Raw genomic sequence first — 52004 nt, forward strand, 5'->3', positions numbered from 1 at the left:
ACAATTAAAACAAGGGCTGGATGATGCAGCAGGAAAAGTAAATCTTTATCTTCTTTTTTTTCTTTTCTTGCATAATGGATGAACGATTCAAGACACAGTAAATTATAGAGTTTTCTTTAAAAGCTTAAGCCATGGCTATGCAAAAAATAAACTAATTAATTAAAAAGCTGCAAAGTAGGGTTGCGTTTAGGTTTATCTGCAGTATTATCTAGCAGTATGAATACACCATGAATGTTTTACACTTTTGATTTAAGTTTGAGCTGCACCATACGCTTGGCAGTACTTGGCATTTGATGATGTGTATTTATGATGTAAAATTCTTGGTATATAGCATTTTAACTCCCAGTGCTCTGGGAAAGGTGAAGAAATATTTTCTTGCAAAAGAAATGCAACAAAACAGAGAGAGGTGAGATGATATGAGCAACAGCTGAGACAGTTCAGCCACACATAGCACCACCTATATAAACTGCAGGCAAAAGATGTGACTCCTGTGAGCTTTGCCACATTACAGACATCACTCTCAGGCAGGGTTCAAATTACACAGAGGCTTTATATTTTAATGCTTGGGATTCTTCTACTACTGTATGCAGTTGATTCAATCTGAAACATCTCATGTAGGGATGGAAAGTTCTTCTAACAACCACAAAAAGCAGCAAATTATGTAGGTGCTGCTTATGCTGCTCATAACACAGGACAAAAAAAACAATGCTGCCGTCCACTCTGCTGAAAGAAACACAAACAGTGTTATCATCTCCTGGTTGGGTTTAGATAATAAATTTGCTTTTTTATTGTTACTAATAAAATCTTGGTAAGAGTTAGAAAACAATCATGATTCAGAGAAAGAAACATTTTTTTTTTATACAAAGTTACTGCTACTTTCATGGATGTTGATTTTACAATTTAGATGCTGACTAGAGAACTTTTTTTTTTTTTTTTTTAACCGCCAAAGCGTCTGACATTTCAGCTTTCATCATTCCTGACAGTTTTCTCCAGTACACGGTGATGCCTTTCGGCTTGTGTAATCCTCTTGCTACCTTACAGAAGCTTGTGAATAAAGTACTTTGGGTGATGTGCAAAACTGCCGAGCAGACTTGGATAATAGTGTTGTGTATTCTGATGACTGGGCCAGCCACCATGCTGCTTTAAGAGAAGTTTTCAAATGCCTGTCCACAGCCTCCCTAACACTCACGAACTGATTATTCATGAGCTATTTAGGACAGTCACCAAATAAATAGTATTTTCTTTATGAAATACAGAAACAATGCAGCCTTCTGTTTGCTATGCCCACTAATCTATAATATAAAAATGGGTCATATGCAGAGACTATCTAACTTTATCTATTTTGGCATGATTAAAGTATATAAAATATTTAAATTTTCTGGATTCTTGCATTTACAGCACGTCTGCAAGGCTTACCTTCTTTCCTCTTCAAGAGAGGGACATGGTAGCTCATGCCCTCTCTATTCTACTGCTTAGTGGTTACTGTTTGTTGTACACTATTCATGGGTGTAGAATAGGGTATGGATGGTACAGTGTTGCACATTCCTTCACCGTCTTTAGTGATCATTTGTTTATTGAGCAAAATAATCCAACATTTTGTATTTGTAAATGACAAAACTGTTTGCTGGTGTGATGTTTTTGCACAGCATCACCTACTACTACACAGTAAGTAAGTGTTGACATAGATGATTTCCTTTACTATTCTTTGTACAACACATCTCAACAAACAACTGTATGCTGGTATGATGCTAACATGAGTTGCTTTCCCAAAGTCTTTTCTCAAACATTAAGCTTGATTAAGATCAAGACTTTGACTCGGCCATTCTAAAGCATTAGCTTCATTATTCTTTAAACATTCTTTGATGGAAAAATAAAATAAAATAAGTGCTGCATGACCCACTTTCTCCTGATGTTCAGATCACGAACAACTGTTGTGACGTTTACCTTTGGAATAGTGCAGTGGTTCCCAAACTGGGTGGCTGGCCCCCAGGAGGGCACAGAAAGGCTAAATAAAACTTATAGGTTTTGCACTGCTAGCAAAACATGGTCACATTTGTGAAAGTACCAATGGACAAACGATGATGAGTCAACAGCAGAGGGAATAGTGTCATCCAGCATTCATTCATTTATCAATTAATACAAATATGTCCTTTCCAAGATGCAACAAAATGATCCAAAACAGTGTACAAGTTGTCAAGTTTTCACCATGTTCAACACAATTAAAAAGAAAGTATTTCACTAACATTAGCTGTTGAATTCAATCCTTCATTCTCTAAGTTTTCACATAGTATTGCATCGTTTAATGGGGTTGATTGATTGATAGACTGTTTACAGAGACTAAATGTATGACATATATTTTATGTGCCATTATTATATCTCTTAAATTTCCAATAAATGGCTATTATTTTTCATAAAGGTTAACTTAGTAGTTATGTAACAGTAGGAGAATAATGAATGGTGGAATGAATAATCAAATTTATTTTTATGACAATTAATGGCTAACTTTAATTTCATAATCTTGTAAGCCCTAAATCTGTCCGACTCCAGAGTCCAAACACGTTAAAGATGAGCTTGCAACCTTTTCCAGCAAGATGAACATCAAATGTGTGTGTGTGTGTGTGTGTGTGTGTGTGTGTGTGTGTGTGTGTGTGTGTGTGTGTAAGGAGGGCATGTAATTGCATATCACACGCTATTTCTTACATTGTAGTAAATTATGTATTATTTATGCATATTGGAGTAACATTTGGTAAAAGTTTTTAAAAAAGTTTTAATTGCTTTACAATCAAATCCTGAACAAAGTGTTGCCAGTGGTTAGTACATCTTTATTTAATGGAGTGCTGTTCAGTCACAGTGTAACATCACCCTCAGTTCTGAGCCTAACTTGGGCCAATTAATCATATTAATTTGCAGTTTCATTCATTTTATCATTGTTGACATTGTATCTTTGCCAAACACTAATACAAGTTTAAACTTCGGGCATGTTTGTGGTGAGATGAAAATGTTGAGTAATATTTTCTCACCCTGTATTTGTGGTGGTAATATATGCACAAGGTTTATTTCAACAAAAACACAACCTGTTATATAAACCTGGCATGTAAAAGTGTATCATAATTAATTCCTATAGAAGTTACGATGGTTTGTCTGCTGAAGTATAACAGTTTGCACAAATCTGTTGCAAGAAAGAATTGAGATACATGAGTTGTATATTATGTTAGCTTTTCAATGTCAGCTGTATTTCTTCTTGTTAGTTAAAGCTTTCTAAAGCAGCCTGGCATAATCTAAAAATAATATTACAATATTCAATGTATGCACTGTTTTCAATGAATTTACACTCAAATTCTGACTACTAATACCATTTGTAGTCAGCGGTTGAGTGCAACTTGCAATTACAGCTCTGCCCCATTTAAAAGCAAGATCTTTTATTTTGTTGCAGGAGCGCTTGGCTCTTACTGATCTTGTTTTACTTACTGAAGGATCAGATTTAGTTGAGTTTTACAGATTTTTTTCACTCAAAAAATCTGTTATATCGAGGTGATTTCATATTTAATACCATCTGCTCTTGACCTCAGTTACCTCTCAAGAAAATCTGGTGGGGTTTAATCTCAGTGCAGTTTATTCCACTATAAACCTTGATCCAGGGTGTTTTTGTGAGTATGCAAACCAACTACTGTAAACATAGCATTTATTGTAGATTCTGTATCTTGCATCACCTTTTTCAGAAGATTGTGTGTGTCGATGGTGGTCTGAAGATAGTTGAAAACACAGCATTTAAACACAGCCTTGAAAACACATATTGGCAGCCTGACATAAAGGTGAGTGGTTTAAGAGGGGAAAAATTAGATGGAATTCAGTCTAGCATGTACTTACCAATGCGAAACGCTGTATGAGAGCGACAACCGCTACATGAAACTCCACTTAACCACACTTCAGTTACATAGTAGATTTCGACCTGTTATGTTTTACTCTAGAGGCAAACACCATGGTTGAATGTGAATGAATGAAGCATAGTGCAGAAGAACTGAATGTGGTCCATGTGATCACAGCCTTCAAATGAATACAGATTATACTTCCAAACAACAAACATAAGCGTAGTGATTGTAACAGCATTTCTATTTTATTAATGAATTTTCATGTATATATATATTTTTTTCAATTTATTTTCCACTACATGTTGTTATTTGATGTATTTCTTATGTTTCTTGTTCATGTGATCTACTCTTAGTGCCTATCAATGGCCCTCATGCTATATTTTGCAAGAATTTTCACATATTTTGTTCATAAGTCATTTAATTGCATTATTAATTTAGCTGCAAAAAACAAAAACTAACGATAACCATTATTCATTTAATATTGGCCTTGATACTTCCTTCATGTAGTTTATGCTTAGTTTTCTCTGTCTTGGGCTCCTCAGAGATTGTACTTCACCTTGAAAAGTCCCCATGAGGCATATGTGCATGCAAGTAGAAATGGATTGTAATTACTTTAAAAGAATATATGACATACTTTCTCATCTAGTGTTTGTTAGAGCTAACTGCATGTGAAGGGTAAAATGGTGCTTTTCCATTATATGGTATCTTATGGTATGGTGTGGTTTTATGGTACAGTTATTAGCCCTTTTCTGTGGAACTGAAAGGCCCTAGTGTGCCTCCTAGAAGGTCCAGGGGGCCACTATCATCTGTTCACACCACTGATCAACAGCACTGAAGACTCCCAAGTAAGGCCGATAGGAATCCAGTCCTCCGGGACAAATTCCTCAAATCCCCAGGATAACGGGGTATTTTTAGGCAGAACAATAAAAAAAGTTGACACATTTAAACTGTGTCTATTTAGTCTATGAGCAAAACAACAAGGAAAGAACATACAGCCCAAGTCCACCTCTCTAACCAGGCCATATTAAAGTACATTATAAAAGCTTTACGATCATAATCGGCTAGACATAATATGCCCCATTGTGTTTTACATGAATTATTACCTTCTCCAGGCTCTTATAAGAGTTTTTTTTTTTTTTTTCACTTTTTTCCTCTTCCTATTGGCTGCTTTTGGTGTAAATCATACCTGTCATGCGAAAACTGTAATTCACAAAATAGTTTGTCTGAAATATTTTAATTAAACCCAAATGTATACTTTTTCTCAATATAGATCATTTAGTTATTTGTATAGCACATTTCATGTACACGACAATTTAACGTATAGAACTACCAACCCACGCCTCTGCTTATAAAATATAAGCTCAAATAACTAAACTAAATTAGCATCTTTACATTTTAACATCAATCATCTGGAAGTGGTGTAATCACTGGATGTATTAGATAGTTTTTTCTTGTATCAGTGCTACTGATCAGTGATGTAAATACATGATAACAGACTGGACTACGTGCTCGGAGGCACAGTAGGGCTCTACTATCCTAAATGAATGGGCTGATCGCTACTAATAACTTCCATTCAGTCGACTGGTATCATCTGAATGGGTGATTTGGGACTACCACAGCCGAGGAACCAAGCATGTGGAGTCGATCCTATGTGGTGACTGAGAGAAACATCATAATCAATCATCATTGGTCAGAAAGAATCTGTGAATGTAAAAAAACTACACAAACACATTACCTGTTACATGAAGCCATTTGAAGTAAACAGCACATTACAAGAAAGTTTCCATTTTTTATTTTAATTTATTTATTTTTTTTCTTTTGAGGCTTAAAAATAACTTGTTTAGGTTTAGATATAATCATGTTTAGGGCTAAAATGCTTTCTCATGCACACAGTATGCATATATATATATATATATATATATATATATATATACATAAACCACAAAAGGTTCTGCTCAGATTACATAGATCCACATGATCTTGATTTTTTGCATCTTAAAATATAACCTACATGGAAATGAGAAACTTTTAAGTTGAACAGTATTTAACTAAATACAGGTAATTATGACCTTCAAGTTTATTCAGTGCCTTGTGATGTCTTTGTCACGAATGAAGCTGAATCAAATTAAATACAACTTCTTCCAAACAAAAGTTAACCAAAGTGAGTCACAGAGCAGACTTAGATCTGATAATTAAGGTACAATATGAAAATAAGAAATGTTGACACACTTAATAAAAAAGTGTCATGGAATTGTGTTCATTTTTTTCTTTCTGATTACTTTTTTTAACCTGTTCATGAATTCACTTCATTAAGTTCTACTCTTCTCTGTCTTATCATGTGTCTTTTGTAACTTACATCTCTCCTGCCACTTATGTGTCATTATTGCCTCATTGTATAATCTGCTCAGTTTCCTTTGTTCATCACGTGGTCTCTCATTTTGATCATCCTTGGTTTGTACAGCTTGTCTGTCCTCTTCAACCTCATACTGTGAAACACTGGGCTGGTCGTACACAGCTGTTGAGGTACAAGACCTCAGCAGCTATGGCAAAGATTTTAAGAAGGTGCTCCAGGCCACAAAGACTGATGCTGATTTCATACGTGATTCATACAGGAAAAACTCGGGCTATTTTCAACCTGACTGAGACTGTAGCTGCTAAATCTTGGTTTCTGGTATTTCTGGGTGTGGCTGCCCTGTTCCTGTCCTGGAGTCTATGAAACCTACATATGGCGCCCACATCTCTTAGGGTGTCAAGAAGTTAGTAATTACTTCAATCTGGTTTGGTTGATAAAGGCAAGGCAGTTTATTTGTATTGCACATTTCATGTACAGGACGATTCAAAGTGCTTTACATAAAACAAAGGCAAATGGCCATTCACTTGGATTCATAGCTGCAGACAGTAACAAAATAACTCCGGCCTTCTAAATAGAACCTGAACCAGTTAAGGACCGCTCCAGAAAGTCCAACCTCAGTTTTCCAGCCTGTGCAACAGGATTCTGTGATCTACAGTATTAAATACAGCACTGAGATCCAACAGAACCAGGACTGATACTTGACCAGAATCAGTATTCAACCTAATGTCATTTAAAATTTGACCAGAGCTGATAAAGACAACTGGGCGTCATCAGCTTAAAAATGAAAATGCATATTTCACATTATTACCCAAAACATGTATAGGAAAAACTTTCTTATGTGTATATTTGTAATCTGGAGGTTTTTGTTACATGTTGTAGGGGCTGGCTTGGCCCCATATGCATCTTGAGTGTTAAGCTGTAGTTCACCCTCCAAATTTTCTTCTATCAATTAAACCACATTCTATAAATTAAAGGTCACCTACAATGTGGATAGGAATCAACATCTGCTTTACCAAAATGTGGAGGCATTCTAGCTGCAAAAACCTACCCATTCCACCCATTTTTGTGCTTTATCCTATTCAGGGTTGTGTTGGGGCTGGATCGCAGCTATCATTGGACGAGAGGTGGAGCACACACTAGACAGATTGCCAGGCCATCACAGAGCCAACAATCATGCACACTCAGGCCTCGGCCAATTTATGGCCCTTTTCCAGTAGAACCTACTTGGCTCCACTGTACCTGACTTAACTTTAGTCTATGTGGTTTAGGCGATTTTTCATCACAATTAAGGACCCTCTTATGTGGGTGGAATCCCTGAAGCAAGGCAATTTGATTGTCCTATCATGTCATTTGTTTGTGACACAAACAATACAACAATGGAGGACATCGACACAATTGTATATCTGCTGCTTTGTCTGTGACTTTTTGTCAGATTCAGTCTAAAAAAAAAGTAAGAGACGACTGGATGCGACAAGATGAAAATCTCTGGGAAAGTCAAGGAGAGTTTAGAAACCGCCAACGATGACAGGATATAAAAAGGACCATCCTTGGGCCCCTGTGGACCGACCAACTTTAAATCCCTAAAGAGCAGTGACAATATAGAGTTTGCAATGTCAGTGGTCGACTGGCACAGAACTCCTCAAAGGGGCACTTCCTATACCTTTCTGTCTTGAAATAATAAAAAAAAAAAGCATATGAGAGCAGATTTATCAAAATTAACAGGAATTCTCTGTCTGGCAGTGACAAAAGAAAAATGAAAAACAGGACAAAGAAAAAAAGGATATCTCTCTCTGTTCCTCTCTCTCTCTCTCTCTCTCTCTCTCTCTCTCTCTCTCTCTCTCTCACTCTACGTACCCAGCTCAGCTGCTACAGTTAGCTTTTTGCATCGAAAAAATAATGGTACACCCATGTTGTGCACTTGGATGTTTCAATCAAGAATGTGATTTTAATCAGACTGCTCACCCTGAACAATGAGCTAAATGTGTTGCTGCCATCAAATGAGAATTCAAGAATATCAAGAATGTATACTTTCCAAGTCTATTCATGGTGAGCTGCTAAATTTTGTATATATTTATTTATGAAAAATTAGAGCATTACTAAAATGCAGCAAACTGAAGTGGTTTAATATTATCCAGATACTTCATGTTAGTCTGTTCTTAACGGACATGTAATTGAGACTAATTTTATCTTCCCTTGGGTGAAAGACAACCCGTTGTCCCCAACCTTTTTCCTATCCATCTTTGTGTTTGTCTGTACTCCTGAGAAAAGAGGGCTAAAGGACGATCTGGAAAAGTTTGAAAGACTACAGCAAGCAAAAAAGAGTAGAGTACAAATACATAAAAAAAACAAACTTAGAAATGATCTTGTTCATTCGTTTAAAGTCTAACTACATCCACTACTTTTTGCGTAACTCCACCCACTGCCAAATTTGAAAAATGTCTGAAACTGCAAGGGAGGTGTGGAGTGATCAGGGAGCGGAGAGTGGGGGCGTTGGGATATGCAGGCAGAAATGACTGACAGACAGCAGCTCAGCAGTCACTAGATAAATGGAAAGCGCGAATCACAAAGTACCTATGGTCTTTGAAGTGGAAGGCTTTTCCTTCCTGAATCTCTTGAACAAGGTGGTCCTGAATCGTATAGGTCTGGGCCATTAGCACTGTTGCGCTGACCTGTCAGCACCTCCAGCAGATTCTGGAAAGCTGTGGAGACTCAGCTGCAGGTTGTGGCAGCTGCAGGAAGTGCCGCTGTTAGTGCCGCTGCTACGATTTGAGCTGCTGTCTGTTGCCAGATGAGGATCAGCAGGTAAAGAATAAAGTCCGGTGTTACTTTTACACCCCTCAAAAGCACAAATCCATCTCATTGCAGGAATATTTCATCAGAAACTCTGTGAAAGAATAGAAATCTGAAACTAGAAAATCTACACCAGATAAGTTCACATCCATTCATATCAATTGGTGGGCATGGTTTTCTATGCCTGCAAGGCGAGGTCACACCTATCTACATCTTAAAAACATTTTAAAATGTTTGTATGAGGTAGAGAAGCAACAGTACAGCTCTACATCATGTAAAAAAACAAAACATGTTTTACCCTGTAGGGGGCATTATGACCCATTTTTGACCCACAAAAATCCTGTTTTTTCAAAATGTTACAATATGTATATATATATATATATATATATATATATATATATATGTATATACCTCACAGCAAGAAGGCCGCCCGTTCGAGCCTCGGCTGGGGGGAGGTTCGAACCTGGGGGGCAGTGGCCTTTCTGTGTGGAGTTTGCATGTTCTCCCTGTGTTGGCATGGGTTCTCTCTGGTTTCTCCGGTTTCCTCCCGCCATCCAAAGACATGCATGATAGGTTAATTGGTTTTTCTAAATTCTCCCTAGGAGAGAGTGTGCGAGTGAATGGTTGTTTGTCTATCTGTGTTGGCCCTGCGACAGACTGGTGACCTGTCCATGGTGTACTGTTAGAGTTTGGCTAAATCAGTGTTGCCAATTTAAATACATTGGCATTATATGTAGCAAGTTTACAGACCCATCTAGTTACTCTATTTTCAAGTAAAGACACGCTATAAATCTAGAGACTTTTTCTGGTGTTATTAGAGACTTCTGGAAACTGGCTTAAAAGCATGTTCGTCTCTTGTCAATGTGCAGCACTTCCGCAGGACCCTCCCCCGTTCATTAGTGGTCACGGCTGCAGTCAGAGCAGGACATGCTCACCTCTGCTCTATGACCAGACTGAAAAGGAAATGTGTAAAACTGCTGCTGGCTGATCCTGCCCAGGCTTACAATCATATATTAATGTCTATTAATGACGAATGTGGATGAAAACATTAAAAAAAGTTAAAAGTACTCTAACATGTTGCAGACTCTTAATTAGAGAACAGCCAGAGCTGCTAGTTAAAGTCTTTAAAATAGCACTTTAACCTTAGGTCTCTTCATTTATTGGGCAGGGATATTTTGTATTTCTTTTTCTGTTTTGAATTGAAATGCAATTAAATGCATTTTCAGACATTACTAGAGCTTGAGTTTAAAATATTAATGTCTGTGTCTATTATTTGGTTCAGTTACCCACTAAAATCCATTTACATAAAAAAAGTGTTGATTGTTGGGGCCAATATTGTTATGCTATTATAATGCGATTAATCGAGATTATTAATTACAAATCCTGTAATTAATTTGATTAAATTTCTTTATCAAGTCCCAGCCCAAATTTATATATATATTTATATATATATATATATATATATATATATATATATATATATATACATATACATCCTGGAGCCTGAAATTAAAAGAAATTTAGCAGCAGGGCATTGCTTTGCGATGGCACCTCAGCACATCTAATTGGAAGAGTTACTGGAAGATCTTTAACCCTCCAAACTCCCGTTTTGCACTGAGGATATTATGAACCCACACTCTCTGAGAAGCAGCACATCTCATCTTCCTCAACAGTAAAAGTATTGCCAGGGCTTTCCTCAGAGAGTTTGACAGATACATCCTGCATCCAAGTCTACAACTGGAAAAAGTAGCTCATTTCAGGATGTCTATTCAATTACTTAGCAACTGGTGCTCAAGTTGAATGTGATTTGTATCTGTGCACCTTTCTCTCTTGCATTGTGCTCTAGCCCTGTGGCATGCACAGTGCATGCTGTATATCAAAGTACCTTTACTCCTTTATTTATTTATTTTTCCCTCTTTTTTCCAGTTTAAGAACCAGCACTTTCAATTTTATTGTTTTCACCAACCTCAGTTTCTTTTAGAGAACCTTTCAATCATCTTAAATGCAGTTTAGTTACCCTGAAAGCTAAAGGGACCCTCCGTTATGCTTTGTCTTCAATAGCTGAGCCACAGTAACATAACAACAAAATGGAGAGAGGGATGTATCTTACCCAGAATGCATTTTAATCACACCTAATTCTGTTTTGTTTATTCAGGAAAGAAATAAAGGAAAAAAAAATAAACAGAATGTCAAATGTTATATAAGTGTGAGCCAATAAACTTCACTCACAAGATTTCTACTTAATTAAAAAAAATCTCATAAATTAAGTATTTCCCTCCTCAATGTTGGAGTTTAATAATTTCTTATCATTCTCAATTACAATGCCTGCTTGAGGGCAAGTCAGTTCCATATAAATTCTTTCTCTCCACTTTTGCTGCTCTGAGTCGGGCCACTCATTTTATAAATTGTGCCACACATTACCATAAGCCAAAGAGAAGTAGAGAATGGCACGTTGAAGCAGCACATGTGGATCAGACCGAGACCGGAAATGGCAGAGATGTGCAAAACTAATAATACCATTTTATTCCAGCTGGAAGATCTATGTTTATATAAACCAATAATCTCTGCATCCATGTGTAAAGGCATCAGTTGACTTGCTCAGTTTAACAGTCTTCACAGCAGGCATATTGGGTGTGGGTCAGATACCTGCTGGTGTTTAGTGATTAATGGATTCCATCACTGTCATTCTGGTCCTACAAACAGAAGCAGTCAGTCAACTTCAGACAGACCGTCTTGCTGCAGAATTAACTAAAAATATGCTTTCAAGGTTCCATGCAGAAATACCTCACAGAGCAAAGAAAACATGGAAGTGCTGAATTAAATTACATTAAATTACAACCCTCTATTCCTAATTGAGATAAAAAATAAACTGAAGCAGCATGTAGCTCACCTCATCATGGCATTCTAGCATTGGTGCTTTGACTTTATAACTTCTATTTTTGAAATTGAATCTTATCTTTTATTAACTTCCTCTATCAGGCGATTCCAATCCAGTTTTTAAGTGTAACAGTTACAGCCTTAAAAAAAAAATGCAATGATTTTGTCTGTTGCCTTCACTGTGTGGATTAAAAAAAAACAAAAAAACAAACAAACAAAAGAAAAACACATATTCATGAGGGGCTAACCAGTCATTTGTCAGAAGCTCACCATTCTTGCCTATGCTGTGTCTAGAAGTTAGCTGAAGTTTTTATTTCATTAATGTTATTTTTATAAACAGATGTTAGTCTCAGCTTTATTATGCAGCCTAGAAACTGGGTCACAACATAAATGGGTCCTCACCCAGGGTCTTTTGGATTCTTTTGCAACGCCTGAAGTTTTTCTATAGTGCGTACTTAGGTTATAACTTTTTCAAACATTGACTAGAGTGAGAGAAAATAGCATGGCACAAAGGCACTACAACAGCCCCTGGCTAATAAACTTAGCAGCGGATGAATAAAACACAATGTGATGACTTTGATCTCACAATCAGCCCATGACTGATATGATCATTGACGTATTTTATGTCAGCTATGAGATGTTTAAAAAGCTAAACACTATAGCAGATTTTGCCATAGGGCCGTTATATTCATTATGTGATGAAGAAACAAAATAGGTCTGTAAACACATCTGAGATAACAACTCATGATTAGTTCAGTCTCATTAGCAGCCACTGGGTGATTTAAAACTGTTTGGAAATCTGAAAAACTGTAAAATATCAGTGCCCTACAGAAATGTCAGACACAGTTAGAAGGTCACCAATGTACTGTCGTTGAATGTTAATTAGTTTAAGATCTGCATGTGTTCTGTCTTGTCTTTGGATAGAAAGCAAAACTTTTTCCACCCTAATGTTTTACAAATTCTGCTAAGAGTATTAGCTCTTTTTATGACTTTATCAAATTGCATTGATATCCTAATTCTATTTTCTTTCTTTCAATTTGACCAAACTGCTATAAACCAAAGCTGAGAATTGCATTTTAGCAGACTGTAGAGCTGCAATCAAATAAAACTGGCTCTGCCAGGAAAAGGCATTATCCACATTTATCTCGGTAAATAGATCAAACAAGCAAACATGGAGCTTGAATAAATCTTACTCCTGTGCCATATTATTATGCTTTACCAGAAAGAGGTGTGAAAGGAAAGTAACCGGAGACAGCCATTCCCATGTCATAACAGATTAGTCCACATGCATCCCGGCCTCCTCAAACGCCCACACACGCTCTGCTTCTCTCAGATCAAATTTTCATTCCCCCAGTTTCTTATATGCAGTGGATTTGTACTTAGGGAGTTCAACAAACATGAGACTGTGATAAAACCCAGACTTGAGAAATATGTTTTAAAATATTCAGTTCTACTGAAAATAAATAACTTGACCATTTGGATGCAACTATGACATGAATTAGTAAAGAGTGTTACATATACACCTCAGTATAAAAGATAAATGCTTTTGGCTGAAAGAGCGTTGCATGCAGTGCTGTTAAAGCTACTGCATTCACAAGCAGATAAAGTCTAGATTATATTGTGTTTATTCGAGCACAGGCTCATTTTTAAACACATTGTATGCTTTGATGTAAGTGCACATTCGAGCGAGTAAAAATCATGGCTGATTAGAGATAAAAGACAATTGCAGTCTACCTTTGATGAGTCCAAAAAAGGTGAGGTACGTAACAATTGCATACCTTTTTGAGCTTTGTGTGAGTTGGAATTGCCTAACTGACCTGCTCACACATTTCATGGAAAATTAAACCTACATCAAAAGTTATGGCAAAGATAAATTTGCATATCTTTTAGATCTGAAGGACTCTCTTTGAAAGTTTTTGTAGTGTGATGTTGGTCTCTGAAAATAAAAGGAAAGTATTGCACGCTCCATCTCCATGTCTTTATAATTTTAACTTAGTAATTGACATGGTGCCTCAGAGTGCAACAATTCATTTCTGCGTTATAAATAAATTAAAATAATGACACTGAACAAGCTTTGGACATGTTCAGACTGTCAAATAGAAAGGCTACATTAAAGTAGTCTGTTTGATCAGTAATAATTTGTTAATACCATAAGAGATATAAATATTACTGGGCAATTTTTATTTTCATTAATAATTGCAAACTACCAGATCAATCTGGGTTCTATTCCTTTTTTTACGTGTTTAAAGTGGCTCTATTATGCTCATTTCAGGCAAATGTAATTTAATATGTGACTCCACAAGGGCAGAAATTAATCCAACATTTTTTACAAACCATCCATCCATCCATCCATTATCTGCCGCTAGTCGGGTCGCGGTGACAGCTGTCTAAGTAGAAAAACCCAGACATCCTTCTCCCTGGCCACATTCACCAGCTTATCTGGGGTGATCCTGAGGCGTTCCCAGGCCAGCCGAGAGATGTAGTCCATTTAGCATGTCCTAGATCTTCACCGGGGCCTCTTTCCGGTGGGACGTGTCCAGAACACCTCACCAGGGAGGCGTCCAGGAGGCATCCTGACCAGATGCCCAAGCCACCTCATCTGGCTCCTCTCGATGTGGAGGAGCAGCGACTCTACTCTGAGCCCCTCCCGGATCAACTCATTTCGGCCACTTGTATTTGTGATCATGTTCTTTCGGTCACTACCCACAGCTTGTGACCATAGGTGAGGTTAGGAACGTGGATCAACTGGTTTATCGAGAGCTTTGCCTTGTGGCTCAGCTCCCTCTTCACCACGACAGACCGATGGAGAGTGCGCATCACTGCAGACGCCGCACCGATCCACCTATCTTCAGAGAGCTGAAGATCATGGCCAAATGAAGCCAACAGAACCACATCATTCGCAAAGAGCAGAGACCCAGTCCTGAGGCCACCAAACCAGATCCCCTCAACACCTCGACTGCGCCTAGAAATTCTGTCCATAAAAGTTATGAACAGAATGGGTGACAGAGGGCAGCCTTGGCAAAATCCAACCCTCAACGGAAACAATTCTGATTTACTGCCGGCGATGCTGCACAAACCCCTTTATTTATTTATACCAATCCTCTCTGATCAGCCTCAAGCAGAATGAGACTCTTCCGCCATGAGCCGCGCCTCCCCCTGATGCGGGCTGCCTCTGACTGGTCAACTGCCGGTTGTTAGGAGTGGCACTGTTTTCATCATAGAAACACCGGCAGAAATTTTAAACAAATGGAAGTTATATAAATACAAAGTAAAAAATGTCAACACAAAACATACAGCATGTTTGAGCCCCAAACAGACACCAAAAACTACAGTGATCAACTCTGCAACCTGCAACAAGAAATGTATCAGGACATATCTGTTTGGTAAATACTTACCAGCTATAGTCCAATATAACGTTATCTGCCATTCTTCTCTTGCCTTATATATCTGTGCATGCCCCGTTAATAGGTGTACATGTGGCAAATTTATCACAATGCCAACAGAGGTCAAAAATGTCTGCTATCAAGAAATTGATAAGCTAATGATGCTATTTGCTAACACTTTCATGCATTGTTACACTATATTTAGCTGTATTTCTAGCCACTCCATGTACATCTGTTGTTTCACGTGGCTAATCAGCTGGGTGTTTTTAGCCTGGTTGTTACGTTTGTGAAATTTCCATCTACAGTGTTGATCACTAAATTTCTGCTCATAATTACATAGGTGTTACCTGCTGGTAGCAATCAGGTAAAGTAAGTGTGGGTTCATTCCTTTTGTTTGACCATTACTCACACACTAACTTTCCAAACAAAATGGACAACTTATTTAGTAGTACTTACAGCTTGTGGTTTAGGATTGTAAACATGATCCTTGATTGTAGGAACAGACCCTCCTTTCAGTTAAAGTCTTGTCGCAAATCCCTCGCTGTCCCAGACCTTATGTATCCAGAAGTCTTTGGTGAAGTGCCGGTCACAAATACAAACACTGGTGCAACTCTGTGGCTGGCTCCCAAAAGCAAAATCCATCCATTGCTGTTTAGCCATTTTTCCTTCAGTAATTTGAACAAATGCAGCTTTCCCTCTCAGACGAAGAAGCATTTCTTGTGTCACATGCTCACACTGAAAACATTGAGGGGTCCACTGTGATGTCTTCCGACTTACACTGAGCAGTGAAGGTGAGTGTGCCTTTCTTCTCATGAACGTACACAATCTGGAGAAGATGACCAATCACTGAGCCAAACCCCCGGGACGTCACTGAAATATCGAAGTAGAAAAAAAATAAAACTGTCTAAAACCTATTATTTTCAGCACCATGGAAACTGAATGTAGAGACACACTGGAAAAATTAAACATGCATTTATGTGATTAAAAACAGCACTGTTCACTTGTCTAATGAGTTTTCAACACTATAACACTGTAGAAAGCTCAGAAAAGTCAGAATAGCATAATAGAGCCCCTTTAAAATAAATCAAGCACAAGCTCCAATAAAATTGTTGGGTTTCTCCACAGCCAGATAAAGTCATAGATAATTAACTATAAAACTGCAACAGATTTGGTAATTTCAGAGATGGGACAAATGCCTATGGCATTTTGTTCATGTTTAAGGTCCATTTATGCTCCCTTTACATATGCAAATAGCTATATCCAGGTCAAAACGTTATCAAATGTCACTACTAACTTATTCCCAAGGATTCTCTACAGTGGCATGATTGTTAGGCAATACGTCCACTAGAGGGTAATGCAGATTTTAGAGTTCACCTCCAATTTCCAGCATCAGTTTCAGACAATAGCAAACATGGAGGAGATCATGGTAATAATCATCATAATGCACAGGAAGAGACATAAAAAGCCTGCACAGTGGACTTTGGTGGTCTTTGGGGCTACATGGCAGCTTCTTCTTCTCTATTTTTTTTTGCTGGTCACATGCCCAACACTACCCCCATGGTTTTTCTAGGTACTGCTTTGTTTGCAACATTGGTCTCCACATTCACAAGTTCTCTGAAAACGGACCCAAACATGCAAGTAAAGGACGCAGGTGATTAATAGAAGGCGTCTTCTGTATGCATGTGAGCCTAGTTAAATATTGCAAACAGCCTGTGTTTGTTGAGATAGAAAAAGTCTGTGGAAAAAAAAGCCCAATAAAGTACTATTACCAAAAATACACACAGAAAAAGAAAAAAAATGTTGTTTAATACTTGCATTCCAGTTAATAAACTCATAAATGTAGCCAGATATCTGCTTTCAAAGCCAGTTTTTGCTTTTTTTATCATTTGATGCTAATTTGTCTCCCTCCATTATATTGTCCAACATATCACAATAACATTAGCATAGTAATTTTTCCCACAATTTAATCCAAGTGAACTATATTCTAACTTCTATTTTCCTTTCCGTTAGTGTTTAAGACCAGTCTACCATTATGAAACTTGGTAACTCTGCAACTTAAGTGCTCCAATGTTAGAATATAATCAATTAGTGATATAACAAGACACTGTGTGGGATTTGTGTGCACAATTATCTGCAGTTCTATCATTTGTCACTTCATTAAAATCTTCCTCATCAATATCAGGATGCAACTTAGCATTCCTAGCAGAGACAAAAGGGCTTAAATATTTAAAAATCTTTTGGCAAGGTATCCAGACAACATGATTACTTATTGTATGAAAGGAGTGGACATATGGTTTAGAGAAAATAGATTGCTTTTATGTTATGAGTGCTTTCCATGGTGTATGCTCATAGCTTGGAGTCCAGCTGTGTGGATAACTGTGTCTGTTAAATTAATTTAAACATGCTCATTTTTTCATCAAAGAAAATTCAAGTAACAAATGATTCAGTCTGTTGGACAAAAAGAAAATTAATTGCTTTGTACTCAGCTATGTGGAGCTGACTGGTCATTATAAAGCTGCAGTTATGCTAGACACGTTTGTGTGTGAAGTGTGGCCCAAACACAGCTGTAACATTTATAATTTTTATACTTATGTGCGCTTGGCTTGCTTCAGTTTTATCCTGCACGGTAGGTGTCACAGCTGTGGAAAACCCAGCTACTTCACTTAATAAACAGCAGAGGAGGAAATGTAAAGGAAGTACAAAGTGAAAGCAGATGTTTTTGAGCAGGACTCCTCAACTTTCCCAGCTATTGCACCAATCCCCCTGCATCCAGGACCATCTGGGTCCTTATGCTGCCACATTGATGAATCATACAGATGCCTGTACAGAGGGACATGCTCCAGCTGGGCAATATTACAAGTGCCAGCAATACTGATGCCACATTTGGCTCTGAGTGTGATAACAGCGATCATAAATTAAGCTTAAGTCCTGCACCTACAGATGACCAGTTTATGATTAATATGTTGCACATTTGACATACATTTTGCATTGCTTCCCTTATAAGCTAAGCTCATGAGCTTAATTCCTGGTTCTTGTTTTATTATATTGTTATATTGTATATTGTAAGTCAAACTCTTGAAAAATGTTTACCTTTTACACTAAAGCAACACCTTACTCAGATCATGCAATTTGATGGCTCCAACTCATGCTGAGTGTAGCTTCATGAAATACATTCTCTACTTATTATGAGTAAAACCTGGCCAAGGTCAATGTCTTATATTAAAGAAAAAATAAAAATTCTTTCTTTCTTGGTGCACAATAATGGTATCCAACTCTTTGGGGTGATATTTCATTAAATCTCTTCATGAATGCTTTTGTGTCATATAGGAACTTCCAATTATGCAGCCATTTTACTTTGATGTATGACCTTATTCTGTCACAAGAATTCTTCCATAGACCGTTATGAGTAGTAATAATTATATTTATTATTTATTTTTGTGGTCACCTGATTTGTTTTCTTTTTAAAGCCTCTAGAATGCATTGAAGTGTTGTAACAGTGTCGATTTCGTTGATGAGTTTGCATTTTTAGGGTTTAGCTGATAATTGCTTTTGCTATGTTTATGTTTTAGTATTTTTTACTAAATTTTATTTAATGTATGAATGCATATATGAGTAAGTAAAGAAAATGACTGACTACTGGAACAGAATCACAGCATACTGTTTAAAAAACCTATAATAAATGTATAACAGATCCTTGCCTGCTAAGTTGGTTGAAAAACATAGTAGTTTGATGTACTCTACAACCTTTGCTTCCTACAGACTACATTCCTAAGTGGTGTGTGGGAGAAGCTGCTTTCAGGGCCATGGCCTTAATGGCAGTTTTTAAATTATGGAGTGACTGAAATTATTTATCTACAGTGTATGCACATTTTTTTCCACCACAAGAAATGTGTCTGCTTTGGTGTTGTTGCTTATGGTTTGTCTGTGTGAATCAGGCTGAGTGAGTGAGTGCCTGGGAGGTGAAAAAAAAAACTGCCTCCCTTCTAGTCCATCTCTGAATCACCTGTGACTTCATCCCTGTGAGTTGGTTCTCAGCCAGCAAGTTAGGCTTTTCACAGCATCCCAAAAAACACTAAGCAGCTTCTGGCTTCTTTTGAGATCTGTAGTTGTATTCACAATTGTCTTTCCCCAACTGTCTTGACTGTTTTAGCCACATGGCCAACTACTAAAAATACTTTCTCTTGGATATAGGCATCAGACTCACCTGTAAGAATGTGCAAATAAGTATTAAAAACCAAGCCATTAACAGACTGAAACAATATATCAAATGTCTCAATGGGGTGATTTTAAATACCTTGACTTTGCCTGTAGTTTTGCAGTTCCACATCCCCAGTGCATGCTTTTTACTTTATCTCAGTGATGGACCTCAAGCTTTGTGTAAATTTCTCCTAATGCAGAATTTACCCTTGTCATAACTTTAGTGTTTCCCCCAGGTTATTTCTAGGGTCTGTTATTCATCTTAATCTTTTTTCCCCACCAGCTATGGAAAAAAAAGCTTGTGCATCAATAAAACCCTTCTTGACAACCATAGTACATCTCAATACAACTTGTTCCAAAACCTCTAACGGTACATCAGCATCAGCAGTGTTATTACTCAGATTATTAAGGCTGGCCTTTAAAATGACACTGGCATTTCTTTGTGTTTGTTTTTGTTGGTTTTAAAGCAAAATGCTAATGTAGTGTTTGTCTTTAATACGATATGGCTCAGACCAAGTTTTTTGCAATCTCACCAAATAAATACAATACATTGATCTGTGTTATCCTTTCTTTTTTTCTTGGTGTCTCTAACATGCTCTCATTAGCAGATCAATATGAAAGTTTTTGTGATTACTTGGTTCAGCTGTGTCTGGCTATTTACCGCTTGTCTCTTTTTATAAGCCAGAGTACAATTCTGTGCAGCCAGCAGGTTTCTCTAGCTTGAAATTGATGTATAAATAAAATTTTATCCTTCAAAACACTGGTGCAAACTAGCTAGTAGAGGTTTCCCAGTGGCTGCATGCTACTGGTGCAGCTGCAGCAGTCTAGAAGAGGAATATAATTCTCATCAATCTTAGTACATGCTCAGCTGTGATGTCTGGTTATCAACAACGAATTACAAACATAATCTTTTAAAACAGTGTTGAACAGCCAAGGAACATTTATTACTGCTTAGAGAAGTGAGATTTTAAGCCTGTTTTTTTGCTCATGACAAAATCATTTTTCCTTTGTCTTAATGTTTTCTTTGCTTTTAACTAATATGATACCAATTTATTTTTTTACTGTGTCTGGCTAACATAGCCTACAGTCTAAATGTTAAATTAATGAAATACGGTTCCTGTGCTATGGTGCTTATAATTTCTAGGTATATATTATTCTTTTTCTTACACTTTGTATTGAAGGCTTAAACTTGTGGCCCAAAGTCACGTCATTATTGAGCTTTCACATTTTGTGACAGGGTAGGTGAATGATCACATATTTAGAACAAAAAAGGAGAAAATTCTGACAATAAAGTAAGAATACAAACATACAAAATTGTACATTGAGAACTGCTAAATAATCTGACTGCTGTGCTATTACTACTGGTTTTGAAAGCACCAACTGATTTGACTGTTTTTGAATCTGTTAAAAAAAGTTTACCTCACACTACGCCTCCTAAATAAACCAATTAATTCTATTAAGATTACTTCCAGCACAAGAGATCATTCATTCTCATTCATTTAGCATAAAATAAATACCATGTAGTATAAAATGTTCTTTATTTTAATAGATTTTCCATTTGCCCATCCCTTTTAAACAAGTGTTTTAAGAGTTAATGAACACATTATCTTCAGAGCAGACCTTGACTTTGAAATTAATTGGACAACAAAAATCCTTATGAGGAATAAACTCCATCTTACATATAAATATTGAGTATTGCTCAGCAGAAAGCTGGAAATTGGGAACTTAAGGCAACAAATTAATAGTCACTACTTTCTAAATGTAAAGTGACATAACTTCAGGACAGGGTGCTCACACTTACTGAGCTGCCAAATAAGTAAACAAATCAATGTTGTTGTACTTGTAAGTTGTTACTCAGTTGTTATTCACTATAACAAGCAGTAACTCACTTCTTCAGTTTAATTACATCAAAAACATGTTTACTGGATAATGTTAATCTGCTCTTTGGATTGCAGTATGTTCAAAACCCACAGCCATCAAAAGCATTACTATTGTGCCATAGCATAATGTACAAGGAAGAATAAAATACAGAAAAGTATGTATATCGCAACATTTCAATACATTTAAAGACAAATGTCCTTTGCTGGGTGAAAGGAGCACAAACTGTGGCTTTTTTTTCTTTATCAGTGTGTTAACATGCGCACTTCTTATTTGTCCATTACTAGAATAAGGAATTACTCTTAATTTCTGACTCATATACAACAAACTTGAAGTTGAGTTGAAAAACTGACTTTTCAATGGACACTTATCCATAGGGATAGTTGCTTTTTAATACCTAAAGACAACAACATCAAAGTGCTTAGAGAAAATGCTGATTATAATTTTGGAAAAAGGAAAAAGGCTACAATAACACAAAGCACGCGGTGAGGTTCAGCTCTTGTGCATTTTTTCACTGTCAAGATTCAACAATCCTTCATTATCTGTATCACTCCAAACATTAGTTCTCCTATTATTGACTCCTTTTAGTACTTATCTTTCAAATTTTATCTCGTCTTTCTTAGAATTGTGCCTTTATTTGGTGGAAATTTGACAATAAGTCTTGTTTATTATCAATTTACCTAAAAGTTATTGTCATTCTTGTAAACTCCATGTGAAAGGACAAAAGAAAAGTGATTTTATCTCAGTTTTTCAAGCATCAAAACATGGGCACTTACATGAGATCCTTGTGCTTTGAATGTTCATCAGAGCAAAAAAAGTATAAATAAAAAATATCCAACAGCCACAATCCTAATGACAAAATCATTCTCTCTAAATCTCTGTAAATATGAACCCATTTATTGTGTAAACTGTGCTTTATTTCTATGTACTCCTTATTTGGTCCCATACACTAATTGGGTTGTGTGTGCATGTTAACATACTGAGTGTTGCCAATACAAATTTACAGAAATCTGAATATTTGAAATCCAACATTTGCTTTGAAAGGTTCAGTCCCTGAAGTTAAAAAAGGGCGGAAAAAAGTCAAGAGTATAGTGTCAAGATGCCTTTGTTGCTGTGCAATTTCTATCACTCATTAATGAGTGCATATTGTAAGCAAGAATAGTGTGCATCCCGACAGCAGTTTGTAAGCTTAAATGGACTCCTTTTGGGGCTCACATGATTTTCATGTTGAATTGTACAGGTGCTTCAGTTGGACTGGCCTCTTCTGTTTCCTCTTTACGTGGCACATATTCAACTTCAATACTTGACTTGGTATTGTCTTTACCTCTGCTCCAGAGAAATAATATTACAAGACAGAAGAGGACCACTCCTAGGAAAGATATAAATCCCATGGTTGTTGCAATGATGAGTGTCTTCACATCAAATGGAAATGGAACTGAGGCCCGGGTCACATTAGAACCCTCATCACTTGGCTGGTTGGAAATGAAAGCAAATGTCTTGTTTGGCTGGTGGGGCCAATTCGGGGAGTAGCTATGCACAAAAAGGTGAGCAGCTTTGGTGTCATTGCCTGCTGCATTACTTGCAATACACAAGTAGGTGCCGTTGTCCTGGATTTGTGCATAGCGCACTTCCAGTGTACCATCATTAGACACAGAAAGTCTTGACCCCATGGTCTTAGCAGTGATGTATTCCTTTTTAGGGGACAACCACATTATCACAGGGACTGGATCACCCTCAGCCTGACATGCAAACTGAACTGTTGTCCCTTCATCTACATGGCTTTCTTGAACCTTATAATCCACAATCTTTGATTTCTGGCAGATGAAATAGTCAGGAGGGAGTGTATCTGGGAAATCTTTGAACTCTTTTCCTTGCACAATTTCAGGTGAAGCACACATGGGCTGTTGCTTGTTAAAGTTAAGCCTCCACCGCCGGCGGAAAACCCACAGCAAACGGCAGTCGCAGGCCAAAGGGTTGTCAAACAAAGCCAGGGTTTCCAGGTTTCCCACTGAGTGAAAGACAGACTCCTCAAGAGTGTTCAAGCCATTGCTTGATACATTGAGTACACGTAGGTGGTTGAGTCCTCGAAAAGAGTAAGGCTCAATGGTCACCAATCTCCCACCAGCCAAATGAAATGCCTGAAGTTTCTGTAGATTAAATAGTTGGTTCCCTTCCACAGTAAGAATGGGATTGAAAGACAGATTCAAAAACCGAATATATCTGAGGTGACTGATGGCTTGATAAGGAATAGCACTGAGATTACAGTTTGTGATGGATAAAGAGGTGAGATTGAGTCCAAACAAGCATTTTGAGGTCATGGTATCCAGGGCAGGCATGTGAGAAATTTCCAGGACTCTCAGTCGATACAGCCGCTTAAAAGAGTAATCCCTTATGACAGTAACATTAAGATAGCGTAATCGAAGTGACAACAGGTTATGCAGATGGCTAAGGGCATCCGTTGGCACTGAGGCTAATTTGTAGCCCTCAATGTTGAGGCTTTCAAGGTTGCTGAGGCCATGAAATGATCGTGGTGAGATGAAGACGAGATCATTGTCACCAACTTCCAAAGCCCTTAGGTTGTACAGTTCCTGGAACATATAGTCAAGCAGAATGACAATTTTGTTCTCACTTATATCCAACTGTGTGAGGTTGGTCAAGCCTGTGAATACCCCCAGCTGAATGAGCTTCAGTTGGTTGGTGCGCAAACCTAGAATTCGAAGGTTCATAAGGTTGCCAAAGGCCCCAGGCTCAATGGATGAAATAGTGTTTTCGTTGAGTTGCAGCTCCTCCAGCTGAGGGTAGTTAATAAACTCCTCTGGCCCGAGAATCTTCAGACGGTTCTTGCTAAGGTCTAATAGCTTTGTTTCAGTGGGGATGCCCTCAGGAAGGGCTGCCAGTCTCCGTCGATGGCACACGACCGAACGCTCCTGAGCATTGCAGTCACATCGAGAGGGGCAGCCGGTGGTGGAACCAGAAAGGACGGTGCCTAGCATCAGGATCAGGATGGGCTGCCAGCACGCCACCAAGTAGCTGTGCCCTCCTGCCTCTCCAAACACCATCCTAGTGTTTACCTGGGAAGACATGGAAAATATAGCATTTTGAATTTTAATGGATCTCAGTAAAAAAGGTTAAAATGTAGATGAGGTTTCAATGAATGCAAAAATATGAACACAACGTGTCACTGAAATGTATAAAAGTAACAAGAATATGTTGTCTTTTAAGAGTTTAATTGCACAGTCTTTTAAAAATTTCATTCTGTAGCATGTAAAATGTTTTCCTGTAGATAAAAAAAAAAACATGTTTCTAAAATTAAAATAAAATTTATAGCAATAATAATGAAATCAGTTTCATATTATAACATTATCTGATACGAATATCCCAAATTTACAAAGTGCTTTTGGCATCTTTGTAAATATAACATTCAGAATGAATTAAATGTATTCCTTACATCACTGACCCTTTGCAAAAATCTAAACTCTTATGTCTGTGAAAATCACCATTGTGCTTGTATCTCCACACTTTTACAAAGATGCAAGCTGCATCCCCTTTTGCCTGCATAGAATTTCATTATGGTGACTTTCCTCAGAAGTAATGGAATCAACCAATCAATAAAAGGGCTTGGTCACACAATGTAACCATCCTGCTGTGCTTCTGACTTCAGAGTGTGCTGAAAACAATTACTGTCAATACTGCTGACACATTGTGTCTGCTTGTACATACCCATTTTTAATTGGCAGTCAAAAATGCCATGGTACATCTTTATATGGCTTCCCTAGCATTTAAAGACTTTAAACATCCCATGCAACTGCTTACTGTTGACCTTGCAGTGATATAATGCACTAGCTGCTGCCAAATGGTGATAGATGAGGAGAGAGGGAGTTTGTCAGAGGACATAGAACCCTTATTTGATTTTGGCATTTTAACTGGGTACAACACTCAAGCTCAGCTTCTCACGACAAGTTTAATATTACTGAGTTGCATCTGTGGGACACACTCATTTATTTCTGATCATCTTTATTTCAAATTTGACCTTACTACTGTTTTTGATTGGCACTTTGAAACCCATAATTTTCCTTGGTTTGGTAAAACCACGGCTATTTAGTTCAATATTATGCTAAAATCAATTAGCTACACATTCCTTAGTTTTCGAAGAGCAAAAGAAAAAAAAAAAAAGCACAATTCAATGCTCATAGACATTCAGTCCAAATATACCCCGTGGTGTCAGAATGTGTGGGAACCAAAAAGGCTCTGTAGGTTATCTCATCAGTAAAAAATGTTTTTCTAAGAGTGCTTCAGATTTTAGTGTAATGTCATGTAAAAACTGTTTGGCTGTCTGCAGTTGTAGCTTTTACAAGGAAAAACTGAAATAACATAAACCTGATAGTGAAGGTTTGAGTGATTCTTTTTTTTCATTTTTTTTTATTGTTCCAGTACAAATTATACACTCTTAGTGCATTAAAGTTACAGGCCTGATGACTCTTGAGTGGTCACAATGGAACAATAATGGTGTATTTCAGGGTGTATTTAAAAATCATATTGACAGGATGAAAGCCAAAAGTGCTCTTTATAAACACAGATTACTATATCAATATTTACACATTTTTCCAAATTTTCTTCAACAAAATGGTAAAATATTATATGTATCCAATAGAAAAACGTACACTTTACACTAATCAGCCCTAAAATCTTTGACAGGTAGTAACACTTTTCATCTTTGTATAGTGCAATGTTCTGCCAAAAAAATGTGCATCCTGTTTGCGACCAGTCACTTCCTCCACAAATGGGAGCAGCACTCCCTAAAAGCAGCTCCCTCACTCAGCAGGTATGTAGAGGACCCTGTGACATGCACTCACAAAGAGTCTGAGGTCTTCTTCTGGCCTCCAGACTCTTATATACCAATCTGATAAAATCTTAAAGCATCAGTGGGAAGCAAGCCCAATCCACAAAGACTAAATCTCACAGTCCACAGTCCCTGAAGGATTTTTCGCTAAGCCCGAGTACCAAAAAACACCACAACACCCTCACATGTTCTTTGCCAATGTCCTGACTGGTCTGAGCTATTTTTTTATTTTATTTTTTTCATGTGTGTGTCTGTGTGTGTGTGTGTGATAATATCATAATGTTATCACTTATTGTATAAATGGACTTCAAGGCATTTAAATTAGGTATTTAATTCACAGTGTAATGACAATGTTTTTTGCACCTTGCTATAGTGGAATGTTACCAAGACACGAAATGTAGAAGGTAGGTGCCATTATCTGTTTGACACAAAAAATGATGTTATATTGTCTGTTCAGGGATATAAAGTAGGATGATACATTCTATTGTCACTGATAATCGCAACAAAATGTAATAGTAATTTATTTTATTATAATCTTTTTATCATGTATTTATGATTCAGTATAGTAAGAGCAGGGCTACTGTCTCTGTTATCTTGATTTATAGTGCATGTCTTCTCACTTTAGTACAGATTTGTCATGACCTTGAGCTGAAATTAAAAGAAATACAAATGTGGAGACCATCTTACAAAAATAGCTCTCACACCACAGCCATTCTTGAAAATATTACATTTACTCCCCAGGAACAAAAACAAATACAAATACCAATTTCTGACTCAACATTCCTTTATGAACTTCACACAATCTCAATGTAAAAACACCAGCTATAGCAATCGGTAGCAGTCTGTCAACTACAGGACTGTCCTCATATACAATTTATAATCTTTACGTGAGAGGTTTGAAATACTTTTGTCTGTAAGAGAATATCTGCTTTGATCTATTTCATCACAGATTAAGTGTGCCCACTCAGATTTCTTTTTCTTTCATCTTTTGATAGCATTGTGCAGGAGAACAATATGCTGTTTCTCCTCTGCCCTTTTATGACTGCTTGCATCGTCTCTGCGGACCTCTCACCCTGTCATAGTCCTTGCTCAAAAGGAAGTCTGTACTCAACATTAGTCTTTTGTTGCCCTGACTGGCTGCTCAGTTCTGTGTGGTTTGATAGTGGTCAAATTTAGACAAAAGCGTGCACTTAATGGGTCACGGAATGTCTGCAAGGAGCATACAGACAAATGAACTTCATGCATCAGTGCATATATCCCCTTCAGCTGTTTTGAGTTATTAAATACCTTCGTTGTGCAGCCCTCTAAGGAAAGGTTATTGAACCTTTTCTGCTTGAGGCAAGAGAAAATATTTATTAAAAAAACTAAACAAAATGTTAATGCAAGCACTGTCATATACTGCATTAAAGCATTTATTTGACATTTCTATAAACTGTAAACGGTCCTCATGCCCAAATGTAGCAGTCTTAACTTACTACTGGTCTCTGGAAACACCTGTTAAATCATTTTGGCTTTGGATTTTTGTTGCATACAGCTGAACAATGCTGCATATTGTAGAAATCCTTCATTTTAATTGGTTTTGCATTTCTATCATGCCCTCTTTTCACTTAACTCTACAATTGTGAGCAGTAGATCCTTGGGAATGAACATTTATTACTTTTGTTTGTTTTTTTTCGATTTTTGCAGGATACATACGTACATATATATATATATATATATATATATATATATATATATATATATAAATCTTAATGTCCTTTGCAGATCCTATGAGAGCATAATTCTAAGTAGCCCACTATAGTTTCAGTTTTATTCATAATCAGTATGAACAATGTGCTCATTAGCACCCATCTTAAACATAACTTGTTGTTCAGTGGCAAACATATCCCAAACAAGCTTTGATTAGTGTGCAGCTGTTTAGAGAAAAGCAGGAATGAAAGGAAATGAGGGTGCAGCTCCAGAGTACAGAGTAAATATGTAAAGGATTTAAGTGATGAAGATTGCTTCCACTGACATGTTTGTGTTCAAAGAACAAATTTGATTCAGCTTTGCAAAATTTAAAAGCAAATGATAGAGTGTTATAGGCTGCATAGATGTGAAGTGGACAATCCTCAGAATATTTAAAGACTAATCTAAAGTTGCAATGTGACATATTGTTTCTGTCTCGCATAATAGCATGCACTGAATGTGCCACACAACAGCTCAACAGTAGTGTCATTACAAATATATCACATATATCAGAGTAAATGCTTGAGTAGAAACACTTCCCATCTGCATTGCAAATATAATTTTTAGCTAATCATCACCCCCCAGCAAAATGAGCAGTTAGATATGGAAAATCTCATAAAAGGCAATCTTCCATGGAAGTCAAAGGTAAGGGTAACAGCTTCTGCCAATCTAAAAAAAACTGTATGGCTGAAAATCCACCATATAAAGATCAAATATTTGGAAAGAACAGAAATTGTCATCATATGGAAGCTACAGTACTTGTATTGAAATGCAGAAACAAACCTACATGGGACCATCAAGCTCTCAAGATTTCTCTTTTTTTAAAGAAATGTGCTCCAGCTGCTCAGGCTCTCAGCCAGAGAGGTATGCACGTTTATCTAAGAAGTTATGGTACTGAATATACAATGTCCATGTTTACATTAGAAAGAGAACGACAGAGGTGAGAAGAGTTGCGGTAATTATAGTGATGAGGTGTATGGAGGACAAGCAGATGTAGAGAGGCTTCGTTTTCAATAAATTTGTCATGCAATAATTGAGTGTTTAATTGTCTGTGATGGTTTATATGTGTCTATAACACAAAGTAAATCCTCATACTGAAGGTCTCTCTTAACCTCAATTGTAAAGCACCTAGAGGCCAGAAATGAAAATTTCAGAGACCTTAGTTTCTGCAGACCTTTGCAGAAATTGTCATACCCATAACATGTCTTTAGTAATGAGAAGCAAATCATTTATGAAATTTAAAACTCTTGTTGATAATTTTTTTTCTTTTTTAAAATTAGAAAAATACTTTTCCATGTTGTTCTAATCATTATAATGGCAGAAAAGTAGGCAGAAAAGAGACCTCAGTATTAAAACAAACCATTTAAAGTCTGAGGAAAATTATATAATTTCTACCAAAAAAAAAAAAAAACTTGCTCAAATCTACAAGCACTGGTTCTTGGTGCACAGGTTCAAACTATATTTAAATTATCATTTTAATCCCAAAACCTGACAAAAGGAAAAAAAAAAATAAAATAAATAAATCCAGTACATTCAAAGGAGCTAAGCTTTTAATGTTTTTAAAACAAGATTAGGCAAATGCTGATGCTTTAGTATTCATACTGAACAGCTCTCAGCTTGACAGGTGACAGTAAAGATGAATGGCCTTGAAGATGAGAAGGGATATGAAGTGATCATAGCTGCCTGTTCTCTACCTAAACATCACCAGCAACTATGGTTAGTGGAACACAAAAGAAATACTTTAAATTTTCATTTTTCATCTCAGAAAGCCTTTTACTATGACAGACAAAGAATTCATTCAGTCGTCAGGAATTGAAGCTGCTAGTAAAAGAAACTGGCCTAGTTTAGGCTTTAAGATGCAATATTTATTTTATCCTAAATCCTTATACAATTGCAAACAGGGGTCTCAATACCTGTGAAGCTGCTGTAACTATGGAATAAAACTATTTTATCTTCTCTATAGTATACCATGTCAATACAAGATAACGCTGAGCATTGCAATGCATCTCACTGTTCAGCTTGATGCATACAGTATGTGATCTTGAAAATGAATTGTTCATGCTTTATTGCTGCAAGGGAATGCCCCCTCATGTTGAGGTTGCAGACAGTGTACACACCTCCACAAGACCAGAGCTTTGTTCAAAGACATCCCAAGGGGTCTCGCCAATAGCAAGTCAGTAATAATTTTATCAATCTCACATACTCATCTCTTTCGCTGCTGGTTTGAAAATAATAGGATTTAGCATCATCTCCTGTGTGGTAGCAGGAGATGGAGACATCTGATCGTCCATAGTGAAAACATCATCATTGTGTGAACCTCTTATGGTATCACAAACTAAAGATAAACATCAGACCAGTATTTTTATATTTCTTACCATTTGAGGCAGCTTGGTAAGCCAATGTCTCAGTATTGTTCAGGCATTACTGAAACATGTGATAGATGCCAAAAATAATTCAAATAGACCTTCTTGATGAAGACATTTTGAAATGTGCCAGTATGAAGGCAACATGCAACATTCTATTAATTTCTATTTAGAAGTTATTCTTTGACGTCAAAGGGTTAAAGGATTGAAAATGTAATTGAAAGCACACGATTGTTAATGTTATCTTTCCTTGAACATCCCTGTTAAAATGGGTGTGAATACAATAAATTTCAACCTGCTGAAACTATGGACAGGCAAGGATTTTCAAATTTTTTGAATGGTCATTCAAAGGTATGTTGTTTTAAGCAGCACCTCGTAGATTATTCAGTAACACTACCATAAGCTGGTGGTAGTGCACCAATCTATTTACTGACAACAACAGAGGGATGATTCACATTGCCAGTTTGGTGAAATGCATGCGCTGTGGGCTTAGACATTAATGGCGTACAAATAAGGGAAACATGTAAAGCCAAAGACAACAGCTGTTAGAAGGCACTGTACTGAACTCCTTCGACCAAATACCAAAAAACACGATCTTATGCAAACTCTGTCACATTAAACTGGCATATCCAAAGTGTGCCAGCCACAGTTGTGTTAATGACATTAAGGAGTGGAGCAACACTGGTGCACTTTAAAATTGTTATATTACTTTCTGTAATATATTAATTATAAACTTTACATCACTATAGAAAGTGATGTCAAAATAGACAAGTAATGTGAAAAGCATGAATGACTCTCTAACTATCCGGAAGAAACCCTCTAAAAACCCTGAGGGTTTTCTGAAAACTTTACAGAACTGTGTTTGTCCACCTTTATTTCTCAGTCCTTTAAACAACAGATGACAAAAATATGGTTAAACCATTCAGTTTTTTTGTAATTCATTGACTTTACCCCTCTTCTTTTTTATGTTAAACCAAACAGCATGAAAGGTAAAGCCATCTAAAGGTTGCTCCTGATCTAAAAAGGGAATACAGGCAAATGTATCCTTTAGTTTCAGGCTATGTATTTCGCAAGACAGAAGTTGTCCTCCTATGTTCACCGCCCCCACCCTATCCAAGAAAAACAAAACAAAACAAAACAAAAAACAACAAAGACAGCAATTAAAAAAAAAAAAAAAACTAACACATGAAGCATATGGGACATGCTAAATTAACCCCTTACGATGCAGATGTACCGGTCCCGGTACATGACTACTAATCAAGTCATGTGTGCAAGCCCGTCCGTCATGAATGCCCACAATATACACATCAAATGAAAGCTCAAAGTCTCGTCTTTCCGATGATATAAACCATTTTGACACACAACAACCACAGCGCTAACACTAAAGCCTGTTTTACAGAAAAGCAGAAAGTTTAAATGTTGACTTTCCTTACCTTTGAGGGCTCTCTATAGGTCAAACATCAATATTTCTCATCAAGATTGGTCTCATTCTGTCCGTACAGGTTAGGCAAGGACATAAAAAAAAAAAATTCTGTGTGTTCTAAAGTGTGTAACTTTTTATCAGTAATACTGACAGTGATTCTGATTGCTGTGGGTGAAACTAGAGAGTGTTACCTTTAGAAAGAGCCCAAGCCTGTACTTACAATCCAGAGGGTTTAATAACAGCAGTAATTCTAATTTGGAGAGGTCATGTTACAGGCGTTGTTGCCAAAATGACCCCGCTTGATAAGGGGTTAAGGGGTGATTTAGCCACACCTGTGAATATGTTGGCCAATCAAAAGGAAGGAAGGACGAAATAAATAAATAAATAAATAAATAAATAAAGTAAGTGAGTAAGTGAGTAAGTAAGTATCAATCCAAGACCATAAGGCAGTATGGACAAGCAGACTCTGATTTATGTAATTGAGTTGGAAAGCTTTCATCCGTCAATATATTCGGTGACTAACTGTATCTTTAAATGCAAATGTGTAAAAATGTCCTGTTAACAAGATAAATGCCAGTACAATCTTGGAATAGTCTGTCATTGCCATGAAAACAAGTTAATGGTGCATACTTTGACACAATCAACATAGATAACATAGGTTATCCTTTCTACACATACATGTAATTATCGCAATCTTATATGCCCATGTAAACCTGGACGGGACACTTTGCTGGTGCCAAAGTCTTAGTAAAGACATTTTTTTTTTCTTTTACAATGCTTTACCTTTCCATCTAGCAGCTGAGTAGACATACAAGCATACTGCTGTCTTCTTAAATACAACAAACTCAATACAGGCTGCTATAGAACTTAACTGTTTAAAGATCTTATAGACAAAACCACTAATGGAGAATTGTTAGATTTGTTTCACATGCAATGCTCTTGCATTTAGCAACCAAATAGAACCAGACAGCAGACTTGAAAACAAAGCAATAGCTCCAGAGCCTTCAAGTACAATGGTGTTCTTGTGAGTAATGAGAGCCAATAGAACATGGCCCAAGGCTGACTCGTGGTTTCTTACTCATTCAGTATGCATTTGGATTCTACAGATGAATTCTTCTGGACTCTGAACTGCCAGGTTACGTGGGAAATGGTCTGGTAATTCCTTTTATTTCAGAGCTTCTTTGACCTTTTATTTTTGTAGCTCCTTGAATACCTATATGTTTGACAGTCTGACTCTCCTTCTAAGAAAATATATTTGATTTTGTTTTATTTGATGTGAAAATATATTTAAAAAAAAATAAATTAATAAATGCAGGTAAAATCTCATTTGTCATCGATAATTTTGTTAAGGTGTAATGTAACTTTTCTTAATTAAACTGAAATGTGTCCTGCTAAACTTTCTATGTTAAAATTAAACACTGTCAGATTGATTCCAATTTCAAATGTTTGGATCTAGTGCACAAATAACATTGCAATACCTTTATACTTGTTGCAGAATTACCATGTAAATCTGTTTCTTAGTTCACTGACAGTCTAACAGTAATACTACAAATGAGGGTTTTTCTTTATTAACACCCCTTCATCCTAAAAGTCATGTAGGATAAGCTGGAAATTACACAAACCTTTATCCCCTACTCACAATTAGGTAATATAACATGTTTTGGGCTGAAATTGAAAAAAAAGACTGAATGCCAACAGAAGCGAATTTTGATAATGTAGCTGGTGTGTCTGTGCTTGATAATGTCTGTGTTGTGAACTGCCATAAATAAGGAGGTGAGATATAGTGCTGGATCTCTGTCTCTTCAGTTACAATAAGGTTCAGGAATTACAGAAATGCAGAAAACTTCAGTGTGTGGTACATTTGCTAAGCTGGGCTTATCTTTGACCTTGATGGAAAATGTTTTGACCTCTGTTTGCAACTTTAAGTAATGTCTTTTCATTTTCTTAACTACAGCAACACATTCCAACGTGTCCTTCACACAGCATGCAGTCAACATGTAACACATCGTTTGAACACAAAGAAATGTGTCTATACATGCAGGAATAGCAGAAATGTACTGAACTGCAAGTTCTGAGTCTAATAAGACTGGCTTTGCTGATGTAACACAGTTACTAAGAGAAATTTTCCTTCACTCATTTCCTGCTAGTTAGCTAACACATCATGCTAGTAACAGTTTCATGCCAGCTTGTACAGCCCATTTATACAACTATTAGATGTTCAAAATGCTTATATGGATGGAGAGGGAGTTGAAAGATAACTTACAGTTTTATACCAGAAAAACTATTTTAGCTACACATAATGATGTATGATGTCCAACAACATTTCACAATTTAGCTTATTTCCAGGTAAGGTATAAAAGACAATCCCTCCCCAAACAAACAAACAAATAAAAAATATATGGTTATGCTTAGATATTAATCTTTTCGACATTATGTGTCCTGAATTGTGGCCTGAACAAAACAAAAGGTAAGGGTAAACATAATTTCACAATCTCTGCATATTTACTATTGGATACATGGTGAAACATCCCTATTATAGGTTTTCTTGTGATTGCTACCAATAAAGCATAAATTCAAAGTACAGATAAATAACATTACAGAAAGGTTTAACAGCCAAACAGAAGAATGACATGAAGACAGATAAATGGAAAGAGATGGCCTTTGCAAAAATTCCACTGTGATCAGTTCCATTTTATATATTTGTAAGCCATGCTGTGTTGACTTTGAAGCCATCCAAGCACATGAAGATGAGGCCCCCTCAGTTCTCATTCCTACTACTGCTGCCTCTGACTGTCTCATATTTTTGCATAAAGCTGTTATTATTAAATTTAAATGAGGAGGGCTGCAGCAGAGCAGCAGGACTGTGACCTTCTGAATACATTTGTCCAACGCAAATTTGAGTATCCTGTGACAGATCTGCCTTCGTCTGTCACCTTTCCATCCTGCAGACGTTGTATGACCACAGAGTCTGAGAGCCTTCACCACAATCACTTTCACATATCTTTTGATGTTACTGCATCTTTATCCAAGATGTATCTTGTTACAGAAAATGCTTTTATAGTAACATCATAGATGTTTCCTGGCTAGTTTACCCATTGCTCATTTCTGGGCCATCACAAATGAACTGTTATGTGCAGAAGTGCCCTGGTTTTAGCTGTAAATAAAGTGGGCTATAATTAGAACCAAATCACACTTGATGGGAACGAAACATTAGTGACCATACAAGAGCTTTAGATAAAAAGTAACATTATTCATCCTATAACAATTCCCCTTACACAGCATATGCAGCTGACCCTGTAGCGGAATGAAACATTCTCACAACATTTGGCCATGTGTAGCTTTATATAATTGTTTATGCCTTTTTTTTTATATATAAATTTCTTCACAAATATTGCTGCTTTTAAGTTACACTGCTATGACGTGTCAGTTCCCCTACTTTTTTTATTGAGCTACTTTGATGATCCCAAATTTACTGTGAGGAAATTGGCAATATTTTTCTTATTATGTAAACTACTGCATCACAAAATATTAAGCATATGGTGGAAGCATGGAACAAAGCGCTGTGAAGAAATAAATGGCTCCACTGCTTTGCTTGTGCCTACCTTCTTGTTTGGAATGAAACAGACCAGTGCCACAGCTTCATATGCAGTAACTCATTTCTGAAGAGTTTATATATTAACTTGGCTACATTTCCATGCCTTTAATCCTCACAGTATATAGATCACGATACATCGATTCTGACCTTTAAGCTGACCTTTAAGGACCATGTTGCCCTCGGTTGCCCAGTCTTGTCGATTTGCTCTCTACAACATCAGGAGGATCAGACCCTACCTGACTGAACACATGACCCAGGTCCTGGTCCAGGCTCTGGTCATTTCACGCATTGACTACTGCAACTCCTTACTGGCTGGCCTGCCTGCATGCTCAGTTAAACCTCTGCAGATGATCCAGAACGCAGCAGCACGTCTGGTCTTCAACCAGCCCAAAAGAGCTCATGTCACTCCGCTGCTAATTGCTCTTCACTGGCTTCCAATTGCAGTGCGCATCAAATTCAAAGCTCTGCTTCTGGCTTACAAAACAATAACCCAAATGGCTCCTGTCTACCTTCACTCCTTAATCCAGAGCTACACTCCCTCAGTTACGTTCCAGCAGCAAAAAACGCCTAATGCTTCCACCACAACAGGGTGCAAAATCAGTAGCTAGACTCTTCTCCTCTGTTGTCCCCCGGTGGTGGAACGATCTACCAAACTCCGCCCGATCTGCAGAGAGCAAGCTAAAGACTCTGTTGTTTAAGGAGCACTGCCTCTAGCACTACATGACAGCACCTGGGTCCAACTGGACTCAAAGCAGTCTGACTATCCCTTAATTATGATGTCCCATCTTGTTTGAATTCATGCTTGTGTTGTTCTTACTCTCAAATGTAAGTCTCTTTGGATAAATGCGTCTGCTAAATGACTGTAGAATAGAATAGAATAGAATAGAATAGGTTTCTAATTAGAAATGGCAGTATTGTTTTTAAAAGAAATAATGAACACCACATTACAAACTGCTTTGGGATAGTGAAAAAAAAAGTATTTGTCCTTTTTTTTTAGACAAAATGTGGATTTTACCAAAATGATAAAGAAAAAATGCCAATGTTAAGTTGTTTTGCTGTAATTAACTCACATTTAACCTTTACTTGACAGCAAATCCCATATAGTTTAGGGACTTTTATTCATTGTCTTGGTTTTTACTCCTCCCAGTATACTGTGCTTTGTTCAGCCTCACTATGCCCTGTGTTGTGGTGTAAAGCTGCAGTAATCATCTTGTTTATCTGAGGGCGGCCTGCAGGGTCAAAACAATATATATATATATATATATATATATATATATATATATATATATTCACAGTTTTTTTTTTTTTTGCATAAGCTCAACAAAAATCTGTTGTTATTCTCTTCATTTATGCTAAATCCATGTAAGTTAGATAACCACTATTAAAATGGCAGCAGAGGGGACAGGCTCCTGTTCACTAGAGTCTTGTCATACTTTGTAAATTAAGAAGACGAGGTAGCTCCATTTTAGCTTGTTTTTGAGACTCAGAAAGTAGTCAAGAATCAAAGAATCTCATATTTCTTACATTGCACTGAGTTGTCATGTTACAGTCTTTTGAGTATTACCCCCCTCTACCCCCATGAAATGTCCATTTTGCTTAAGTTACATGAGTGCCTTTGCATGGCTTTGTTTTGTTGTCATTTCTTCCTGCTGCCACTAATCAAGTGTGTTTGTTTAGCAAAGCTGACAAATAAAGGTGCCTCCAAATTAACAGCTGATGCTACCATGGCTCCAGGGATCTTTTCATTTCAAGAGCTTGTGTTTAAGCCAGGAGGGGTTTGTGAAGCAACTCGGTTTTGTGAATCCCATCTTATGCAAAAAAAAAAAAAAAAAGGAAAAGAAAAAACTAACTAAATTTTAATGTGTTGCCTACCCTTACATCAAATTGCATTATGCAAAGTTGTGAAACATAAAGTGAAATTTAGCAGCTAAGAGGCCAGATGTTCAGGAGGTGAAGTACCAAATTGGAACTTAAAAATAAAGAATATTTAATTTGTCTTCACCGGGCAAATTTTGATAAATGGTAATTTTGCTATGTGTTTGTTAGATGTATAAAATGGTAGCCACAATTGTTGTTTCTTTTTTTTATTTATTTATTTATTTAAATGGTAGTACTACATTAATATTTAATATAATACATAAATGCAAATTTTCTTTATATCCACTTGCATGTCAAGAAAATTTGCATTTATGAATATAATACATAAATGCAGATTTCCTTGACATGCAAGTGGATATAAAGCATCTTCCTATACAGCTCTATAGGCATAAATGGAATCTAAGATGTGTGGTGAGTATCTGTAGTTGACATTGCATTAACAGTCATACCCACTAGATTACTTAGATATGCAAACCAGACAAACAGAATAAACTGATACTGACAGGATGTAATGTATATTTCAGCAATGACTGCAATATAGATTGCTGAAAAACAGTTTGCTAAGTAACATTGACACTTTCAATTAGTCAATCATTCACAGGCTGTAATCAGAAAGTCAAGTAATAAATGTGGTTTACTAATTCCAGTTCACAGAATTTTGTGTTCACAATTTCAGAGAAGCAGACGTGCTCATGGTGACATGCATAAATAACAAGGCAAGAAAAAAGACTCCACTCAGCCATCATAACCTGATTAGTGATTTCCAATTAAAAGCTTTGTCTAGTTCATAAAACCTCGATGTGAAAACAACCTCTTCCCTCAGAGACGGTTGGGGGGGTCTGTGGCTTGCAGTGTTTGTTAAAAGCGGAGAGGAAGAGTCCCCTCATCGATGTCTGCCTGCTGGAGCATTGCAGCCATGATTATGTGGATGCAAACAGAAGAAGCAATAAAAACTGAAGCTGTGATAAATTGCTCATTTGGACTGCATAAATAATCAGTCACATACCCTCCCCCCCTCACGCCCACCCTCACCATCAACACTACTCCCATCCATCTAGCTAACCTGTGGCAAATCAAACACCTGCAACAGCATCCTTTATTGCCACTGGAAATGGCCAACAGTAAACGCTTGCTGGGAACGTGTAACAGTCTAGATGAGTTTATTGTCATCTGAAGGAACATGAATGTTAATGAGCAGATTAGGAAGCAACAACAAACCACACTGGCAAAACACTTGGGAGAAAAACATAAAACAGACACTATTGCGCTCAGTTTTACACCTATGGCTGTGATATAAAAGGGGAGTATAAAAGTATTTTTGCATGGATTACTGCACACATACCATATAGAAGTTACAATACATATGTATTTTTTCAAGCATTGTGGAAAATATCTAACCTACATACAGTACATTCAGATGTCACACGCTCACATCATTTATATGTGCTCCCTCAGTAATAAACCCAGATTATAGAGCAGAACAGCCTAATGAAACCCATCTGGATGACAAAGCACAAATAAGATCTGGAGGTCTCATCTGTGAATAATTCTTCTTTACACCCCCCCCTATTTGCCTAAGGTACACAATTTTATTCCTGACATTAATTTGCTCCCTGGCGATCCCCTGGCCCCACCACTGCACCACAATAAATCTGATCCAGTGACTCAGTGCTCAAAGCCCACCATAGAGACAGAGTACTTACCAGGACTGTCATGCAGAGAATTCTAATTCAGGCAGCTCCATGTTGCCAAGGAAATTCAAAATGCCTCCGAAAGCATGGAGTCAGGGATGCAGGATTCAGGACAGGCAAGATTCAAATGTGTTAGAGGGATATACGCAGAGATGAGAATCCCTTGTCTGAGGGGCATTTGAGAAATGCCTTCGTCCTCTCCAGATGCGCTAAATCCGGCAGCACTGATAGGCTGACATGTAAACACACAGGCAGCTCTGCTGGCTCACACACGCTCACATACATGCTGCACCTTGCCGAGAAAGAGAGGAAGAGGGAGGGGCAGCTGATGAGAGGCGGAGGGAGGAGCTGCAGTGCTCTGGGAGAAAGAGAGGACGGGGGGAATGAGAGGCACAGAGCACAGGCTGTGAGGGGAGTTAAAAAGAAATTGAGAGAAATGTTCTCTGATTGCACTGGCAGCATCTTCTTTTGATATGTGTTCCCCATACTTTTCCTATTTGTGGAGTGATTTGAATGGTCTGGTTAAGTTGGATACAGGCTTCAGTGGAAGAGGCAAAAGATGTTGACAGAACAGGAGGCTAAAGAGGGAGAAACTAAACTGAGGAAAGAAAAGAAAGTGTTTGGTTGTCTACTGCCTTAAAATGTTCAGAAACATGAACAGAGTGCCTACACGCCTGCTCTATAGTATCCAGATTACTTAACACAAAAGACTGCATCTATGTACTATTCACTTCTACCATTATGAATAGCAGTTTTATATGAGCAAGGCGTAACAGAAATCCACTCATTAGGAGGACATAGAAGTATATGCAAATGCACTTGCAGTTACGAAGGACAGAAGGAAAAAAGTGCAAGAATATACAATATATTTAAACAAATGTTACTCCACAAAAGTCTTGTCCTAACCCTTGTTTCTTTATAATTGGGGTCTTATGTCAATTAGCACAGACCTCATTTAAACATAATAAGGCACCTAATTCAAGGTTTGCATCTACAACTTAAAGACACAATTTTAAATTGTGTCCTTACAAGTAGCCTGCTGAATACAGAGGCATGTCTTTTTTTCCCCTTTCTGTAGTAACATCAATGAAAAATTCATTCATAACACAGTTTGACAGACATAAAGCAGAATTTTGGCACCAAAAAAGTGATTCCCAAAGAGCCATTAGCTAGAAAAGTTCACATGTCTGGGTAGAACATCTTTTAAAAAATGGAAAAACGGGACAAGTGGAAGACACAAAAAAAGTGACAGACCTAAAAAGAAAAGAGAACCACTTGCAATATGCAAAGCTTTTTTTTTTGCTAATAACAAGCAACTGTGGAGAGCTGTGGATATGGATGGATTACTTTTCTGTATTTAAGATTTATTGCCAAAGTCTGGGATTATCTCCACCTACTGTGCAAAATAAGGTTATAATCAGGCAACCTCACCTTTAGTTAGGTTTGGGGGTGAGAAGCTGCAGCTTAACGATGCTAACGGGTATATGGAGCTGGTACTCACATGCTGGCATTGCCAAGGAGGCTCCACACTCAGGAAGTGTTTACGGGAGATTAGAGAGCTGAGGATTTAATGGAATGGTGTTGGACATGAGGGGCTCCTGGCAGCTGAGTGATATGTGACAAAAGCTCTCTATGGCACAAAAAGACATCTGCACTTTATGTTAAATATTTGCTTGCATATTCTTGAGAAGATATTGGAGTGATGTATTTTGAAATTCATCTCATTTTAGAGAAGTTATGGCACCTACTCTGAACAGGAAAGTCCATCCTACTTTTGTACTAAATCTATTCGACAAACAGCAGTATACAAAGCAAAAGACAGCCTATAGTGGTACATCTCTGCTGGATAATAAAACATACAGGGGGACAGAGAGTTATTTAGACAGTTGGAAAAGGCGACATACTCTGCCTGACTACAGCATAAAATAAAATTTATTACTCATTTTGCCAACTACAAGCTAATCTAAAGGAAATGAGTAATGCACCCCTGTAAAAAATAAAACTAGATGAAAGGTGCTGAAGGAATCTGGATAACATTTGGGGATAAGAACCTCTATGCATGCTGATGGGTGTATTGCATTTATCTTTTATTTTCTTTAAATTTTTAGATTATTACTGCACACACAAAAGAACAAACAAACAAAACACACACACATATATATATATATATATATGATAGCTGATTAATGTTACTTTCAGTAATGCTATGAGTTTTCATCTCCTAGCAGAACCATGAGACTCACAACCTATGATTAGAGACTGGATTTGTTCCCAAGACATTTGAAAAAGTGTGAGTGCGCCTTTTTCTCTAATTAAAATACAAGTGCTCTCTCTCTCTCCTATAATTACTGCCTGTACATATGCAATTGCCTTCTAACAAGATGCAGCTTTTTTTTTGTCTTTTGGAATTGTGGCAAGCCTGCACAGACATGCAGTATGAGTTGCATTCCTGAAATGAGCCTGTTTACAGGGGATGTAATAAGTTGGCTGGTCATTCATTATTATTGCCATGGCAAAAAAAGAAATGTTCACTTCTTTACAGCTAATTCTTTTGAATGTGTCTGTTTGTAGCTTTGCCTTAGCAGCCTGGTCATGTCCCTAAAGAGGATGAGGCAAAAAAATTAAGTGTTAGTATGGTTGGTTAGATCCTGGCCTCTTTGATAATTATTGTTATGACCTTAAAGACATAGGCAAACAAAAAAAGTCTACCTATTTCTTGCAAGCAAGCATTGATTTTCTTGTTTGAAATGTTGATGGCCGATTATATCTGCTGCAGCTGGCACACTAATGAAGCCAGTTTCATTTGTTTATTAAAATCTCTCTAGCTGACTGTTTCCAGCTGCTCAGTCTGATAAGAAAACCCTGTAAAATTAGAATTTAGAAATGAGAATTATAGTCAAAGACTGAGGTTGAAACCACTTGTTCAAGGCAGAAAGTCAAAATATTGCCTCCCCCCCCCCTTTTTTTTTAAAAGGTTTTATTCATTAGCAAGCAACTAGTTTCCACATTTAATAGTTAAAAAGAAAATATTTGTTGTATGAAATCTACAAGCCTGGCTCTCTCCGGTCAGCAAGCCCAAATTGTAACTTTTAGGCATGTGTAAGGATCATAATTTTTTCCTTTTTACACCTAAGATCAAAAAGTGCTTTTAAGTCTTCTATTAGTTAACCCATAGTTAGGCGACTGTATCAAAGCTGCTGCTCACCTCAGATGTGCCTTGAGGGTGTTGCTGCCAATAATTAATGGATCCTTTTGAAAAAAAAAGATCAACTAAAGTGATCATATCTGTCATTTACTTTTACCCGCTAATGACATTGTGTAAAGTGTTACACCTCAAGATTCTTAAAGGGAAATATGGGTTTCCCCTTTGGACCAAACATAATTATCCAGTCTGTCGGATAACAGGCAAATGAAGTCTGGGTTTGGAGTAAGGATGGGGTTTGACTGAAGCAACCTTTTAGAGATGTGAGAGATGGGTAGAATTAGAAGATGATTGTAGATTGAGCTAAATGCATTATTTTTTACATTGCAATTGTCACTCCATGTAACACAGTACAAGGCTGGCTGGCTGGATGGATGGATGGATGGATGGATGGATGGATGGATGGGTGGATGGATGGATGGATGGATGGATGGATGGATGGGTGGATGGATGGATGGATGGATGGATGGATGGGTGGGTGGGTGTTTATGGATGGATGGATGGATGGATGGATGGATGGATGGATGGATGGATGGAAGGTCTGTTCAAGGTACCAGCCTTAATATACATTGCCATATTATAATTGTTGACCATGGATTGGGACTCTTTGAACATGCGGACAAACATTAAACATTTCTCGTGAGAACTGATTGATGGAGAGCAGAACTTGGCAAGACAGCTGTCACATTGGCTCAATGTTCCCATATGTTGTAGAGAACAATGCATGTCATCATCTGGAGAGCTCCCCTGTTTGCATTATCCTCAGCAAGCCCTTTGACTTCAGAAATTATTAGTATAAATGTTCAGGAGTCAAATTTGAGACTTATGTCTGAACAGGAAATCATTTTTGGGAGAGGTTACGAAAATTTGCATGTGACCTACAACACTGTTGGCAAATTGCATGTAAAAACATTTCATTTAATTCATTATAATATGTATGGATATTACTAGAATAATGAGACTTATTCTTCTATAAATCAAGGAAATTAGAATAATAAATGTTTGACTCCAGAGTGATTAAATGAGTAAACAAGTGGATATTTCCAACAAATTAGTTCTACATGGAGGATTTTTTGTTCGGTTTCACTGTAATTGTGGTAAATAAGTCAACATGTTTTGTTTACATTCATGTGGATATCTACAGACGTAAGGAAACCTACTGCATTTATATATTAAATGACATATCTGATGGTGGGTTTAATGAGCTCTACAGCTGATTTTTTTTGTTAATCTTGACCACTGTGCTCTCAAACTGAAAGTCTCTCAACTGCTAACCTATGACTATGTTTTCTTAAAATATAATCAGCTTCCTCTTAAGTCTATTTCTTCAGGACAAGTGACACATCCAGTTTAGAAAGTCATTCCTTCACAGCACAGGAGGTCAGTCATTCAGAGGTTTCTGCTGCTTGCACTCAGCTCATCACTTATTGGCTTGAACACCTTAAGTGTCGTTTTGACTCACATGTCTTGTACAGCCATGATGGTGAAGAAGTGATTAGATGTTAGAATACAAGAGGTTAATTGTCAGAACACAACAGTGTTTTTATGGGCTTCTAAATTGGATTTCTTTAGTAGAAATACAGAGAATTAAAACATGAATCATTATGCAAGACACATCTAATGAATAATATAAATAAAATGCAATCCCATATATGAATCATAAGGTCTATTTATGTCTAATATTGACGAGAGGAGCAGAGTCTCACAACATCAAAGACATTTTCTCAAGCTTTAATGAAATCAAGTTGGAGGTTGTCATATTCATCCTCCCCACATCCATCTGCACAAGCCTTCAGCCATTTACCAAAAAACACAAAAGAAATCTGGTACAATTTATATTTTTTTTATTCTTTCTTTCTTTCTTTCTTTCTTTCTTTCTTTCTTTCTTTCTTTCTTTCTTTCTTTTGTTTATTAATATTAATATTAATATTTGGAATAACTTTGCCCACCAGATGATTTGTTATGCAAAAACATCTGGGACGCGGAACATGGAAGTTGCTAAGTGCAGGCACATTAAACAGTTTTGGCAAGTGATTTGATTTTTTAAAAAAAAAAGAAAAGAAAAAAAAGGAAAAAAAAATCTTGAAAGGGAGAACAAATATGTCTTTAATAGCAAGACAACCTTCAGTGTTTTTCTACTCTTCTTTTAATGACAAAATTTGCTCCAAATCTTATATAACTGCTGAAATGAAAGCTTCTCCAGTTATCCTCTGGTTATCCTCTATGGCAGCTACAATTGCTGAGTGTCATCACTTCTAAAACCAAACAGAAGCAGCCTGTATTAGATGCTGATTGGTCCAATACACTGTTCCTTGGCAACAAACACAAAGACTGAAGCTTGACAATATGGATTATAACAAGGTAAGCTGAGTGCAACATGTTAACTGTACTCAGAATTGAGTGAAGAATGATGGACTTGCATTTTTCTACATGAATGAATTCTGTACAGCTTTCTTGATGGGTGTCATTTATGCATCAACCAAAATATTATATTGCATTTATGAGATAAATATGTCTACACATTTACAGCTGTTGCAAATGCATCAGTTAATGCAAGGTACATAAGAACATAGTACTAAGCTTTTTTTCCTGTTTTTTGCAATTTATAGATTATTTTTAAACTATAATTAATGATTGATAGTATGCAAAGAGGGAATATCTTTAAAGAATAATGAGTTCTTGAACCTTTTCATTACACTGAATCTTAAACCATCATGCAAGAAGGACAAGCTTTATGAATGCTGCAGAATTTACAAAACTTATGTTGCATAATCTGTGACATTAAAAATCAACAGTGTCCTCACAGCCACACTGTTTGTCGGCCAAAAATTTTAAATTCTGACATAGTAATGACATTGTATGAGTTAATACTACCAACAAAGGTTGACATTAATCATAAAGTACATTTTTACAACAGTGTTAAGAATGTTGTTTAATTACCACAAATCCCAAGAGAGATGAAGAAAATGTCTTGAGGACAATTTGAGTGTAGTGGATCAATGGCGGCATGCAGAGCTACAAACTAGGAAACAGAAAGACCATGGAGAGTTAAATATTAATCAGAGAATCTTATTTCATAAATGTGCATAGTTTCTTTTTTTTATATATATATATATTATCGCCTGATAAGAAAAAATGGGCCTCACAGGACTTTATCAGTATTAGGGTGAAGCAAATGTTAAACAGTGTAGTAGATATGGTCCATTATTCAGTTTTTGACAGATGGTGACTGTGTGAAGAATGGCAATGACACAGCAGGATAAAAGGACAACAGATGATTGGCAATCAGATGCCTGGAATAAAAAGCCTAATGTTTTTTTTGTGTTAATTAACTACGTCTCAAAACAGAGCTGTGAACGTTAAAGAGTACACTGTCTCAGTGACTTGTAAAGGTTTTTGTGGCGTGTAAGAACTCCCACATTCTGTTGTTAAACATTTTGTAGTCCTGACAGATTTTCTGCTTAGATGAAGCCATGTGTCCCAGTTGATTTGTCAAATTTATATTTAATGGGTTGTCACAGTTTCGCCATAAAAACCACCACACTTAAACTTGTATTAGCAGACACCTGGTTAATGGCTAATATGATAGTATTTGTTCAAAAGAAATTCTTGAGCAAAGGTTCTTTAGTATTAAAATGCCATAAAATCAAATTGATGTGGATTTTCATTTAAAAAATCCTTTTGTTCTCAAACTTTGGTTTTGTCTTCATCATTTATCGTTGATGGTGTAATGTACTGTGACTTGCTGAGGAAAGGACCATTTATCAGTTAAGCTACAGCTTAATTTTATCTATTGTTGCCGCTTCCTCATTAAAAGTAGAACATCAATCAAAAGAAATTTACCTTTTAACACAAGGAAATCCACCAACATATCCCATCTTGATATGTTTTGTAGCTTTGAAGTGTTTTTTTTTTTTTTTTTTTACACCAGTAATATTAATAAAAATGAGAGCAGAACTGGTTTTTTAATTCTGTTTAATTCATAATGAAAAGAAAAATTGTTGATCTTAAAGCCTTTTTTATACTTATTGTAAATGTAAGCATACATGTAATTTATATATTTAAGCAGTTACTCTACGTTATCTTTCAGGACAGAAAAACAATGTGGTTGGTGCATGTTTGAAGAAATAATGAGTCATAATGTTTGCCCAAAATTTATAAAACACCACCACCCTGTGGATTAAAGCAGTAATGCAACTTTAGCACATATTTCTGTTATTTCAAGATTTTTTATACCTCATCTGGAGCACCTATTGCTCCAGATGAGGAGCGGTAGGTGTGCAGGAGTGTGAGAAATATTGCATTTATACAAACTCACTGCGGATTGCACACATATGATAATTGTACTAAAAGTATTCTAATTACAGGACACTCAGGGAAAGATTTTATTTAGAAATCCTTAATAGAAGCAATCATAGCAGCTGCACAGTCAAACACAAAATAGAAAGCCACATTACCGCTGTGATCACATGCAGCTTTAGAAATGCTTGCAGGGACACGTGCAGTGTTATTCAGTGAAAAAAATCCTCAGAACAGCAAAAAACAAACCAATTCCCCTGGCATGATGCTGACTATGCTGGGAGCATGTCAAAGAACCGTGGATGTGTGTGCTGCTTGAGCATGATGTATCTGCTGAAGACTTTTTTTTTTTTTTTTTTTCTCATTTTCTGCTGCAGAGAAGCAATATAAAGAACAAAGAGAACACGTGTTGCTAAAATTATATAGAATGTCAGTGAGCATTCATTGTCTAGAGAGCATAATTGTGTTACCCATGAAGCATGTCCACCTTCCATGCTTGGCAGTCATGCACCATTTCCTGTGACCTTGCTTTGCAGGATAGAATCCATTTTATGTAGGTTTAGTCATTGCGGTCTCTTATACTGAGCATGTGTTATAGATTGCTTTTACTTTGCTTTAAAGTGTCATAATTAAAACATAAAGAACGTAGGATTTGTTTGCAAACTTTCAAGAAAACTTCAGATTCAGTCAGCATTAGCTTAATAATTTTAAGGCAAAACAGAAAGGCCTTGGATTAAAGATATTTGGGAGAAATATGAAAGACAGTAAGTCTCCTCAGCAGAAATGACTCTAAAACTGAAAGGACAAGCTGAGCAGCATTTGGCTCTAAAACAGACAAAAATAGACAATCAGACAATTGATCTGAAATTCTATCAGATATACATTTTTAAAACATATGACATTAACATCATCCAAAGAACAATTAATATAATATTAACATTTTACCTCCATTCAATCAAAACTGTTTCATGATTGTATCATAATACCTGTCCTAAATGAAATATATTACTACAAAATGTGTGCAAACTCAAATAAAATACATCAAGTTGAATATCCATCCATTTAAAATGCCACCCACAGGGAGCCCAAGCCGGCATCCTCATTGCACAGAGTCTGGATAAATTAGGAGAATTGTGTCAGGAGGGGCATCCAATGCACAACATGTCAAATCAATATGTGAATCAGTTCTTTGTCTTGGGAACAGAGGCAGATGATTCACTGTAACAATCCTGCAAAGGAACAGCCAAAAGGAGGAGAAGAAAACTGGAATATCCATTTTAACTATACAAGTAATAAGCAGCCACCTCAACAAAGTTTTATATAAAATAACATGGTTTGTGTTTCTATTACAAATACAGCCAATACAGCCACAGGAGCCTCCAAGGTGGAAGATAGAAAGTTAGTTTTCAAGTCCAACCTTGACTTCAGTAACTTGCTTGAGCTCTTGGAGATACAGAATTGTTAGAAAACAAAATGCATCTTCTTTTATTGTTTTTTCGTATAAGTAGAGATGAGGATGGGAATTTTGCAAATTAACCACTTTGTTAGGCATTAGTGGGTCATCCAATACACTGTCACTCACTGTAGAATAAATAAATATGTTATACATTGTTATTATCCTGTTTTTTAGGATTACCATATCCAGATAACCAGCATTTAAAACAATGTAGGCTTCTGGATATATGAAGAATAATATGTAGAAGAGTTGGTATGGGGTTACTTTACGTAAGTTTCACTTTGCGACAACACACAGCATTCATAAACATTCACTTCTATGTGACTTTTAAAAATATAAAACTAATCTGTTAACAACTACATTGTGGATATTCTGGAAACGTCTTCACACAGACACAATGTCCCTCTCTGTGGCAACGTTAATTATGCACCAGAGCCCCACGGTGAGGAACCACCTTTGGCTTCCTGTCAGAATGAGGGGCTGACTGGACGTGTAGTAAGCGAAGCAATTGTTAGACATTATTCGTGACAGGTTTTTCCCTGAAAATACAGCAATTAATGACAGAAAAAGGGGTTATTATATTGCTTTTGTTGTTATTTGCTTCAGGGTTTATTTCATGGGGACGAGTTAATGTTATGTTTTATTGTTGCTGTACTATGCTGATAAGCTTAACAGGTACCCTATGCTACTTTATCTACTTTATCCCTGGAATGGTTGAGCAGGCCAGGTGCAACATATAAATATTAGCATATGCACTGACTAAAAAAGATAATATCATTTGTTCAAATCTGAGGTTTTACTGCAGCTTCCTCCTGAAATCCGCCTTGTAATCCTATCTCTGTTGGGATCAGGGTAATCCTGTTTTCTTGGATCAAAGTTATCCAGATCCTACCCAAAAGTTTTGAACAACACAAACTGAGGGTTTTATCCAGATAACAAGGACTGGATTACGTGATCCAATCTAATTTCAAAATCCTTTCTTCCCTTTTGAACAACCCTTTTTTAAGATGTGACCCAATCCGATAACCAGAATCGGATCAGATAACGTGTGAACAACTGACCCCAGAAGACAACATTTTTTTTTATAGAATATACACTACCAATCAAGAGTTTTGACTGATACTATTAATATCTTATAAAAATATATTATCTTATGAATATTTACTGACCAAACATTTTGTCATTTTTCTTTTTTTTTTCCTGTTTTCTTTTGTTAATTTTAAATTATGCTTCCTATTTTCTGAAGTTTCAATGTTTCTGTAAAGCACTTTGTATCACCCTGTCAATAACTTGTGCTACATAAATAAACTTGCTCTGCTGCTTCATAAATACCAATTTGTGTAAGGGAAAATTGCATGCATGTTTGTTTGTGTGTATTCATAATTTTCCCTTTCATAAATAACCCTGAAGTGGGATTTTAAATTCCTCAGAATTTTCTTTTTCATGGATCCTCCATCTTTTTCAACCATACTGACAGCAATGAAATCTTCTTTTGGAAAGAGCTGATTAAACTTACCCTGTATTCTTCTAAATGCAGATATTAAAAAAGAAAAATCTCAGTGAATTTTTAACATAAATAAAATGTTAGGTTTACCTTTGAAGGTAATTTCTGCAACATTTCTCATCCAACACATGTTTAGAGTGTTTGGCAGGCAGGCTGTGGGATGCATCACGGAAAACCTGCTACAGTCATGGAGACATTTTCCAGTCTGTGTAATTCAAAGCTCTATGAAGTACTTCATGACACTTAAAGAAAATTAACAATATATAAATAAATAAATAAGTAAACAAAGCCAAAGATTATTAAATGAAAAGGCTGCAACCCCTGGCCAAAATTTTCCCCATATTGAACCTGGTCCTTCTTTGGCTATTAGATGAGCGTTCCAAGTAATCAGAGACATAATGATTCCCATTAGTCTCCTTGACAGTGTGATTGGAGTTTGGAAAGGATATTATTACATCTCTGTCCTCTATTGAGACAAGGTTAGCCTGACAACAGTACCAAAAATGTTGATATCAAATATTTTAACAATTTTTAAAGAGACAAGAAAATGGTAGAATATTTCTATTAAAGTTTTTATTACATAATGTAAAAAAAGAAATAATGTTTTGATTTTAGCTGTTTCAAAATCAACATTCATATTTTAGATGAATATAGATTTTAGGGTTGCGGCATCATATTGCAGTTTCTCCTCCACAGCTACCACACAAATTGAGCACCACTGCTTCAGCCTGGTTACATAGACGTACTCCTTTGTAAGTGGTCGGCTTGTGATTACGTGTTTCCGGATTTCAAGAAAAAAATGGAACAAACGCTTGTTTGAGAAATGCACAATAACATCTCATACATGTTTTAGTTTTTATTTTGAGAAAAATTTTTTATTTTTATTTTTTTGTTTAATTTTTGATAACATCATGGTGAAATCACGACTGATCGATTTAAGAAGGCCTGACTAGTTGACCTGGCGGATGGTGCAGTGGAGGCCGATCGTTGACAACCGCAGATGATTGTTGATGTCCAGTTGACATGTTTGCCATCTAGTGGTGGAAAATGGTGAGAGGTTTAAGCTCTCTTTCTGGGGACATGGTAATTGTCGCAATTTTGTGACTTTGGTTTGTAATTAAGAGAATTTGTGTCAAGTTATCACCTTAAATAAAACAAGCTTAAATCTTAGATTATTTATGTTTTAATTAAATTCTTACAAATTTAAAGGCAGCGGTGCAGTACAGGAGAGTAAGAACATAGATGTAAGCTTGAGTGCATGCCACAATAAAACCAGTTGTTATGCACAGGAACAGCAATGCCTTAAGTGCATTTCCACAGAATAACCGTTTCCGTTTCCTGGTCAGGCAACATATATTATCATACAGAGAAAAGGCAAAGGCAAATTTATTTGTATAGCACATTTCATGTACAAGACAATTCAAAGTGCTTTACATAAATCATTACAGCAGGGTGCAGAAAGCAATACAAGTGCATTAAAAAAATTAAAATAAAATATAAATAAATAAAAATGAAAAGAAATGCAATCAATGAAATAAAAACAGAAGGAATATGCTAAAATGAAATAGATAAAATGGAAGAAATAAAGTTAAAGACAATATTAAAACAAGATTCTAGCTTAAAAGAACCAGATGTAGATTTTGACTTCTAAATAAAAACTATTGAAATGCAGCAGAGAACAGGTGGGTCTTTAACCTGGATTTAAATTGTTACGGCCCCTGGCCTTTTGGATTGGCCTCCAGCCTGTCACTCCAGACTTGGATATGCAAATGCTGCTGAGCCAGTGCTGCTTCGGGATTGGCTGTGGACCGGAAGCTGCAGTTCCTCCCCTTCGCCTCACCGATTGGTCGCTACTGCTCCCGCTCATCCCAGCTGGAAATCATTGAGAGATGCCTCGCCCTTAAATAGGAGGACCTGTCATTATTCATAGCAGCTGTGTCACTAGGACACAGTTCGCCTCGTGTTGGGTTCTCTGAGTAGTTTGTACATTGTATGGTTTCTTTGAGCTGTTTGTATGGTTGATGTGTCTGAGGACACTTGGTGGCTCTTGAACCTTTAGAATTTTGACTGAACTGTTCAACAGACGGATTGCAATTTCAGTAATTATAGTGATTGAGTGTTTGGGAGTTTTCTCATTAGGAGAAACTCCCCTCCTTTTGTTATTTAGGATTATTTGTTAAGTTATATGGATTTTTGTTTGACTCTATAGTTTGTTTGGTTAAGTTTCCTTTGTGTTTTTTTTGTAAGCGAGTTATAATTTGCCGCCGGTTAGCGTGCGTTTTCCTTTTTATAGGTCATCTTTTGTTTGTTGTTGTTATATTGCCTGATAAGGACACTTTAAGTTTTGTAAATATAGAACAATTTTTGTAAATAAATTATTGTTATTTTTGACCTTGAAACCGGCTTGTTGTGTTACTCAACCCCTTCCACCCCTAGACCAGAAGGGGTCCGTAACATAAATAAACTGAGGGTTTCAGCTGATTTCAGGCTTTATGGGAGTTTGTTCCAGACATGTGGAGCATAGAAGCTGAATGCAGCTTCTCCATGTCTGGTTCTGACTCTGGGAACTGATAAGAAACTGGATCCAGATGACCTGAGGGTTCTGGTAGGTTTATACTGGGTCAAGAGGTCATTGATGTATTTTGGTCCTAAACCATTCAGAGCTTTATAGACCAGCA

General features: G+C 36.8%; 1 protein-coding gene across 1 annotated transcript; it reads right to left on the reverse strand.

Moving 5' to 3' along the window:
* Nucleotides 1–21264: 21264 nt before the first annotated feature.
* lingo1b (leucine rich repeat and Ig domain containing 1b) lies at nucleotides 21265–39149 on the reverse strand. The gene is made up of 2 exons (XM_041980049.1): nucleotides 38878–39149; nucleotides 21265–24418 (listed from the first exon to the last, which is right to left on the reverse strand). The coding sequence occupies exons 1-2, from the start codon at nucleotides 38887–38889 to the stop codon at nucleotides 22559–22561; spliced, it is 1872 nt and encodes a 623-aa protein (XP_041835983.1). The 5' UTR covers nucleotides 38890–39149; the 3' UTR covers nucleotides 21265–22558.
* Between the last annotated feature and the right edge of the window lie 12855 nt (nucleotides 39150–52004).

This window comes from Melanotaenia boesemani, chromosome 1 (genome assembly GCF_017639745.1).
Source record: "Melanotaenia boesemani isolate fMelBoe1 chromosome 1, fMelBoe1.pri, whole genome shotgun sequence".
Taxonomy (NCBI): domain Eukaryota; kingdom Metazoa; phylum Chordata; class Actinopteri; order Atheriniformes; family Melanotaeniidae; genus Melanotaenia; species Melanotaenia boesemani.